This window comes from Peromyscus leucopus, chromosome 2, assembly GCF_004664715.2.
Source record: "Peromyscus leucopus breed LL Stock chromosome 2, UCI_PerLeu_2.1, whole genome shotgun sequence".
NCBI lineage: Eukaryota > Metazoa > Chordata > Mammalia > Rodentia > Cricetidae > Peromyscus > Peromyscus leucopus.
In genome coordinates, this window is record NC_051064.1 from 112,356,644 (window position 1) to 112,428,732 (window position 72,089).

The 72,089-nt window shown below is 44.2% G+C and overlaps 1 protein-coding gene across 1 annotated transcript; it reads left to right on the forward strand.

Moving 5' to 3' along the window:
• Positions 1-17,531: 17,531 nt before the first annotated feature.
• LOC114707623 (calreticulin-like) lies at positions 17,532-53,536 on the forward strand. The gene is made up of 9 exons (XM_028890407.2): positions 17,532-17,837; positions 34,029-34,130; positions 37,604-37,807; positions 41,565-41,659; positions 43,205-43,414; positions 43,876-43,989; positions 44,911-45,054; positions 49,854-49,946; positions 52,690-53,536. Exons 1-9 carry the CDS (start codon positions 17,732-17,734, stop codon positions 52,939-52,941), a joined length of 1,320 nt encoding a protein of 439 aa, XP_028746240.1. The 5' UTR covers positions 17,532-17,731; the 3' UTR covers positions 52,942-53,536.
• The last annotated feature ends 18,553 nt before the right edge of the window (positions 53,537-72,089 follow it).

A 72,089-nucleotide genomic window follows, 5' to 3' on the forward strand; every position in this document is an offset into this window, starting at 1 on the left:
TAGAAAGAGGACTACTTCTGGGAGGAAGGTTCAAGGCAGGAAGTGGGGAAATGGGGAGAAAAGATCAATGAAAATAAAGTATGTACATGTTTGCCTGGCATGCACAAAGCCCTGGGCTCAATCTTCAGCACTGCATAAATGAGGCATGATGCTGTGTGCCTGTGATCCCAGCACTCAGGATGTGGAGACAGGAGGATCAGAAATTTAATCTAAATTCAGCTATAGATCAAGTTCAAGGTCTGCCTGGGCTAGACACTTCAAAAGCAATTAGAATTACAGCCAAGTATGGTGGCTCTAATGCTTGTGATGCCTGTAATATCAGTACTTGGGAGGCAGAGGCAGGAGGATTGCCATGGGTTGAAGGTCAACCTGGGTTTCATGGTAACTTAATTCCATGTTGCCATCCTGAGTTACAGAGTGAGATCTTACCTTAAAAAAAAAAAAAAAAGCTGTAAGCTATGTTTGTGCTGTATGAGTTTTTCAAAAATGCTTTGTGGGGCTTCAGAGCTATCTCAGTGATTAAGAACATGTACTATTCTCTCAGAGGACCCAAGTTCAGTTCCCAGAACTCAGTCTGGTCTCACAACTAACAGCCTTTAACTCCAGATCCAGGGTATCTGATGCCCTCTTCTGGCCTCCTTAGGCACTGCACTGACATTCACAAACCTGTGTGAGTTTGTGCTCAGACACACACATACACACATAATTAGAAATAATTTTTAAATAGTGTCATCAACCTCCATGTCTGTCTGAGCTTTCTTCAGGGTCACCAGGCATCAGAAGGCTTTGCTTAGCCTCAGCTGTGGGAAAAAAAAAAGATTAACAAGATAAGGAAGGAGGAAGGGCCTGGCTTAAGACAAAGTCTAGGTCATAGCGCTTTGTCTACATTCTACACTCATCAGCTAAAATTAAACATGGTGGAGACACACTGGTCTCATTCAGACATTCTTCTGTGACAGGCCTTGTCTGAAATGAAAAGACAGCTAAAGTATAGAGAAAAAAAATTAGATTCAGAGGTAAAGAGAAGAGATAATGCTAATCATTACACGCTATAAACTCTCTGCAGACAGGAATCACAGCTAATAGATTCTACCATTTGGAGGATCAATAATCATTTTGTTTGGCACTGGGATTGTACTCAGGGCCTGAGTATGCTAAGGCACTCTACCATGGCCGAACACTACTAGCCCAAAATGTAATTTTACTTGTTTTTTGTTTTGTTTTGTTAAGATAGAATTCTTGCTATATAGTGCAGGCTGGCCTTGAACTCATGATCCTCCTGTCTCAGTCACACAAGTAGTGGGGATTTCAGGCCTATACAAAAACACCTGAATCCAGGATAAGACATTTTAAAAGTGTGTGTGTGTGTGTGTGTGTGTGTGTGTGTGTGTGTGTGTAGAAAGCAAAAGGTCCTTGGGCACACAGGTAAGAGCTGGAGAAGCCAGGAAAGTTACACACACAGGCTTATCTCCTCAAAGGAAGAAGATGTTTACCTGTCTTCCTCCAGGAACGCTGGGGATGGATGTAGTTTACAACCTGGTGATCTTTGACTCTCTGCAGAGCCAGGCTCCACCTGAATTTCCCAGAATATTCTGTTTGTTTATCCCAGAATTTCCCTCACCTAGATCTTGGGCATTGCTTCTCAATCCGCAAAACCCATCCTTATGAGAGATGTCCCTTGTACTTTACAGCAGCCTAGGTAACTTCTGTGTTATCTTAGGGCCGGGCCGATCCTAACTCCCACAGGCATTACGTTCACCTCAGCCATTCTCCCTGGACCCTCACCTCGAGCTTTGTTTGTGAGCCAACAGAACCCATCTTTCTGGAAGGAGCCATATATACTTTGTAAAGAGTTTCGATGTAAACATGTCTTAAATTTGTTGTACACTTGGGACTGAGTTAATTGTCATCCGGAAACTTTTTTCCAAAATTATGCTGTGTTTAAATAGGGCTAAAATAAACCACCTGGTGTCAGGCTCCAGAAGCTTGGCCCAGCACCAACGAATTAGGTCAGGCTGGACCGAGTTTCATTCTTACCTCACCTGGATCGTGTCCCTGACGACTGTAACACTTGCACATGTGTGTCTGTCTGTGAGTACGCATGTATGAGGGCACCCATGTGTACACAGAGGTCAGAGGAAAGCTTGGATGGTCTCCTCTGTCATTGTCTGCCTGTTCCTTTTGAGGTGGGCTTTCCCCTGTGCTGAGACTCATGTTTTCTTGGTTAGGTTGTAAGCCAGGAAGCCCCAGCCATCCTCCTGTCTCCACCCCCTTAGAGCTAGGGTTACAGGCATGCACTGGACGCCAGGCTTGTCACATAGGTGCTGGAACTCTTCATGATTGTGTAGCAAATGCTGCTAACCACTGAGCCATCTCTCTAGCTCCTCATGATGAGATTTTTGATTTTTTTTTTAATCACCCTAGCAGCAAAACTGAAGCTAAAGTGAGGAGGGGCAGACTCGAGATGAAGCCAAACACGGAGGTAGTAGCATGTGCTTGTGGTCCTAGCCCCTACAAGAAGGGCAAGAGGAAGGCTACAAAGCAAGTTCTAAGCCAACCAGGGCTACATAGTGAGACCCTGTGTCAACAAAAAGCCAAGTGAGTAACGAAAGAGTCTGTGACTGGACAACAGGGAGAGAGGAGGGTCAAGATCTGCTACTGTGTATTTACTCTGCGACATTTTGAGGCTGTGTCTTCCATAGTCCGGGTTGTTTTCAAACCGACATCAAGTGGGAGACGACCCTGAACTCCTGCTCCAGAGGCTGCCACCTTCTGAGAACAGAGATTAGAGGCGTTTGATTGACACCAAGCTTTAATTCTTTGGTTAAGGCACGGAATTCAGCACTGTTTTCTCTCATGGGTGTGACTGGATAATCAGTTAAGTAGCCATTTTGTTGTTTGGGTGGTGGTATGTGTATTGTTTGTTTATGGAGTTCTTTGTTTAAGACAGGATTTCCCTATGTAGCTCAGGCTAGCCTCAAACCAGAGACAGTCTTCCTGTTTCAGCCCTCCCCCCCACCTTCCCTGAACGCTGAAATTATAGGTGTATACCAACAGGCCTAGCTAAAATAAACCTTTGTCTTATTGTGCTAGGCAAGTGCTGTTGTTTTTTTAATCCCCAGCCTCTACAGTTTTTTGTTTGTTTGTTTGTTTTTTTGTTTTTTAAAGGACAAAAATGCCTTATGTTTCTCAATAGGAAGTTTCCTTCCTGTACACAGCTGTTTAGAAATGAACGTGTGTTCGTGTGTGTGTGTGTGTGTGTGTGTGTGTGTGTGTGTGTGTGTGTTTCTAAGAGAAATGATTGGTGTCTTTTCCCCAGCCTTCAGTGTAGGTGGAAATTACTGCACAGCGCAGTCTGTCCTTGCTGGCTTGAGCCCTTCTCTTCCTAAACTTGCCACCAACTGTTTTTTGTTATTGCTGTTATTGGTGTCATGTTTCTTAATTGGTATTTATTGGCCATCAAATAAAACATGTCCAGAATGCTGCCTTCTCAAGAGAAAACATGGAAACCTACAAAAAAAAGCCTAACTGTCCTTAACTAGGTATAAAGGCGATGGATGATGATTAAATTTGGTGACAGCAAAGTAAGACAGCTGGTTTTGTCTCCAGACAGCAAGTGTAGGTTCCTTCCACCCACTCCTCTAACTGAAGGGGAGAAAGCAAGTGAAGCATCTGACTTAGGAAGATGTGGCTGCGATGTGGGCAAAGGTTACAGAGAAAGGAATGAACTCATCCTTCCAGCGTGCACTTGGAGACCCACATCCCAGCTAACCTGGGCTTCATTCATTTCACAAGCACCCTCCTTTCTTACGTGGAATTGACCCTCTGTTCCCCGGGCCTGGCTGCACCCTTTAGATTCTTTTGGCTTTGTTGTTTGGCTTTTGTTGGTTTTGCAGACAGCATCTCATGTAGCTCATTCTGGGCTCAAACTCACTGTGTGTAAGAGACTAGCCTTGAACTCCTGCTCCTCCTGCCTCTACCTAAGTGCCAGGATGGCAACCCTGCACCACCATCCCAGGCCTGAGGTCCCTGGCCGGAAGCACACTACCCGGGACACAGCTGCCACTGCTCCGAATGGAGCTCCTCTGCTTCCTCCTATGTGACTCCACCTCCTCCTCCTCCTCCTCCTCCTCCTCCTCCTCCTCCTCCTCGTCCTGTCCTCGAGAACAACTGGCTGATCATCCAAGTCCCACTTTGAAGCAGGCAGGAATAGAGGAATCTAGTCACCTGGGACTCGGCTTGGTTTGGGTTGTACATAGCTCCTCACTTCTAATAATGCTCCCAGCCGCTCAGCGCTATCACCTGCACATACTATGCACACACACCCCTCTCTGAATAGATGAATTTCCCCACCCCTAACAACAAGTGAATTTAAATAGTTTCTATCCTGATGCATCCAGGAAAAACAATGGAAGGCCAATCCAGCCTGAACTACTTTGGGGTACATGCACAACAAGGTAAAACTGTGTCCTCAAACTTTAGTGAAGATCTCCTATTTACCATTACTATGCTTATGCATAATTGGGTATGCATCTGATTAAAATCAAATGGGACATACACAGAAAAAAATTATTATAGGACCCAATCTGTCATTCAGAACAGAAACCCACTCTTACTATACCCTTTAGTATCCAAACTCCTCCTCTTCTTGAACCCCATAAAAGTAAGCCCCAAACACCAATTGGGGCCCTTGAGTATCCTCACTCATGAGGCCACTGTCAATCTGTCAGTCTTGACAGTGTATTCCCCTTAGATTTGTACTACCACTTCTCTTGAAATAAAGTTTTCTTGCTTCATTTGCAAATACACATGAGTCCTTAGTTACAATTCTTTAGATAAGAGGCCAAGAACCTAAAACACTTGGCCTAGACCCTAGACACTGGTAACAACTTCAAACATCAGTTCTTCTTTGAGGTTTCTGTGGAACACCCACAACTATACCAATGTTCCACCACAAATTACACACAGATAATGGTCATCCCCAAACATCTAAGGACTCATTAAGATGAGTTCATCTGTAGTGTATGTGACAAGAGTATGCTACATGGTCAGATATGAATGTTTATTATTATTATTATTATTACTATTTTCATTATTATTATTAAAATTACTCTTATTATCTGGTGCTGGGAATTGAACCTAGAGACTCTCACATGCTAAGCATATGTTCTACTACCAAGCTATTCCTCCAGTCCCCAGAAATGTTTTAGATGAGCAGCTCATCTGTAGTGATTAGGATGGATTTCATGTTGGAATCAGGAAGATCAGAACAAGTGAGCTATGAGTCCTAAATGACAGCAGGAGGAGAGAGGAGGAAGAGAATGGAGGAGGGAGGAGGAGAGAGGGGAGGAGAAAGAGAGGAGGAGAGAGAGAGGAGAGAGAAGGAGGAGGGAGGAGGAGGAGAGAGGGGAGAAGGGTTAGGAAAAGCAAGAACTAGGAAGAATCAGCTGGACTCCAGATTTCTGGGCTGAGAACAGGACAGTAAATGGAGTTTTCCTGATCTGTGTAAAGCTGAATGTGTTGAATTTGAAGTATGTGCCACACTCAGATGGCAGGCATTAAGCCAATAATGGTGGATATTCTAATTGGAGCTTAGGAGGGAAAGCAGAGCTACAGACCCAGACTTGGGAGTTTCCACTCGTGGGGTTAGCTAAAGGGAAGCACAGAGGTCACACAGGGATCTAGATAAGGTGTCTGGGACAGAGTGGGGCGCTAGAGAGCAGTGAGATGGGAAGAAGGGCAGCTAGGGGAAAATACTAAGACCAAACGGTTATAGTAGTAAAAGAATGAGAGTCCTGGCGAAGCCAAGACCTAGAAAAATACTTCCAAGGTCAAATGCAAGAAATAAAACAGGTTCCTCCTCTGTGAACTGTTTCTTAGTTAATTAGGAAATCATTAACAGGATAGGTATGTGGGGTGGTGGGAGTGGAGGGTAGATCTGCATAATGAGCTTTAAAACGGTGAACTGTGAAAAGCCAGAAGGACTACAGGGACCAGAGAGATGTTGGCTCAGCCTGTAAAGGCACTTGCCACCGTGCCTGAAGACCTGAGACCACATCATGGAGGGAATGAACTGATTCCTAAAAGCTGTCCTCTGACCTATACGCACCACACACACACACACACACACACACAGAGAGAGAGAGAGAGACAGAGACAGAGAGAGAGAGAGAGAGAGAGAGAGAGAGAGAGAGAGAGAGAGAGACAGACAGAGACAGAGAGACAGAGAGAGACAGAGACAGAGACAGAGACACACAGAGAGAGTAAACAGTACTGGCTTCAAGGTAATGATCTTTAGACAGTGTCTCACATAGTCCAGGCTGGCTTCAAACTCATTGTGTAGCTGAGGATGGCCTCCTGCTTTCACCTCTGCAGAGCCTGGATCAAAGGCATGAACTACTATGTGCTAGTGACTGAACCCAAGTGTCTTAGTCAGGGTTTCTATTGCTGTGACGAACACCATGACCAAAAAAAGCAAGTTGGGGAGGAAAGGGTTTAAATAAATAAAGGGTTTAAATTTGGCTTATACTTCAACACAAAACCAGCCAGTACACCCAGGCCTCATGAATACAAGGCAAGTACGATACTCACTGACCTACATCTTTTTTTTTTTTTTTAATCCCAACAATTTTCAGCAACCCTAGTCTAGTAGCAACTGTAATTCCCCAAGGTTAGAAGGACTTCTAGGGTTAAAAAGACTAGGGAAAGGGGAAGTTTTAATTGAGATGATAGACCTAGATGAAGTCTAGGCTGATTGTGGCAGAAAAGGAGGATGGATAAAGAGAAAAGCTCTGAGAAATGGTGTTGGAATTAAAGAGAGGTGTGGTGGAAATAAGGCTGGTGGGAGACTAGTAGTTATGATCAGAGAAGGAAATTTGGGGTTCAGAGTTGAGAAAACTGCAGGTGATCAGCGAGCCGAGCACTGGTGTGTGGCGTAGAGATTATGCCAGGCTTGGAAGTTAGGGAACAGTGTACCACATTCTAGGCACTCCATTTTTGAGGAAGTTGAAATAAGCTATACCATGGCAGGGGTTGGGGTTAAAAAGAGAGCTGTGGGGCAGGGTCACAATGCCCATAAAGGAAGCCGCCAAATGGTGATTCTCAAATTTCCTCAGAGACTTAAGCAGAAGACAAAGAAGCCAGATTTAGTGTATAGAAACTAGTTGTGTTTTTGCTTTTTCTTTTTTTTTTTTCCAGTACTAGGGATTGAACAGTGAGGGAGGGCCCTGAACATGCCAGGCAAGTGCCGTGACACTGAGCTATATCCTGAGTCCTAGAAATGACTGGTAGATGCCAGTTGTCTAAGATCATCACTTCCAGCTACCACAGCAAAATAGCATCAGGAACTTCTAGGAGTCTATCACTGAGGAAGTTATCTGAGATTGTGTGCAAGGATCCTGCTGTATTTGGTAGCATTAGCATTCAGACCTGCCCCTTGGGGACCTGCCTGGCATCCTGATGTCATCTTACATTAAGTCCCCCTTAAGAGAAATACCCCTCCTCCTCTTCCTCTTCCTCCCCCCTCTCTCTATGAGGCACTGTGCACCTCTGCTTTCCCTCGTTCTCTCTCCCTCTCTCTGGTCCCTCTCCCCTCCCCCTTTAATAATACAACTTTTAAAGCGGATGCCAAATCTGCATGGTGTGAGATACTTTCTGCTGTGCGCCATGCCACCGTCCGCTGAGACTGCATGGCCTCTGTGGAGCACCTTGGCTCAAACCTGCCCAGGCCTCTTAATACAAAAAGTATTAGCAAATGTCTGAAAATATCAGAATGTCCAACAGTCACAATGGCCCCACACAGGTGCTTGAGGACCGAGGGCACATCCCAGGGTGGAATGAAGGCCGAGGACATGCCTACCCTGTGTCCCATCCCTGAGTATTACAAAACAAACTAACAAACAAAAAAATCCCGAAGATAAAAGGATCTGTATTAAAAAACCATGCAGGGGCTGGAGAGATGGCTCTGCAGTTAAGAGAGCTGGTTGTTCTTTCAGATGACTCGGGGTCAAGTTCCAACACCCTTATGGCAGCTCACAACCATCCATAGCACCAGTCCCAGGGGATCTGGCTCCCTCTTCTGCCGCATACGCTGTGGTGCACAGACATAAATGTAGGCAAAACACTCATATGTATAAAACAAAAAATAAAAAAGATACAAAATCAAACATAATATATATTGTTATAGAAATTGTATATATGATTCCGAATTTATTTTTAAAATTATATATTTATCCTATAGAAGACTACAAGGATTGTGGTAGTTTGAATGCAATTGGTGCCCATAAGTGCAGAGGGAGTGGCACTATTAGGAGGTGTGGCCTTGTTGGAGTAGGTGTGGTCTTGTTGGAGGAAGTGTGTCACTGTGAAGGCGGGCTTTGAGGTCCTATATATGCTCAAGATACCACCCAGAGTCTCAGACTACTTCCTGTTGCCTGCAAGATGTAGGACTCTCAGCTCCTTCTCCAGCACCATGTCTGCCTGCATGCAGCCATGTCCCACCATGATGATAATGGACTGAACCTCTGAACTGTAAGTGACCACCCCAATTAAATGTTTTCTTCATAAGCACTGTGGTCATGGTGTCTCTTCACAGCAATAGAAACCCTAACTTAAGACATGGCTAGACACAAAATATCTGTAGTCAGTTCATGAGATAATTGCTTTTTTTTCCTTTATGCTCTTTTTGTGAATTTTCTGAGTCATTATATTTATATTGAGAAAAAAAACTTAACTCCTGGAATTATAGGCATGTGCCCCTATGCCTGGTTAGACAGTAGATTCTTTTTTTTTTATGATTTACTTTTTTTGTTTTGTTTTAATGTGTATGTGTAAATGCTTGCATGTATGTATATGTGCCACATACATGCTTGGTGCTTGCAATTGAATTCTCTGGAACTAGAGTTACAGACTGTTGTGAGTTGCCATGTGGATCCTGGGAACCAAACCCAGGTCCTCTATAAGAACAGCAAGTGCTCATAGCCATTGCCATCTCTCCAGCCGGACAGTGGTTTCTTGGACTAGGAACTGAGGACACAGGATAATCTATGCAACTTTGCCTGGGGGCCTAGCATGATACATGCAAAGGACCTAGCACTGTGCTTCTGCATAATTAGTGTTCAAATCCATCAAGCGCATTTCTTCACTTCTTTCTAGGGAAGGTGGGAAAGGATTCCAAAGGAAGTGATGTTTGCACTGCTTTCAGGCATGAAATCTTGGCTGGCTTAGAAAGGAGAAAGTAACATTTGTAGCAGAACTACTAAGAATAGGCAGTCTCTCTGGGCGACCCAGAATGAACAAAAAGGAAAACATTCCAGGCAAACAGAGCAGTTGAGGAGAGACTCGAAGGCTCAGACTTCCTGCGGTGCACCTGGGAAGCAGCCTATCCTTCCAGATGTGGCTAAGCCAGACGAACCAGGACATCCACAAAGGGGATGAAGCTAACGGCAGAGACCTGGGTGGAGTTTCAATGTCCAGCTAGCCTTGTAGAATTGCAGGCACATCACCTCCAGACAGAGGGAAATTCTCACCGACCTGCCTGAGTGGAAGAGTATCAATTACAAGCATCTAACCTCCTATCTAATTCCCAGGACTACACAGTGATTTCCAAAACATGGGCTATAGTGCATAATTTATGCACTCACTTTGTAGCTTTGTAATTAAATCTGCAGAGGATCCGGAGATGCAAGGCCATGCTGGTATAACTCCCAGTCTATAAAACTACACCATATTGGAGGGTAAAATCGATGGTCCTGAATGCTTCCCTTTTCTGCCTATAAACTTATGCTAGATTATGGTTGCAAATTTAGTGGACCGGACAACCGAACAAGTGAAAATTTAAAGAGCGTTTGAACTAACTGGCCACACAGTCTTTCCTGAATTCCTTGGGCCTTCAGGATCTGTATCATACATCCCAAATCTTAAATATCTATTATGTATTGTTGTGGGGTAGAGACCCAAAGACCACTCTGCATGACCGAAGTCCAAATGGAGAGTCTCTATTAAGCCGACTGCCTGGAGAGAAACATTTCTCACAGAGCAGCCTTGAACGCATTTTACAGGGAGTTTTTAAAAGCAAAGAACACAGAAAAACTACATCCTGGTTTGCAGTTGCAGGGAGAAAGCACAGCAAGCAAGCAGTTTAACAGAAGCCCCCACCCCCACCCCAAATGCCCTTAGCTAGGGCATTTTGACCTGAGTTTCTAAAACAGGGTTGGATACTTTCCCACGGGACTTTTCATGGCAGGGGTAGAAAAGAGTGTGTGTGTGTGTGTGTGTGTGTGTGTGTGTGTGTGTGTGTGTGTGTGTGTGTTTCAGTATAAAACAAAGATGCTCCAGCTGAGACAAGATGGAGGAAACTTCACTCCGTCACAGTATAGTCTGATGGTATATACAGGATATTTATCAAGCGTATTCTGTGTCCTGGCACTCATCTCATTGAGCATTGTTCTATGCCAACTGTTCCAGGTTCAGAGTGGAGAATAAATCAGACTTGGTCTCTGTCCTCGTGTGGCTTCCGAGTGCCTCAAGAACTCCTACAGCAGCTGCTCAGAACTGAATCCGTCAGCCGGACGTGGTGGCGCAGGAGTTTGACCCCAGCACTCAGGAGGCAAAGGCGGGCAGATCTCGGTGAGTTCAAGGCCAGCCTGGTTTAGGACGGCCAAGGCCACTCAGAGAAACCCTGTCTTGAAAAACAATAACAACGAAAGAGAGAGAGATAGAGAGAGAGAGAGAGAGAGAGAGAGAGAGAGAGAGAGAGAACCTGAAAGTATAGAAGAGAGGGAAATGAGAACAGATGAGATCAGTAATTACCCCAAAGATGACTTATTCCTTAGGTATGCTGCCAATGGCACTTAGTGCTTACAGATTGAAGAGAATGTTCTAATTTTAATTTCTTTTAAAGCAGAAGAAAATTGAGTATGCTAATAACTAGTATCTAACAATGAATCCAACCTATATTTATATTTATATTTGTATTATTTATGTCAATGCAGTCATATATGTGTATGTGCATGTTTGTGGGGAGTGCACATGTATGTGTAGTGTGCATGCACATGTGTGTGGAGGCTAGAGGTCAACCTCTGGCGGTGTTCCTCAGAAGCTCTCCACCTTGTTTTTCAGAGAGAGTCTTTCACTGGGACCTGTGGTTTACTAATGAGAGACCAGGGATCTGCCTGTTTCTGCCTTCCCGATGCTGGGATTAAGGTAGGTGCTACCACACCTGGTTTTTTATATAGGTGCTGGAGATCCAGCACAGATTCCCATGCTTGCATGTCAAGCATTATACTGACTGGGCTATTTTCTCAGCTCAATTCAGTCACCTTTAAACACAGTTTTAAGGGAGGAAGGGACCATGAAGCTTATTGCAAGATATTTGGTTACACTCTGTAAAGATGTGTCACTGTGATTGGTTTAATAAAAAGCTAAATGGCGATAGCTAGGCAGGAGGTATAGATGGGACTTCCAGAGAGAGAGCTCTGAGAAGAAGAGGGAGCTACCAGCTGGACACAGAGGACATACAGGAAGAGAAATAAAAACCACGAGCCACATGACAGCATGTAAATTAATAGAAATGGGTTAATTTAAGTTATAAGAGCTAGTTAGAAACAAGCCTAAGCTAAGGCCGAGCTTTTACGATTAATAAGAAAAGTCTCTGTGTCATTATTTAAGAGCTGGCTGGCGGGACAGAGAAAGAACAATTACAGAAACCAAAAGAGCTTAAGGCCCACAAAGATCATAATATAATGTAAGGTGTGATGTGTCTGTAATCCAGCCCTCCAGAGGCGGAGGCTAGAGGATCATGAGTTGGAGGCTAGCCTGAGCTACATACATAGCAAGAGTTTGTCTCAAAAATTAATTAATTAATACCTTCAGGGGGACTGGGAGATGGGATTTGGGGTAGGTGTGACCAAAATGCGTCAGATGCATGTAAGAAATTGTCAAAAACAAATAAAAGATTCTAAAAGAAAATCATAATATGGCCCTGAGTAACCCTAGATCACATTGTCAACAGTTGGGCATGGTTCAGCTGACACCTGTAATACTAGGACTTTGGGACTAGGGCAGAGGCAGGAAGACTGGGGATTCCAGGCCCTCTGGGCTATAACAGAAGACGCTTTGTGGTGGTCTGAATAGGTATGGCCCCCATAGACTCATGTGTTTGAATGCCTGGCCCATAGGGAGTAACACTATTAGGAGGCATGGTCTTGTTGGAGTGGGTGTGGTCTTGTTGGAGGAAGTGTGTCACTGTGGGGGCGGGTTTTGAGTCTCATCTATGCTCAAGCTACACCAGAATACAGTGTCTCCTTCTGCTGCCTGTAGATCAAGATGTAGAACTCTCAGCTCCTTCCTCGCATGCCACCGTGTCCCATCATGACAATAATGGACTAAGCCCCTGAAACTGTAAGCCAGCCCCAATGAACTGCTTTCCTTTATAAGAGTTCCATGGTCATGGTGTCTCTTCACAGCAATAGAGTCCAAACTAAGACACCCTGTCTAAGAAACAAAACCAGGAGAGAGAGACAAGCCAAGGTCAAGCAGGCCCCAAGAGACTGACATCCCTTTAGATTAGATGCTTCTATTCTGAGGACGGAAATGGAGTCTCTCATTCCCTCCTAGTGCCTGATTCACAGTGGGTAGTGCAGAGAATATGGAAATGAATTGTGCTGAGTCAGTCCAGAGTGCCTTACATAAGGTTGCATGGTTGAACAAACATGCCTCTCCCAAATCCATATGTCAGACTAAGAGGTGGATCTTCAAGGGGTTAGCCCAGCAGGGCTCTGCCCTCATGGATGGGACCAAGACACTTAGAAAAGGTGCCTCAGGGAGTAGTCTGCTCTTCTCATATTTTTTTTCATGTGAAGTCACAACAGTCAATCTTTTTACCTCCTTCTGCCATATTCAGACACACCAAGAAGACACCATCTGGATACAGAGAGCAGCTTGACTTCATCAAATGCTAAGTCAGGTGGTACCTTGATTGTTTCCTATCCTTTGGGCACCTTGAGAAATAGATTGACCTCTCTCTCTCTTTCTTTCGCTCTCTCTCTCCTTCTCTCCCTCTTTCCTTCTTTTTTTCTTTTTAATGAAGTCTTTTTTTTTTTTTTTTTTTTTTGGTTTTTTCGAGACAGGGTTTCTCTTGTGTAGCTTTGCGCCTTTCCTGGAACTCACTTGGTAGCCCAGTCTGGCCTCGAACTCACAGAGATCCGCCTGCCTCTGCCTCCCAAGTGCTGGGATTAAAGGCGTGCGCCACCACCACCCGGCAAAATATTTTTTTTTATTTTATGAGTATTGATTTTGTCTGCATGTGTGTGTCTGTATGAGGGTGTTAGATCCTTTGGATTTGGAGTTACAGACAATTCATTTGGAATTGGAGTTACAGACAGTTGCAGGCTGCCACGTGGATGCAGGGAATTGAACCCTGGTCCTCTGGAAAAGCAGCCAGTGCTCTTAACCACTGAGCCATCTCTCCAGCTCCTTAATGAAGTCTTATTATGTTGCTGTTTTTAATTCCTGGGTTCAAGTAATCCTCCTGCCTCAGCCGCTTGTATATCTGGGATTACCAGCATGTGCCATGGTGCTCAGCTAAGAAATAAATTTCTAATCCTTAAAAACTACTCTTTTGTTAGAGTGTCACAGACTAGGGCATATTTACAAGAGTGTATTATTGGAGATCGACAAAACCCCTACATATGCTGCAAAAATAACATGGATTTTTCCCATATGGAAAATACAAGGGAAGCCAGGTGTAACAGCCCAGACTCAAAAGATGGAGACAGAGGATCAGGAGGTCAAGGTCAGCCTTATTTACTTGCAGAGTATGAGGCGAACCTGGGCTCAGAAGGAGAAAGGGGAGGAAGGAAGGGAGGGAGGGAGACCTGAAGATGAAGTCTACACATTTTATCCATCTACAGGATTCTTCCATCAAAGGACTAAAACAGACAACTTTGCTAACAAAGTCATTTATTCTATATCAGATACCCAACATAGTTCTGATCTCAGCATATCTTAAAAAAATATAATTTTGCACATTATGCAATTTATGGATTTAAAAATCCACCCATTTAGTTTACACTCATTGTTCCAGGAGCTGAAAATATAAAAACAATGAAGGCACAGTAGTCATTGTCCTTGAGGAGTTGATGGTCAACTTCACCAGCTTGCTGAGAAGGAACAGCCCACTGGAAAGTCACCAGTCATACGGTGATTCTAGCTTACCAGACCTGAAACCTGATAATTTCTTACAAAGACTAATACAAACATTGCAGTGTCATTATGGAAGAAGAATGTTATTAGTGTTAAGAGAGCATCAATTCTACTCATCGTGTCATAACTTTTTTCAACTTCTGAACCCCATTGGTGTCTAGAACTGCAGTTCCCTGTGGGAGTCCAGTTTTTTTTTTTTTTTGTGTGTGTGTGTGTGTGTGTGAGTCTGGCAATGTGGACATTTTTAGTTTCTACAACTGTTGGGGAGAGTGGTAATTGTCATCTGTTAAGAAAAGCAGCTAAGCATCCCTGAGTACAGAGGACAGACCTCACAACAAAGGAAATAAATGCCAATAATGCAGACTGGAAAACTCCTCTGGCCTTGAGGAACTAAATCCAGAATCATCCAGCTGGCATTCCAAGCCTGGACCAGTGTGGTCCTGTTTATCTCCCTCTGCCTTATTCTCGGAATCCTTCATCTTCCTGGAGACTGCATGTTCCAGCACTATCAAACTATAACAAAATTTAAAAGGCAATTAAATACTTAGGCTCTGAATTCCTCATGTCTGGACTTCTGCAGAGCTGGGAACTTGAGAGATCTTAACCAGCCTTCTCTCTCTTAGAATGATCCCACCTAGGTCTTTGGCCTACAGTATCACTTATATCCCTCAAATGTCTATTTGCAGCCAGGACTCTTTCTGAGTTCCAGTTTGTAAATTTTAGTTTTATTTTGTTTTGTTTTTCATTTTGAGACAGGGTCTCAAAGGATGACCTTGAATTTCCTATCCTCCAGCCTCCACTTCCCAAGTTCTGGGTTACAGGCCTAAACCACTATATCTAGTTCATTCGGTAGTGGGCATCAAAGCAGGGCAATGCATGCTAGAAGGCACTCTATCTGCTGAGCCACATCTCTATTCTCCGTTATCATTGTTTTATTTTATCTATCTATCTATCTATCTATCTATCTATCTATCTATCTATCTATCTATATATCTATCTATCTGGTTTTTCGAGACAGGGTTTCTCTGTGTAGCTTTGCGACTTTCCTGGATCTCCCTCTGTAGACCAGGCTGGCCTCGAACTCACAAAGATCCACCTGCCTCTGCCTCCCGAGTGCTGGGATTAAAGGTGAGCGCCACCACCACCCGGCCATTGTTTTATTTTTGATATAGGATCCAGTTTTGCTATGTAGCCTGGGCTGGTCTTGAATACACAGCAACTGTTCTGCTTCTGCCTCCTGAGTGCTGGAATCACAGGCCTGTGCCACCACATCTGACAGATTTTAATCTTTTATTAGACATTCCCAATTTAGCATACAGTAATCCATGTTCTCTTTCTAGGGTAGGGTTCATTATGTAGCCCAGGGTAGACTCCAGCTCCCTATTCTCCTTCTCCAATCTCCTGAGTGCTGGAATTGCCGGTGTGTTCCTTCAGGCCTGACCTGTGACGTTTTTTATTTGCTTTGATGTCCATGCAGGTATGGACATTTTGTGATGGAGTGCCCATGCGTGGGGGTCAGTGCACAGCCCAGCTTCCCCATGGGTTCCGAGAATCTGAATGCGGGTTATCAGACTTGTGCAGCAAGTGCCTTTACCTCTGAGCCATCTCTCCAGCCTGAGAATTTCTTCTGGATGGTATCTCTCTATGTAGCCCTGGCTGGCCTGGAACTCACAGAGATCCACCTGTCTCTGCTTCTGGAGTGAGAGGCATATACACCATGCCATGATCCCAGAGATATTTTTAAATATAACTCTTAAACTGGACATAGTGGTGCATAGAATCCTGGAGATGGGGAGGTAGAGGCAAAAGGAAGAGGAGTTCAAAGTCATCCCTAACATCTGGGGGTGGGGGGTGGGGGCGCTGGAGAGATGGTTCAGCAGTTACAACCAATTGCTGCTCTTCCAGAGGTCTTAGTTTTCTATCACCCAGGTGGCAACTAACAGCCATCTGTCAGTCTGTGATTCCAGTTCCAGGGAATCAAATGCCCTCTCTGGCCTCTGGGGGCACCAGGCACACAGACATACATTCAGGCAAAATACCCACACACATAACGTAAAATTAAAAACAACAATCTGGGCGGAGAGTGTGTCTCAGGCAGCACCTAATGACATCACTCTCTCCCAGGCTTGTGCACCAGTGATAACTCCTTGGCTTACCAGCTCCTGTGGGGTCTTTACTCAACTCCTTGTCAGGCTCACTGTATGGCTCAAGCCACATTGGTCACATTTCTGATGGTGAAGTGAGACCAACTCGTTCCTGTCCTAAAAGCCTTTGGACTTGATGCTGCTGTTGTCTGGAACACCTGCCCCAGTTCAATCCGTGAGTTCTTCTCATCCAGATCTCAACCGAAGATCTCAACCCTGGACTTCCCTGGCCTCTTCCCTCTCTGGTCTATGAGCCCTTTCCACCTCTCTCCAGCCCGCTAACTCATTGCCTTGTTCCTTTCCATGCTGATGACCGTTATCTGCTGTTTCCTTATGTGCATCTGTCCACTACAGTAGAAAGAGAGTTCCACGGGCACAGGTTGATTCTCATGTTCTGCTGTGGCTTTGGTTCCCGGCTCTGCCCCCCACACAATAGCACTTCAGTGAATACAGTAAATAGATACACGAAGTTCATCAAAGGTACCGGACCCAGAAGGCCTGCGTTCTAGTTCTTATTCCTACCTCCCTATGACGTTGGCAAGCCGCTGGTCTCCAAGAGCTCTGTTTGCCCGTCTGTGGAGTGAGTATAACACCACTATTGTCACGCATCTGTGTGAGGCTTGAATGGCGCCATGCTTGTTAAGGGCCGGGTGGGGTGCTCAGCACATGGTACAATGGTCAACAAATGATGTCACCTTTCCCTCCCTTCGGCCTCATTTTTCCTCACATTGGGGGAAATAGCAGCAGCTGCATGGCAATGATTGTGTAGAAGCAAGATTAATTTACAAGTCTTTCCCTCCCTTTGCCCCTGTTCCTGCCCTGCCCTGGTCTATCCCTTTCTCTTTTCCTGGCTCAGCCACCCTCATCTCCTTCAGGACACTGCTTTTGAGATCCTGTCCTGGATTAGTGCTTCCTGTGGGAACCTTGGGCCTTGCATGTTTTTGTTAAAATAAACAGGCATCACACATAGTTTCTTCGTTGGCACAGTGGGTGGGTGGGTGAGTGGATGGATGAATGAGTAGACGAAGGGAAGGAGAGGTAAGGTAAGGAATCATATTGAGAACACTTTGAATCCAACTACTCCAAAGTTGAGCAGGCTCACGGGACTCTCTGGAGGCTAGCCTCAGCTGGTCCTGCCACTCCCCCACACTCTGGGGAACCCTGTAGCTCCCTTGACATGTAGTCAGAGATCCTCCAACAATCTCAGCTCGTGGTTCCCAACCATTGGTTACAGCCTTCATTGCCCAGACCCAGGCCACGAATGGGAGGCAGCCAGGTGCTGCAGCAGGTGAAGTCACCCTGAGCCCCAGGGTCAAGGTAAGAGACACACAACGCACCTGGCTGGGTTACACAGCTCTCCGAGATCTCGCTGCAGGACTGTGAAGATGAAGAGCCTGTGGATGCTGCCTCTGCTGCTGCTGACCACCTGCACCTTGAGGGCACAGGGGAAGCGCCGCCGAGTCTACTTCCGGGAGGAGTTTGAAGATGGGGGTAAGCTGTCCTGGACCAGAGCGCCCCTGTTCCTTCTCAGTCACCAGTTCCAGAGGAGGTCAGGCTAACTTTCCCCTTGGGAATCCATTTAGAGCGAGAAGAGCCACAGTTCAAATCCAGTTCAGATTTAGCTGTGCCCCTGGGTCTGTGTTTGTATTCCTTCTCTAGTAAAAGAGGCCAATATAGATCTTGCAAAATTATTCTGAGTTAAAGGAGGAAAGATGTGCAAGGTTCTGCACTTAGTAGGTGTGCTCAATGTTGTTTCTTAGAAACAGAAGCAAATGAATCCAGAGTAAAAGTGCCACCGCGGGTGAGGATCGCAAGACTTTCCACACTCCATAAAAGCCAAGGGCTCAGAGGATCTTGTATCCCTGGAATGTCTTAAAAACATCAGGAAATTATGGCAGGGCTACTTACTTATGACATAGGCTTCCTTTGTTACTTTGATACAGTCAGGCTGACTTGGAACTCCCTATGTAGCTGTCCTGCTAATCTTCCACACTCTGCCTCCTTGGTGCAGAAATTTCAGGCGTTTGTCCCCATGCCCAGTTTGTCCCCAATGCTGAAAATCTAAGCCACAGCTTGATGTATACTAGCACGCTCTCTACCGACGACTGAGCTACACTCCCAGTGTGTGTGTGTGTGTGTGTGTGTGTGTGTGTGTGTGTGTGTGTGTGTGTTACTTACACAGAGGTTCAGTGACTCAGTTTCAGCTTTCGTGTGTGTGAGTGTGTGATTGGGGGAGAGTATAGAGAATAAAGCACTCGCCCAAGAATAAGGACTTTGGGGAGTTGAGTCCACCACATTCTACCTTGAAAATGTAGACAAGCCCTTTCTACGTTCTGAGACTCAATTCCCTGATCTGTGATAACAGCAGATTGAGGGTAGCAATGTGAAGAGATCAGAAGACAGGCTGAACAGACCTAGCCAGGGGACCAGGGCAGGAGGCTTCAAGGAGAAGGCAAAATTCAAACAATGTTTTTAGCTGCCAGGACTGAGATTGACAGAGCCTGGAGTGGCATCTTGGAGGAGTTGGTAAGTATGTGGTGAGGCTAGAGAAGGGGAGGAGGAGAGAAGGGCCGGCTCGGGACAGCTTCAAAGCCTGGTCTTTTGCTGGAACCATCAGGGAGCTAGTGAAGGTGGTAAGCAAGGAGGAACAGGGTCTGACCCGCGTCTTGGAAGAACACTGGGGCACACATGTGAAGATGGATTGTGAACTAGGAGTAGCGGCTCACATTGCGAATCTCAGCACTGGGCTACAGAGCAAGTATCAAGCCAGATAGAATAGCAAGACCTAGATAAAGGCCAAGGTCTAGATAAAAAAAATAAAAATTAAATTAAAAGGCAAGCATGATGGTTCACAGACCTAAAATTCCAACCTGCCACTCAGGAGGCTCAAGTCAGAGGATATTCATGGGTTGGAGGCTAACCTGAGCTATATAGAGCTTTAGACCAGCCTGGGCTACAAGTGAGATGCTGTCTCAAAATTCCAAAAAAAAAAAAAAAAAAAAAAAATGAAAAAGAGAAACAGATTGTGAGACTGCCCAAATTTGAGTCTAGAGATGGAATGCCATCTAAGAGGAATTTTGGTGGAAAGTGGAGGTGGTACCAGGGCGGTGATGATCGGAATACAGGGGGGCGGGGGGGGGAACGGACAGGAAAAGTGTTTAGCGGTTGGCAAGAAGCCCCTCAACCCCCTGACTTGCTTCAGGGGAACCTGTTCACCAAGGACAGGTTGGTGGCACCCTTTCTTGACTGACCTTTCAGTGAGCCCCATGTAGCCACAGCTTCTGACCACTGGCTCCTGGGCCACCTCCCTGCTTGGTCTGGCTGGGACTCAAACCCTCATCCCTCTGCCAGAGGCAAAGAGAACATGCACAGGCCTGCAGGCACCTCCCCAGGGTCTGGGCTCCACTTGTTCGATGTGAAATGCCCATGGGTTTTTACTGAGAAATGTTTCTGAAACGTTCCTTGGAGTCAGGAAAAGACTGGCTTCCAACCTCCAGCCCCAAGATGATTAGATGAGGCCAGAATTGTGAGTGAAGTAGGGGGCAAGCTTTTCTGCCTGTGCAGGGAGCGTAGCTGTGAGGGAGCCTTCTCCCGGAAGCCCTGCCTGGACAGGCTCTGGGCCCCTTGACATCCTTGCTTCTCCTGTGTCAACCCACTCACTCTCTACAACTGTGTGCCTCTCTGATTCTCTCCTGTGCTTCAAAGTCTGTGGCTGCCTAGGGAGGTCCCCAAGGATAGGGCTATAGAAGGAAAGGACTGGATTTTTGATGCATACCAAAAAAATAATACCCTAAGAAGAATGAAATCTTCCCATCAGAGAACCAAAACCCAATGGTTGAGGTTCTCTCAACAATTAAGTGAATCCACACAAAATGCAATTACACCCCAAAGAGAAAGGCCAGAGGGGCATGCCGAGGGTCCGGTTCTGCTGTTGAAGGAGGCTGGCTAGTGGGGTCTCCCACTTCTGAAGCCTGTCCCTAGCTTACAGGGACTAATACTGTTACACAGTCAGAACTGAGAGGATTTAGGCACCGACTTGTTCTATCCCGAGTCATAGGAGACTGATATACAAACCAGACGCTCAGAAGTTCATTCATACTTAGTATGTTGAAAACACAGCTGACGTATCCTTCAGAACTCCACTTCTCCATCCTAAGCAGACCATCCACTTGCTGGGTTGTTTATATATACATATTTAAGTCTAAGAATTATCTGCAATTCCTTAATTTTCTTCTCCTCCCTCTAATCAATCAGCAAGTCTAACTGGCTCTATCTTCAAAATACTTTTAGAACAGTATGGTGACCTTTGCCCATAATTCCAGCAGCACTTGGGAGGAAGAGGCAGAAGGACCTGAGGTTCAAGGCCAGTCTCAGCTCTAAAGCAAGTTTGAGGCCAGACTGGATTATGTGAGATCCTGTGTCAAAAAGTATCACCACCATTCAGGATATGAATATGTTCAGAACTTGCTATGATCAGTCTCCAACACCAGTACCCTCACTCCACCCACCCAATTCACTGTCATGTGACCTACTATAATAACCTGAACAGCTTCTCTAGTACTTCTGCTTCCTCACAATCTCAGTCACTCTCTCTCTCTCTCTCTCTCTCTCTCTCTCTCTCTCTCTCTCTCTCTCTCTCTCTCTCTCTCTTTGAGGCAGAGTCTCTCTATGTAGCCCTTGCTGGCTTGGAACTCGATATGTAAATCAAGTTGGCCTCGAACTCACAGAGATCCAACTGCCTCTGACCCCCCCCAAGTGCTGAAATTAAGGCATGAGCCACCAAACCTGGTCTTGTTTCAAGACAAGGTTTCTTGCAATCCAGGCTGACCTTGGACCCTGATTGCCTGCCTCTACCTCCCAAGTGCTGGGGTTACATCATCTGGCACCATGCCCAGCTTTACCCAGTCTCTTCTAATATACGTTTTAGAAGGTTCCTTTTGAGGTTGTTGGGAGAATTCCTTACCTAGGGAGACATCAACAACATCTGTCCCCTCCTTATGAGGCCCCAACAACAAACCAAAGTATGATTCCACTGGGGAATGCATGAGTTTCTTGGGCTTGATTCTAGAGCATGGATGAAGGGCTACTTAGAGGAGAGTGGGAGACCCTAGGGCAACCCCATCAGAAAGTCTTCAACCAGATCCATATACAGAATTTCCTTTCATTAACCTCCCCCCACCTTTATACTCTAGCATTTACCAATGTATCCCCCATTCTCCCATCCCCCTGCCCCAAAAGATGTCCTCAAAATCACTGTGTAGCTGAGGATGGCTTGAACTTGGAAACCTTCTCTACCATCAAAGGACTGGTTACAGAAGTATACTGCTATGCTTAATTTTTTTTTTAAAAAAAAATAACTTTAGTTTTTAGTCAACTTTGTGGCGTGCACAAGGCAGCTGGGAGACAAAGGCATGGCCTGCCTAGTCCCTTCCATGTTATAGTTAGGAAGCCCAGCAGACGGCTCAGTAGCATGATGGGACTGGAAGCCTGACCCCAGTGGGCTGAAGAGCGGATGGAAGTGGAGGAGGTGTTGCTTTGGAAAGTTCTGCCTGGAAAGAGTAGCGCTCAGGTAGATAATTTGGAACACAAAGTACAGGTTCAGTGGGCACGAGGTGAGAGCTTTGCAAAGGGGAATTGAGAGGCGCGAAGAGGTGTCAGAACCACATCTCTTCAGCTACAGTATTTGCACCTCGCCGAGTGCTTGGCACACAGGAAGTGCTCAATCAAGTTCATGGGGAAAGCTGAGTGTGTTGGCGCCTGCCTGCAATTCTAGCTCTTAGGAAGAGAACATAGAAAGCTTAAGGGTTCCAGCTATCCTTGGAAACATAGCAAGTTTGAGATGGACATAAGCCCCTGCCTTAGAGGCCCAAATAAATGAATAATTAAGTAGATAATATAAAGTTTTTAATGTTATAGAAAAATGTAGCCGGGCGGTGGTGGTGCATGCCTTTAATCCCAGCACTCGGGAGGCAGAGCCAGGCGGATCTCTGTGAGTTCGGGGCCAGCTTGGGCTACCAAGTGAGTTCCAGGAAAGGTGTAAAGCTACACAGAGAAACCCTGTCTCAAAAAACAAAAAACAAAAACAAAAAAACAAGAAAGAAAGAAAGAAAGAAAGAAAGAAAGAAAGAAAGAAAGAAAGGAAGAAAGAAAGAAAGAAAGAAAGAAAGAAAATGTTTAGCCTAAATATTTAAATATTTGGTCTCATGTTATATAAAAATGTACAAAACTGTATGTAAAGTATGTTTTGTCATTATGTAATTATGTCTATACATAGGAAAGCTAATAGAAGAAAATATACCACAATGCAAATGGTAAATGAAGGAGACAGATGGTTTTACCCTTGATTTTTTCTATAACAAACATATGTTATGATTTTAATTATAAAAAGCAAAATGCCTGTGATCCCTTCACTGAGTAGGTAGAGGGAAGAGGATCAGGAGTTCAAAGCTAGTCTCATCTATTTAGCAAGTTCAAGGCCAATCTGGGCTCCATAAGACCCTAAAAGAAAAAAAAAAATTCACCAAAGGAAAGAAAAAAAATTAAACAAAAATCGCACATTTCCCCCACCCCCCACTCCCTGCGCAGCTAAGCTGTACTTGATAGCCTAAGTAATAGTAACCAACAAGGTGTTCCCTAGACATAATGCTGCACATGGTCCAAATCTCAGTTCACCTCTACAAAGGACTTGTTCATTTTCCCAAAACCGAAAGAAGCAGAAGAGGCCTTCTGTGGTCACTTGGCTATTAAAATGGCAAATGTGGAATTTGAATCCAGGACCATATGATTTCAATAATTTTTTTTAACACTAATTTGGCTCCTTCCACTGGCCTCCACCCCCATGAGCCAAGTAAGTTGAAGGCTTTCTAGCTTGGCAACCTCACTGAAGGTAAATCTTAGATGCTTTTAAAGTTAAACCAAAAGGGCCAGAGACAACATCTAATCCAAATGCTCTCCTTTCTCTCCCTATGTGAACTGAGGTAAGAGGAGGGGCATGCCATGTCAAAATCTTCGAAGGGAATTGAGGCAGATATAGATCCAGGCCCTTGCTTTCTGCTGTTCCCTTAGAATATCCTGGCCACAGAGCACCACAGTCCTGAGAGGGTGTGGTGCCTTAGAAGGCACCCTCCTTTGTACAGATGGGGAAATGGAGCCCCGGAGAGGTCAGTGGCAGAGTTTCTTGTCAGTCATAGGTCTTGTTCCTTCATAAAGCATTTGGGGGTCACTGTTGAAAGCTGCCAAGTGTCTGGTGGCCAGCAGACAATAATACCAATGACCTCCGAGACAACAGGAGCATGTGGAAATCCAGGACTTTCCCAGGAACTGGCACATTACCATAGACAGGAAGGCTAACAGAGCAAATGGGAGAATCATCATATCAACCACACAAACAGATATGAAGGGAAAAAACCAATGGCCACAGCAGCCACCACTGTGAAGTTACAGAATCTGGAGGAAGGAAACTAGAATTCCAATGAGTGTCTGAATGATGCAGGAGTCACAAGGTATGTGTGTGTGTGTGAATGTTAATTCTGTTCGCTCTCAGACTTGTCTATGAAAACTTGGCAGGAGAGACATTCTGACACAAAGGGCCTTTGTCCCCAGCTGGCATAGACACACTGGGGACAGCCCAGCAGGGCTGAGGAACACCCTGCTGCTCCGGCCTCCGACTGATAAGCAATTGAGACCATCTGTGAATCAGGGACACTTGGACATGCTGAGCTTGGGGAAGAATTGCCCTGGATAGATGCCCAAACCAAAGGGACTTGGTCCAGCTGGCCTTTCCAGAGCTCAAGTACAAACGGATGGTGAGGATCTCTCTGGAGGACGAAGGGATGAGGAGGGAAGAGTGGGGCCTTGGACATATGGGACTTCATGTTCTGATTCTGCCATTTGCCAGTGGTGACCTTGTATAATTTATTAATCTCACTGATTTTTTTCTTTTATTTTTAAACCGTGTGTGTGTGGGGAGCAAATCAAACCCAGAGTCTTGCACATGCTAATCAAGTTCTCTGAAACTGAGCCATGTCCCTGATGTCCCTGGCCCACTTACTTGTCTGAGTTTGCAGAGACAGAGGTGGCCATCCTGACTTCCTGGTGGCTGAGGTGAAAACTGGATGGAGATGTGCTCTGGTGCGTTGAAGAAATGCTCCCATTCGCATTCCTTCTCTGTGGTTTCTACTGGAGCAGCCCACCTAGACGGTGCCTCATGCTCATCAGTCACTTGGTCAAATGTCATCTCAGCACAGAGGCTGGCCACTCGAGCACTCTTTAATTTTGTTCCTAAAATTATAATTTCCCTGATATTGTAGATTGCATATTATATCTCTACATTATTTTGTTAAACTTGGCCATCTTACTCTTCAATGAGCATAAAAATTCCATGAAGGAAGGGATTTGATTCTTTTTATTGCACAGTACATATTGCCTTATAAACAAGTGAGTCAGTACAGGAAAGAAAGGAGGAAATTTGTTTAAAAAACAAAGTTGTCTTAGATATCTATTGCTGTGCTAAAACACCACAATCATTAGAAACTCGGGGAGGAAGGGTTTATCCCATCTTACACTTAAACATCACAGTCCATTATTGGAAGAAGTCAGGACAGGAACTCAAGGCAGGAACTGGGGCAGAGGCTGTGGGGGAATGCTGTTTATGGCTTGCTCAGTTTACTTTCTCAAACACCCCAGGGCCACCAGGCCAGGGGTGGCACCACCCACAATGAGCTGGGCCCTCCCACATCAATTCCTAATTAAGAAAATGTGCTTTTGGCTTGCCTTCAGGCCAATCTTTTTGTTTTGTTTTTCGAGACAGGGTTTCTCTGTGTAGCTTTGATGCCTTTCCTGGAACTCACTCTGTAGCCCAGGCTGGCCTTGAACTCACAGAAATCTGTCTGCCTCTGCCTCCCAAGTGCTAGGAGTAAAGGCCACCACCGCCCAGCTTGCCTTCAGGCCAGTCTTGCAGAGACATTTTCTCAGTTGAGGTTCATCTTCCCAGATAACCTAGCTTGTGTCAAGTTGACAAAACAAACAAAAACACAAGACCTAGGACAAAGGAAGAGGGTCTGGACAGTCTGCTCAGTTAGTAAGACACTTGTGTAAGTGTGCACAAGGACCAGAGCTTGGGTCCCCAGAAACAATGTGAATCTGGGTACAGCAGCATGTGTCTGTAAAACCCAGAATGAGGGGCAGAGATGGTTTGGAGTCAGGCACATCTCTGGAGCTCATTGGCCAGTCTGCCTAACTGAATTCATGAGTTCTGTGTTCAGTGAGAGACCCTGTTTCAAAAGTAGTGTGCACACACATGCACACACATTTACACACAAACAGCTACATACATCATACATACAGAAACACACACCAAAAACAGAGATGAAGCTGCTCCCACCTCTCTTCTTGTTCAGTATGATCTTTCTGGCCTGATTATTTCATTCAAAAACAAAACGAAACAGAGCAAAGGATGTAAGAATAGGATGAACTGACAATTATTTGGAATTATGATGTCATTTACCAACTGTAATCTCAGTCATCTGAGTAATTTGCCTTAAAGTTTCTCTCTTTAAGTTCCAATGAGTGTTTATATGTATTCAGTCTCCAGCATGGAAAAAGAAATCATTAAATGAGGTTGAGGGAGTAGTTCAATATCAGAGCACTTGCCTGGGATGTGTGATGACTTGGAATTAATCCCCAGCACACCACACACACACACACACACACACACACACACACACACACTCATTAAGCTATACATTTCTGGTTTATCCACTTCAAAGAAACAAATGTTATGCTGTAATTAAAACACTTTAGGGCTGGGGAGATGCTCAGTGGAGAAAGTGCTTGCTATGGCAACACCAGTACCCGAGTTATGATCTCCAGGACCCACGTTTCAAAGAAAAGATGGGCAGGGCAGTGGACACCTGTCATGCTAGCACTGAGAGGACTCACTGGCCAGTCTGTCTAGCTGGTCCAGTGAGTTCCAGGTTCCGTGAGCCACCCTGTCAAAAAAATCGAGGAGGAGGCCAGGTGTGGTGTGTATACCTGTAATCCTAGCACTTTGGATGCAGAGACCTGCTGTGAGTTGAGGCTCAGTTGAGCCTACATAGCAAAAGCAATTGTCAAGACCCCTGACATCTACCTCTGTGAGCCTCCACATGCACAATCCCTCCCTCCCTCCCTTCCTCCCTCCCTCCCTCCCCCCCCCGTGTGTGTGTGTGTGTGTGTGTGTGTGTCCCTTTGTCTTTTTGTCTCACACACATCAAAATAAAACACTTATAAAAATGCATTCACACTGTAATTTTATAATATCATTTGCCACTTAAAGGCTGCTAACTAGCACCCTTTACAGGGATGGTTAACTCTAGGGTCAGGGAAGGGAATATACAAGATTTATCTTAGCATTTTATACTTCCAAGAAAGTAAGAACATGGTAGGAGCTTTCCAGAGAGCCTGAAGCCAAGGGAAAGAACATCTGAGGCTAAAGACCTTGGAGCAACAAAATAAATAATTTAGCCTCAAGTTACAACCCCAGACAGAACATCAACACCAGGAGTCCTTACCGGTGTAGAGCTAACTGAGTGAACTTGACCAGTGTCACACCATCATGTTAACAGTGACTAGAGGACAATGGCACGTGACCTCTGGCCTTCCTTACCTAAACCTAAAAGCCCCATCTAACCCCAAGAACAGTATCAGAGAAACGCTACCTGAAGGACACTCTACCAAGAGTCTGTGTGTTCCTCAACGTGAAAGTCATCAAACAGGCGAAATCTGAGACGTGGTCACTAAGCAAAGGAGCCAGCTGAGGCACAGCTATTAAACGTAGTGTGACATCCTGAGTGGCATCCTAGAGCAGAAAAAGATTATTACTTAAAAACAAACGAAGGGCTGGAGAGATGGCTTAGAGGTTAAGAGCACTGGCTGCTTGCTCTTCCAGAGGTCCTGAGTTCAATTCCCAGCAACCACATGGTGGCTCACAACCATCTGTAATGAGATCTGGTGCCCTCTTCTGGCCTGCAGGGATACATGCAGACAGAACACTGTATACATGATAAATAAATCTTTAAAAAAAAGAAAGAATAGAATTTAAAAAAAAAAGCTCATCGTGGTTCAACACAGCTATGGGAAATCAAACACAGGAATGTGAACAGTAGGGGAAGCAGTGTAGGGCACACAGCAACTCTCGGGAATGAATATCCTTGAAGTTCTTCTGAGAGTCTAAAGATGCTCTAGAAGTTGCATTTTTAAGAAACACAAAGTAGGGGCCAGATGGCTCTGAGGTGAAGAGCTTGCCACCAAGGCTGACCACCCGAGTTCGGTCCCCCAGACCCACACAGTGGAAGGAGAGAACCGGCTCCTGCAAGTTGTCCTCTGACCTCCACGTGTACATGGGGCATGCTCACACTCGCACACACACACACTCATGCACACAGAGAGAGGTGGGGAGGGAAGGGAGGAGGGAGGGGAAGAGAGGTTATCTAGAAAATTCTCTAAAGATACAATTTAACAATATTGAATAAATAAGTACATTTATCTAATTATGCAAGCTTCTAATGGATCTTTTTATCCCCGCTGGGAAAAGAGGAACTTTTACCTTCAAATCAAGTGTATTTATATGTCTTTGCCACTAATGTGATATATACCTCTAGTGCTGTGTCACTGCTAATGTTGTATATCTTTCTTACATATGTGTGTATATTTGCACACAGATACAACCCTCAGTGGTTTTCTAAGCCTACCCCCGCGTTGCATGCCATTTCTTTTCATTCTTCCAGAAACTCTGTGAGTTAGACAATACCGTTCTATAGATGAAAAACTGGGTCTCAAAGAAGCTAAAAATATTTCTGAAGCTGGTGGCAGTGATGAGTCCCCAAGCCCGATCTTTCGAAGGTAGAGATATGGGATAAATTCAGGCTTGGGGAAGATTGTGTGCATTTATCAGTTAGATGTGCCAGCTCCTGAACACATTACTTTTTGTTCGAGTGCTCTCTGGAGATAACTATTGGGCCGATTTAAAGGGAGGATTTAGCAGGTAGAAGAGCTGGCAGCCTCCCACCTTGGCTAACACACTGCTCTCCCCTGCATCCTCTCCCTCTCCGGGCTTCTCACATGCAGCCTTTCTGTTTGGAACACCCATGCCTCACCTTTCTGCCATTTCGGTTCTTCAGTTGTGCTCTCTCTGATGCTGAGCAGCCTACGGTTTGCAGAATTCCATTAGCCTGTGCTGCCTTCTGTTAATACTAACCACTCAGGTGCTTTTCTTGTGTGTTTACTGCTCAGTTGCTTACAGGAATGTCTCTTCCACCAGACTTCCCGAACCCCCAGAGGTTCACAGGTCTCTGAAGGGGCCTGGTCAGACTCCTGTCTGTGTACCAGGTGCCTGGATCAAAGTGAATATTCAATAAATGTTTGCAGAAGACCTGGCTCTAGTATCAGATCTACAACTGATAACTAAGCGTCCATGAACGGGTCACTTCTGTCTCTGGGCCTCCGTTTCAATATCTGTAATATGTAAAAGTAAGAGTAAATGACCAGTTAGTCATTCTAGACTGAGCCTTTTCTTATATTAAGATATTAAAGATTAAGAAGAAAAACATGATGTTTTAATGTGGGTCTTTATTAATTATAAGACACCATTTTCCTAAGGAGAAGCTATTACTTTTAGAAATGTTTCTTTTGGTTTATGTGTATGTGTCTCGGTGTATATATGTACATGCACCACATGTGGAAAAGCACCCTCGGAGGTCAGAAGAGGCATCAGATCCTCTGGAACTGGAGTTATAAATGGTTATGAATCACCATGTGGGTGTTGGGAAACAAGCATGGGTTGTCTGTAAGAGCAGTAAGTGCTCTTAACCGTTGACCATCTTTCTAGCCCCCAAGAGAAGCTCCTTATTTTGATACAACTCAAATTGTGTCAGGTGTGATTTGTATCAATACTCTTCACCCTGAAATATAATTAAGGTTGAGAATCTTGGAATTCTGTTTTAATCTCTTCTACCATGGAGTTAAAGGCCAACAATGTACAATTCTTTCTACATGTTTGTTGGGCTCAGTTAACATTTGTCAAGTGAGTGAATAATAACCATTCCTCCATTTGGAAGGTTGAGAATCTTACAGCTTAGACACAAGGCATGACCACACATATCTTCATTCATTCAGCAATGAGTTGGGGCAGTTTATTCCATATTAAATACTGGGACACACATAACAGTCAACACAGTAATTATAGAACATGGGAAAGATAGACATTATTCAAATTATACACAAATTATAAAGTGCCATGATTGCCTTATCTTGTTGCACACTTTTTAGGTTATAAAGGGCTTTTTTCTTTCTTTTTTTTTTTTTTTTTGGTTTTTCGAGACAGGGTTTCTCTGTGTAGCTTTGTGCCTTTCCTGGGACTCACTTGGTAGCCCAGGCTGGCCTCGAACTCACAGAGATCTGCCTGGCTCTGCCTCCCGAGTGCTGGGATTAAAGGCTTGCGCCACCACCGCCGGGCATAAAGGGCTTTTTTCATACATGGCCCCAAGAGGAGTTATATAATCTAAGGGTTAAAAGTACAGATCTCAGTGTTGCACAGATCTGGATGCAAGTCTGGCTTGTTCTCTTACAAACTGAGCTCTTGAGTAAGATTCTGAGTTTCAGTTTCTTCATTTTTAATGGGAAAAAAATAGGACATTTACCATGGGGCTATTATGAGAACACATAGAGAGGATATGCGCACAGCTTTCAACACAATGCCTGACATCGGCTGCTAAGTAGTAGCTATTTTTTATTTCTTAAATACCATTCATTTAAAAATCTATTTTAGCAGCTATTATTATAGTGCATTTTTTTCTACATAACACTTTTCTTTATCTCTTCCAGAGGAAAGACAGCTTTGAAATCAGACTGCTTTTGGGATCAGCTCTTAAGTACAACACTTACTAGCTGTCCTAGTTAGGGTTACTGGTGTTGTGATAAAACATCATGGACCAAACCAAGTTGGGGAGGAAAGTGTTTTTTGGCTTATGCTTTCACACCACTGTTCATCACTGAAGGAAGTCAGGACAGGAACTCAAACAGGGCAGGAACCTGAGGCAGGAGCTGATGCAGAGGCCCTGGAGGAGAGCTGCTTACTGGCTTGTTCATCAAGGCTTGCTCAGCCTGTTTTCTTTTAGAACCCAAGACCACCAGCCCAGGCGTGGCACCACCCACAATGGGCTGGGCCCTCCTCCATAGATCACTAATTGAGAAAATGCCCTAGAGGCTAGTCTGCTTATAACTGATCTTATGGAGGCATTTTCTCAATTGAGGCTCCCTCCTCTCAGATGACCCTGGTTGTGTCAAGCTGACATAAAACTATCTAGCACCCTAGGTGCAAATAGAAATAATGAAGCAGCAGCTGCTATGAATATGGAGTGAAGATTTCAGAAAGCCACACGAGAGCCTAACATATACTAAATTTCAAATTTGTCTTTCATCTTTTGTATCAATCCTTATCCTTCAGTGGCTTAACTATGGTCAGAGAAGTAGGATCCACTTCCCCCGAGCCACCATGACTTCCTGCAGAAATAAATTTCTGGGACCCCTCTCTCTATTAAGATGGGGTAATAAAATTGTTCACCGAGACCTGTTGAACACTGAGACTTTGAGAGAGACAGGAAACTTTGGGAAGTGTTGGGGAGGAGGACTTTCAATCTCTCCCCTTTCTGGTTTTTCACTTATTTGTTGTTGGTTTGGCGCCTTGTGGAACTGAGGATCAAGCCAGGGTTGTGCTAAACAAATCCACGGCCACTGAGCAACACCGCCAGCTCCCTTTTAATTATTAGGTGTTTTTATGATTTTTTTCCTCAACCTGAGAATTCAATCAACGTACATAAAATGGACTAACAGGGGAAAGCATATATTTATTTATTAAATTAAACATTTATTAAATATATTTTTTTTATCCTTGTCATAGGTCTGTTGCTACGATAAAACACCTTGACCAGCCAGGCAGTGGTAGAGCACGCCTGTAATCCCAGCACTCCAGGAGGCAGGCAGATCTTGAGTTTGAGGCTAGCCTGGATGACAGAGCGAGTTCCAGGACAGCAAGGGCTACACAGAGAAACCCTGTATCAAAACCACCCCTCCACCCCCCAAAAAAGCCCACTATGACCAAAACAGCTTCTGGAGGAAAGCGTTTATTTGGCTTATAGGTTACTGTCAATCATGGAGGAAGCCAAGGCAGGCACCTGAAACAGAGACCATGAAGATGCTTACTGATTCACTCTCCATGGCTTGCTCCGCTTGCTTTCATATACAACCCAAGATCACCTGCTCAGGGTGGCAGTCCCCACAGTGGGATGCGTCTTCCTGCATCTGTTATTAATCAAGAAAATGCCCTGACTCAGACATGCCCACAGGCCAGTCTGATGGAGGCGATTCTTCAGTTGAGGTTTCCTCTTCCCAGGTGACTCTGGTTTGTGTCAAGGTGACAAAAACTAGCCAGCACATGCATTAAGTATGTGTCTTTAAAAGGTTAATGCAGATACGTTTTTTAAAGTATATTAATACAGGAGTCCTTCTAAAGAAACGGAGAACCAGTGGAAAGCTAGGTGGGATGGTGTACGCCTGAGAGACCAGCACTCAGGAGTCTGAGGCAGGAGCATAGGAAGTTCAAGGTAATTGGAGTTTGAGGCTAGTCTGGGCTACATGAAACTCAAAAATAAAACAAACCTCCAACAACCAATGAAGAAATTATACCACCAACCACATGCACTGAACTGGACAAGTAACAGCAAGTTGTAAACTGTGGCGAGGTGAGCTTGGAGTTGGAAAGCAAATTGGTATAAGGGTAATCAAGAAGATTACTGTAACAAAGTCTGTGTGTACAAACACCTTCGGCTTCAGTTTTCTGTCCTTGATAATAAGAACTTCCCTTTGGTATAGAGAAGACACTGTCCACATGGAAATGGCATTCTTGCTTTTAAGAAAGAGAATGAGACAGACTAATCTTGCACTTACTCTCCTGTTTTTTTCTTTTGTTCTTATTTTCTGTATATGGGTGTTTTGCCTGCATGTATGTCTCTGAACTACATGCATGCAGTATTCAGAGGTCAGAAGAGGACATTGGATCCCCTGGAACTGGAGTTACAGACAGTTGTGAGCTGCCATGTGGATGTTGGGAATTGAACCCAGGTCCTCTGCAAGAACAGCAGGTGCTCTTAACTGCTGGATACCTGCTCTTTTTAAAGTGCTGTTAATTCAAAATAGGCATTATACCATAGCAATGTATTTCAGAACTCACTCTCTCTCTCTCTCTCTCTCTCTCTCTCTCTCTCTCTCTCTCTCTCTCTCATTTTTGAAACAGATTCCCACTGTATAGTTCTGGTAGTGTGTGCTTGTAATTCCATATCCTATGGTATAGTACTGTTTGTGTTCCTGTAATCCCAGAATTCAAGAAGCTGAGACAGGAGGATCATTATGAGTTTTAAGGCCAGCCAGGGCTGCATATCGAAACCCTACCACCCAAGGGTCAGGGGACAGTAGACTGCTCAGTCAGTAAAGTGCTTGAGTTTAATCCTCAGTGTCCATGGAAAAAATCAGTTCGATGGCATGTACTTGTTAGTACAGCACTGGGAGGCAGAGACAAGAGGGTCCCTGGGCTTGATGACTCTCCAGTCTAGGCTAATCAGCAAGACCCAGGTTACAGTGAGAAAGTCTGTCTCAAAAAGCAGAGAGATGGGGGGGGGGGAAGCTGAGTCTGGTGTTATAGTTTGTAATCCTGGTATTTAGGAAGCCGAGACATAAGGATCAGGAGTTCAAAGTCAGCCTGGACTACATGAGATCAAACCCCTGGGTTTCCTGAGAAGCAACTGAGTCATCAGACTTGGGCCTTGGATAAGAGGAACTGACACCACCAGTTCCTGGTGTTCATGCTGAATGTGTGCTGATGTGAGGTTTTCACAGGAAGATGAACTGCATTGCCCTTACCTATCAGGCAGTGATTGTTGGGAAACTCCATTCCGAGTCAGGGAAGAGGTGAAATAAAGGCCGCCCTCAAAGCCTTGTCTATCTCAAGCTGCCAAATTGCTCTGTGACTCTGGGACTATGATTGGGCCCAGGAAGTAGAAGTCAGCAACTCTGAGGAAAAAAAAAAAAAAAAATTAGAAAGACAGAGTGTTTGGGTGGAATGCCAGGTCCTCAAAAGAATGCTTCTTTGTCTGCATGCCATCTACGCCAAAGCAAAACACATTTATCAGCATCTTAAAACTGCAAGAGGGAGTCTGAAAAGTTTAAGCAACAGAACAGGAGTAAGTAGAAACTGTTCATGACCATCATTGCTAACTCAAGAAGCACGCAATGTCTTTGCCGGCCTCTTTCCTTAGAGAGCAGGTTTTATTGTCTTCCCTTACCTAACATAAATGTGAGTAAGGGCTTGGTAAATGTTTCATGCCCTCCAACTATGCCTTCCCGTGGCGATTTTCAAGACTTAACTGTCATGAAGGAAGGTGCTGATGGAAAGGTGGCTCAGTTGCTTGGCGTTTGAGCAGCTCTTCATGTCAAGACATGAAGAATGAGTTCCGGGTTCTGTGTGGTGAGCATAATTTCAGGAATATTCTGAGTCACCCTCTGTTACACTGTTATTCTTCCCATAGGGCTTAATTAGCACCCAAAACTGAATTCATGTGAATGTGGTTTTTCTCTCTCTCTTTTATTCCATAGATGGATGGACAAAACGATGGGTGCAATCTAAACATCAGTCAGATTATGGAAAATTCCAGCTTACTGCAGGGAAATTTTATCAAGATAAAGAAAAAGATAAAGGTAAATACTGGAATTTAGGAATGTGTTGATGGACTGGGAAAAGCAGGACTTTTACCCAGTTGTTTTTATCCATGATTGCCAACTCATTTCTCTTACCTAAAAAATAAATAGAATAAAAGAGTAAATGGAGCTGAACTTGGTAGTGAATGCCTGTAATCCCTGTACTCGGGAGGCTGAGGCAGGAGAATAGCCATGGGTTTGTAGCCAGTTTGGGCTAAACGAGGGGTTCCAGGACATCCTGGATTACAGAGTAAGATCCTTCTGTCTCTCTCTCTCTCTCTCTCTCTCTCTCTCTCTCTCTCTCTCTCTCTCTCTCTCACACACACACACACACACACACACACACACACACACACACACACCAAAACAATAGTAAGTAAAAAAGGATGGACTCTTCACAAAATTTATTATGCCCTGTAACTGAGTAATGAACATTTTAAGGTAACCCTTTACGCATTATCCCATTCATCTTCCTAACATTTTCATAAAGCCATTATTATTGTCTTCCCATTCATCTACCTAATGTTTTCATGTAGTGGTTATTATTGTCTCCCCAGTTTTGCAGAGGAGCCTCAAAGACCTTTTTTTCCTTTTTCCTTTTTCTTTCTTTTTCTTTCTTTCTTTCTTTCTTTCTTTCTTTCTTTCTTTCTTTCTTTCTTTCTTTCTTTCTTTCTTTCTTTCTTTCTTTCCTCCCTCCCTCCCTCCCTCCCTCCCTCCCTCCCTCCCTCCTTTCTTTCTTTCTTTCTTTCTTTCTTTCTTTCTTTCTTTCTTTCTTTCTTTCTTTTCTTCCTTTCTTTCTTTCATAGTTGCCCAAGGCTATATGACACAGCTGAGAGGAACAGCTGAGATCTGACTCTGGCTCTGACTCCAGGGACTGTGTTCATTACCACCGATGTGTGCTGTTTCCCCCAAACTCCTAGGATTTTATAAGTAGCCTTCTGTACTTGTAAAAAACCCAAGAAAGCAGGGCAAAGCACCCGAATATCGCTCCTTCTAGAACAGCTTTGTGTGGTGGAGAGGAGAGCAGATGGACCTGGGACTGACAGACTAGCTGTCTAACTGGAGCATGTCTTTTTGCTTCTCAGACTGTTGATTTGAGATGAGGATAACCTTCACCTGCCATGCTCTCTAGACAGAGTCTTTGTAAGAGCCAAATAATGTTGTGGAGGAAGGGTGAGCTCTGAGGACGGGGACTGTGGGCATGGGTTCTTGGTCTGAGAAAGCTTTTGTTCTATAAATAGAGCTCATTGATCATCCCCTGGAGTGATTTCCCATCTTCCTCCATCTGGCTACTGTTATGAATCTCATTTTCATATTTATTAAAGGAGAGAATTATGAAGTGGCTTGAGCATTTTAAAATCTCATTTAAATCCTCTCTGGAAAACTGTTTTCAGAGGACAGAGAACTGGAGACTGAGCGTCTCATGAGATGCCCGGGTCTTGGTACTCCAGTACAGGCAGTCTGCCCAGCCACACATCTCTTCACTGTTTGGCTCCTCAGCTGACCTTCCTGCACCCCATACTCTGTGGTCCATTAGATTCTGGTTGTCTGGAAGGACACGAGGGTCACAGTGAGCCTGAGAGGAGGAGGTTGGTTTGGTTTATACAGCAGGGTGTGGCAGGACAGAGTCTCAAAGTGTGATCCTCTGCCATCTGTCCGTTCCTTCCTTCCTGGCTGTTCTAGCCCCTTGGAGGCCTTAAAAGAAGTAGGAAAACTCTTCAAAATGCAGACAGCTCCCAGCATGATGTCAGATATGAAAGTGTTCACCACAGAGCTTGGTGTACAAGAAATGCTTGAGACCTTTTCCGAATCAGACCCTGTGCTCCTGTCATTTGGCATTTTTTGTTGTGGTTGATTTTTTTGTTTGTTTGTTTGTTTTCCAGACAGGGTTTCTTTATGTACCCATGGCTGTCCTGGAACTAGCTGTGTAGACCAGGCTGGCCTCCAACTCACAGAGATCCACACCTGGCTCTGCCTCCTGAGTGCTGGGATTAAAGGCGTGTGCCACCACTGGCCCTGCTTGTTGTTGATTTTTAAGACTGGATCTTATATAGCTCAAGTCGGGCTTGAACTACCTGTCCCCCCGCCTCCACCTCCCAAAGGTTGGGATTACAGGTGTATGCTACCACATCCAGCTTCACTGAACACTTACTCATTGAGCATTTCCACATGTCTGTCATTTGTGATTGTGTGATCCTTAGCAAGGAACTTCCTATATGATTGCTTCAGATGGTCAGCCTAGAAAAGCTCTGGGGGCCCTGGCAGCTCTGATATTCACTGGAGGTTGGGGCTCTGCAGTCCCAACTAATTGATGACCACTGTCATGTGAAACAGGTTCAACGACCTCATGACAAAGTGAGGAAACTGGTATAGCTCACCTTCAGTTGTTACTGGGAGGGTTAAGTACACAAACACGTGTGAATGAAGAAACCATCTGTAGAGTTAAGTGGTAAAGGGCTGGGGAGATGACATTGTGTCATGCTGAACAAGAATGAAGACCTGAGTTCAAATCCCTAGAACCAGGGCTGCAGGTGGGACTCAGTAGTGGCTGGCTGTTCTTCCAGAGGACCCAGGTTTCCAGCACCTGCATGGCACCTGGTCACCATCCGTGAACTCCAGTCCCATGGGATCCACTGTTCTCTTCTGTCATCTGCAGGCACTACATGCATGTGGTACACAGACATATATCCAGACAAAACACATAAAATAAATAAATAAAGCCCCCTAGCACTCACACAAAAAGATGGGACAGCTGTGTACTCCTGTAACCCTGGTGTTAGTGTTGGGGCAGAGACAGAAGAATCTCTGGGATTTACTGGCTGCTAGCTCCAGGTTCAGTGGGAGACCCTGTCTCAAAGGAATAAGGCAGAGAGTGATAGAACAGAACACCTGGCATCTTCTTCTGGCCTCTGCGTATTCAGAGGCATGCACACGTGTGCCTGCAAAACACACACACACACACACACACACACACACACACACACACACACACAACTTTTACAAAAGGGATAAATTATTTGGTGATTAAAATATTCAGTGAACAATAGCAACAATTATTATGTTATCTGAGTTAATTCTGGGCTCCTTTCTACTGTAGTACTTGTACACAGTAGGGCCTTGACTTATAAAGCCGTGGAATGATGCTGAAATGTCTCTAGAAAATTAGTGATATCATGATGCAAAGGAATGCATCAGTGTGGCTTAAAATTCCAGTTAGGTTACTGCCATGCCACGTGGCTTCACATCTCCTCCCTATGACTCAGCCTCCTAACTTATTAAATGGGCATAGTGCCCACTTTTCAGGGCTGCTCAGAGGCTCAGATGGGATAATATTATAATGCTCCTTGCAAAGTGCCTGACCCACCATCATGTGTGAGGAAACACTAGAGCTTGGTTAAGGCAAGGGCTAGGTCTCTCTAGGTACTTCCGGGGAACTTCAGCCTGAAGCCTTTGCACTGTCTCTCTGTTACCAGGTCTCCAGACCAGTGAGGATGCCAAGTTCTATGCCCTTTCCACCAGGTTTAAGCCATTCAGCAATGTGAATGAGACCTTGGTGGTTCAGTTTTCAGTAAAGCATGAGCAAGGCATCGATTGCGGCGGTGGGTATGTGAAACTCTTTCCTGCCACACTGAACCAGGAGGATATGCACTCAGAGTCCCAGTATTACATCATGTTCGGTAAGTTCCCCGTATTACATCGGTGCTCTCAGCCCCATGGGGTTTGGATAAGAACCACTCTGGTGGTCGAAAAGACTCAGACAGACCTGTAACGGACAGTTTGTAATTTGATAGCTGCATATCCCTTGTGCAGTAGGACTCTCCAGAGACCTGAAAAAAAGGCATCTCTAAACCCAAATGTTAATATAAATAGACCAAAGAGGTGTGGAAGTACATGGTATTGGCGTCTCAGTTCTCAGCAAAGGAGGAGCACAGACCTACAGCAAGGCACTGTGCTCTGCCTCAGAGAAGAGGAAGACAGCCAGGGTCAGAGAAATGTTCCGAGTGCCAGCCTAGCCCTCCTCGTGTGCTGAAGCTTAACAACTCAGACAGCCAGGACATCCGAGGGCGGAGTCGGGGCAGCCAGAATGGGCCTGCAGCCTCTGGGTGTGCTCCAGTGATCCACTCTATTCGAAATCTCTATCCAGAAAACCTTGTGCCCTTTTTCTTCATGGGCCCCCTGGGAGGTATGGAGCCAGTGGGAGGAGCGGAGATGGTCAGAGCTCTCGGGTCGCCCCTGCAGTTGCCGGCTACCACAGCAGAGCTCCAAAGGCAAAGCCTCCGAAGCAGCAGGGGGCAGGGGATGCAGAGGAGGAAGAGGAGGAGGAGTGAGGACCATGGGACCCTTACTGCCCACCCTATCAAGAGCAGCACGTGCTTTTTTAAAGCATCTGTGGGCCGGAATCCCAGCACTCGGGAAGCAGAGGCAGGCGGATCTCTGTGAGTTCGAGGCCAGCCTGGTCTCCAAAGCGAGTTCCAGGAAAGGCGCAAAGCTACACAGAGAAACCCTGTCTCGAAAAACAAAACAAAACAAAAAGCATCTGTGAATGTCCAGAGTGTGGCATTTGTAGTCTATGTATGTAACTAGGCAGTCTTGAGGCAATCCAGCTTTTAGTGCCAACCAACCTTGAACCCAGTTTCAACACTGTTGATATTGAAAAACCAGAAAAAGTCAAGCATTCCATCTTCTGAAGCACAGATGAAGAATGTGGACTCCACCAGATGTTTTTGTACAAAGTCAGTGAGAGCGTTGTGCTGGACAGCAGGCACTAACATTCCCTTGATTCTCTTTAGACACTTCCTTCCTCGGGAAGCCTCAGCTAGCGCGTGCCGCCTCCCTTCCCCTCCCTTCCCATTCCCTCCTCTCCCTTCTCACATTCCACCTTTCCCTCCCCTCTCCTCTCTTCTCTTCCCCTCCCTTCCCTTCCCCATGCAGTACTCTTTCTTTTTCAAACTATTCTTTTCAGCAGCATTGCCCCTATTAAAATCTACATCCTCTTTTTTTTCTTAAATCTCACACCGGGGCTGGAGAGATGGCTCAGAGATTAAGAGCACTGACTGCTCTTCCAGAGGTCCTGAGTTCAATTCCCAGCAACCACATGGTGGCTCACAACATCTATAATGAGATCTGGTGCCCTCTTCTGGCCTGCAGGCATACATGCAGGCAGAACACTGTATACATAATAAATAAATAAATCTTTTAAAAAAAAAAACTTAAGAAGTAGAGAAAAAAAATCTCACACTCCCTCCTTACAAGGTCTCACTCTATAGTTCCAAACTCACTATGTAGCCCAAATTGGCTTCAAACCCACAGTGATCCTCCTGCTTCAGCCCCCCAAGTGTTGAGATCATAGGTGCAAGTCCCCTCACCTGCTTCCAGTCTGTCTCTTACGCAGAGTGTAACACTCAGGGTGTGTAAAGTGTGTCTCCTCAGCATCTTTCTATTTTCTTCAGAGTCTGCACCATGTATTACTCTTCCCATTTTGCAGATGAGGGAATAAAGGTAAGAAATTTGCTCAAGGTGGTAGAAAACCAGGATTTGAGTATAGATAGACTTATCTATAAAGCCTGCATCTTCTCCCTTCAGGCAGCTGAATAACTCTTTAAAAAGCAGAATGAAATCTATATTCTTAAAAAAGTATTGAGCCAGGCTGGAGAGATGGCTGGAGAGAGCACTGGCTGCCCGTCGGGAGGGTCTGGGTTTGATTCCCAGCACTTACACAGCAGCTCACAACCATCCCCAGTTCCAGAGGATCCAGCTCCCTTGTCTGACCTCCATTGGTACCGGGCACATAAGTGGTACATAGACATATACTCAGGCAAAACACACACACGTAAGATAAACATAAACATAAAAATTTAATTTAGCCGGATGGTGGTGGTGCACACTTTTCATCCCAGCACTTGGGAGGCAGAGGCAGGGGGATCTCTGTAAGTTTGAGGCCAGCCTGGTCTACAGATCGAGTTCCAGGACAGCCAGGACTGTTATATAGAGAAACCTTGTCTCGGGGAAAAATTTTTTTTTAAATTTAAAAAGGCATCTGAACCAAGTGTGATGCTACATGTCAGTACACAGAGGCGGAAGCAGGAAGATTGCTAGGAATGTGAGGCCAGCCTTGTCTACATATCACCTGAACACGCAGTCCCTCCACAGTCCCTCACCTGCGTTCATCACCTCTGTTCCCATCTCACGTCCTAGGCCAGGCAACCCACCCTTTACTCCTTGACTGCTTACACTCACCTTCTCCCCAAGGTTACATGGAATCTCTCTCCCTAGGCTGTGAGCTCCTGGAGGTCTGGAGGTATACCTCAGAGCCTCGCACCAAATGTGACCCCTTGAATGCCCATGTTGACTATGCGGTGCTTCATTTGGCTGGTGAGACAGCCAAGGCTCCATAGTATCTTTAAAAAGGTTTTGGAGAAAAGAGGTATTGATGAGGCGCTATGAGATCCTAAGAGACAGCATGATTCAGTCCAACTGGGGGCCTTTTGGAGGAGGTGTTAATTGTTCTTTAAAGAGTGAGTTTGATTTTAATAGGAGGAGGAGGAGGAGAGCATGTAATAGGAGCAGAATCCACAACATGTATTAATTAAAGCTCAGGCATGAAATTCAAGTGCATGGTAAATAAGTAGGGAGAAGACCAGTGTGGGTAGAGTATAGTGTAAATGCCTTGTGTGTATGAGTGTGAGTGTGTGTATGTGTGTTGTGTTGTATGTATACATGTTGTGTGTGTGTGAGGGTGTTTCACACTTAATAGTAGCTGACAGGCTGAGAAGTCCTTTCTGAGTTATCAGTAGAGAGCAGTAGCATGAGAGTCTCAGGTCTCTCTGGGCTCCACCGCTCCAGTCCACACTTCTCACTAGAATTCTCACAAAGCAGACGAGCTCTCAGGCTCTGTTACTAGGTAGGAATGACTTTGAATTCTAGCAAGGCATCTTACCAGCTCTTGACTGTGGGCAAGCTGCTCGGCTTTTCTGAGCCACCCCCATCTAAAGTGGAGATGGGAATGCTTATTTGTCAGAATTAAGTGACATGTTAGAAACTCCTGGCTTAAGAGGGGTTTCCAGTGGGGCCCTGGCAGGAGATTAGAGGAATTTTTTGAGTTGTATCTCTCAACTGAAAGCCTGCTTCTCTCCTGCTGTGCCTGCCCCAGCCTCTCTTCGGGGCCTGGTACTCTCTCCCCTTGCCCCTGCCTTTGCTGCGGCTAGCCCAGGGCAGCACTGTACCTTTCCTTCTCTCAACATCTTGCCTCTCCCCCTTTGTAAATAATCCCTTTCATTAAATCCGTCTGAAATAATCCTGACTTTGAGTGTGGCATCTGTTTCTTTCTGGAAATACTGAGTGCTACACAGGCTGTATCTGTCTTGGGTCTTGGCCTCAGACTGGGCATGTTGCCTGAAATAGATGTGAAATCACACTTTGGGGTTTAATTTCCAGGCCCGGACATCTGTGGCTTTGGCAATAACAGACTACAGGTCATCCTTTATCACCAAGGGAAATACCATGAGAACAACAAGACCCTCAAGTGCAGGGTGAGTATGTGTATTAGTCCTCAGCCTAGGCAAAGGATTTTATCCTTTAAATTTTTAAAATTTTATTTATCTTTATATGTATGGTTATTTTGCCTATATATATATATATATCTGTGCACCACATACATGTCTAATGCCCACAGAAACCAGAGTAGGAAGTCAGATTCCCTGTGACCAGAGTTATAGGTTGTTATGAGCTGCATGTGTGTGCTGAGAATTGAACCCAGGTCCTCTGGAAGAGCAGCCAGTGTTCAAAACTGCTGAGCCGTCTCTCCAGCCCTGGGGGGAAAACTTTTATACATATTATCTCATTTTTTTCTTATAAGAACTCTATCAATTAAACCTTATCATCTCCGTTTTACAGATTAAGTAGACCTAGAAATGTGCTCTATAGACACACTGTAGGAGCTCACCCCAGAATAGCTGACCGAAAAACCTGGGAAGTAATGTGGTATGATGGCTGGTGTGGTATCATTCCCCACTGTAGATACTAGGGTGGGGGTCAGGAGTGCTGAGCTTACATGAGGTGGGTGGGTCAGTTTATCTCAGTACCAAAGTTAGAAGCCTCTAGATTAGCTAGAGGACAGTGGGTAGGGTCAATCAACAGTCCTAACAGGCATTATTAACCAGATGTTAATTCTGCCTTGGGCTTTGAGCATGGGGATAGATTTAGCCCAATAGTCTTTTGAATTAACCAAATTCACAGTAAAGCCTGGTACCATGATTTATACCTATAATCCCAGCCACTCTAAAGGCTGGGATGAAAGGGTTGTGAGTTCAATGTCAACCTGGGCAATTCAGCAAGATCTTACCAAAACAAAACAAACAAAACTTTCACATTTGAGTAAAGATAAGAGTCAAGCAAAGGAAAGTAATACAGGGGAAGAAAAGAGGGCTCCTCCTCCACCTGGAGGCTTGGATAAGGATTGCTTCCTGGAGAAGCCTTCTTCGTGCTGAAAGACGAGCATGCTCTAGTAAACGAGTGTGACAATTTTATGGAAAGATGAACTCCTGGAAGAGGAGACTGCATGAGCAAAGCCAAGGAAACTCAAGAAACCGAGGCACAGCCTGAGGGCTGAAAGGGCTGTTGGTTGTACAGAGAACGGCAGGAACAGTCTAGAAAAGCCCATAAGGCTGGGGGCATTAGGGGTTTTGTGTTGAAGTTAGGCCTTCCTGACCAGCCTTGTAACATGGGGATGTTCTGAGTCCTCCTCTGGGGCAAGTCTCAGCTTGGAAGCTTAGACATGATAGAGAAATCATATTTGACCCCTGCTGCTGAGAAGCTCACAGTTTAATAGGACAGACAGAATGATCAAGCTTCAGAAGAGTAGGGTCTAGAAGATGGAGGACCACAGAAGTGAGACCACAGGAGCGTGCACCAGCAGGGTGAGTCCAGAATCCCTGTAGATGTATTAACTAGAGGAAGGGGAAAGGAATGTGGTAAAGTGTGTGTGTAAATATGTGGGAGAGGACATTCAGGCCACACAGTGCCTGAGATTGACAATGTCCTGTATGGAACTGAAGTATCACCCATTCCCTTTACAGATCAATAAAGACACTCACCTGTACACTCTGATCCTTCGCCCTAATGCGACTTACGAGGTCAAAATTGACAACGAGAAGGTGACAACTGGGGGCCTGGAAGATGACTGGGACTTTTTACCTCCCAGGAAAATAAAAGACCCCTATGCCAGAAAACCAAGGAAATGGGATGAACGGCTGCAGATAGAGGATCCTGAAGATAAGAAACCTGAGGTCAGAGGGAGTTTAGCTGGGAAGCTGATCTCAGGGAGAAGAAGGTGTAGTCAGGACATTAGGGCAGACGATGAAGTCAAGTGTCTGGGAGGTTGGCGCCATGAGAAAATGAGGGTGTGAGTTCAAGCCAGGTCTAGCAGGGATGCTCAGGGTAGCGAGACTCAAGGGGAAGACTGTGTGGGAGCAAACCACATACAAACCATAGCAGCAGCTCCCACGACCGAGGGCAGGGTGAGGTCAGCGACCAGGATGATACCCATCTGAGGTGGGGTTAAAGCATCCAAGGTCAGAATGACGGTGACCCCTGGGGTCGGTAAAGGCCTTTTTTCTCCTGCCCTGGGCCATCACTCAGCAGAGCGAGAGGGCAGGGCGGGTGGAGAACCACGTCCCCCTGTCTGCATTGAGTCCTCATTTCCTCCCAGACCATGTCACCATCTTCATGAAGGAACATTCTGTTTTAGGATTGGGAGGACTCTGAGTTCATCCCAGACCCAGAGGCCAAGAAGCCGGATGACTGGAACGAGGCAATGGATGGGGTGTGGGAAGGGCCCCTGATACCGAACGTCAAGTACAAGGTGAGGGGCCTCTCTTTTCAGTGAAAATTTATACAGGGAAATCAGATGGGAGAGATGTCAATTCTAATTAGAAAATAAAATTTCTAACCTGAAGGTCTATTAATCCTAGCCCTCAGAAGGTTGAGGCAGGATTGCAAGTTCAAGGCCAGGCTGGGCTATATAGCAAGATCTTGTCTCAAAACAAAGTAAAAACAAAGCAGAAATTCTGAGATCTTCACTCCAAATAGGACAGTGGCCACATCAGAGGCCTGTTCTCAGCCTCCTCCTGTTTGCAAGGGGGAGGGAGGCTGGTAAAGCCAGCACTAAGGTAATGGTTCAGGCAGGCTTGGGCAAGGAGCTTGTCCAGAGTGGGGAAAAGCTGCCAGTTCAAGGAACAAGATACAAACAGGAAGTGATCTCGGGCTCAGGAATCCAGCGTCTTAGAAGCAGGCCAGAAGGGCAAAGAGTAGGATCCCCATGAGTCCAAAGTATTTGGGGGATAGAGGATTTTTAAAGGTCAACTCCTGAGGTCATGTCAGAAGCAAGGACTGAAGGAGTCAGCTGAGAAATGATCCAGCAATAAAACTGATTGGAGCAGGCATTTTATCTGGCCACAGTTTCCTGTGCCACACAGAGGAACGAGGACAGCCCCAAGTGCTAAGATACTTAGACAATGTTCTTCAAGAAGTTTTGTTTCCTTAACCTCATGAATGTGCCTTTTCAGAGAGAGGGCCAGGCCAGAAGAGGCTCCTGCCATGTCCCTTCACTCCCAGTAGGTGGAAAAGGGAACTGGGAAGAGTCTTATGCCTTTACTCGAAGAAAGGGAAAATTCAAGGAATCTGCTACACAACTGCTTATAAATTGATTGATGCTTTTTAATTGCATGATATTAGAAGACTGGGAAATTATTACTGACGTGTCCACTCTTGGTTCTCTGTTTAGGGACAATGGAAACCTCGGATCATTGACAATCCCAATTATCAGGGGGAGTGGATTCACCCAGAGATAGACAACCCCAAATACAAGCCTGACCCCACCATTTGTCATTATTATAACATCAGCGTCCTTGGCCTGGATCTTTGGCAGGTAAAGCACTCTGGGTTCACAGCCCCTGACCAGCGGTCCTTGTAGCTCTCACAAAGTAGAAGAAGCCCCAGCCTGGAAGTTACAGACTTGAATAAATCTTGATCTTTCTAAACCTCAAACCACTCATCTTTAAAATGGGAGTAATTATATTTGTCTTCAAAATCATAAGAGCCAAAATTTACTTGGTCCCTTCTATACACCACTGTATTAAGACTTTGCATATTTGTTTAATTTTCACCGTATATCTGTTTCTTAACATCAAAAGGAGGCTCAGAAAAGTTGAATAAATTTCCTGAAGATATGCATCTGGTAAGATAAGCAGAAAACTTGGGCCTGAGCAACAGTCTTTGTTCATCAGACCTACTCCATGTGCTACTAATACTTTTTGATGCCTTTGTTGATCTTACATGATTTGCTGTTTTGTTTTGTGATAAGGTCTCATGTAGTCTAGACTGGCCTCCCTCCAACTGGCTATGCAGTTGAGATAACCTTGAACTTCTGATCCTCCTGTCTCCACCTCTAACTGGTCAGTCGCCAAAGCTTCTGGAACAAGGGCCCCCATGTTTTACTTTCTTAGTTTCTTTATTCATTTCCTGCTTTATTTTTTTTTTTCTATTTTCTTGGTTTTCTGACTTCAGGAGGTCAACATAGAAACAGAATGAAGTCACTACCAGATGCCGGGCCGGGGTTCAGAAGGGCGGGGGAGAAGGAAGGGACACAGATATTTCTTTCCTTCCTGGCTTATCTGAAAAACACGGATACAAATCATACACATTCACGTTGCTATCTCTCCTTTTTTTTTTTTAAGCTGCTCCTTTTGAATAAACCAGAACTTTCTATATCATGTAAATATATAAAAACATATTAATGTGCATACTCTGTTTCCTTAAAAAATTACATTTATTTAATGTGTGTGTGTGTGTGTGTGTGTGTGTGCGCGCGCGCGTGCGCGCCATGGCCAATGTGTGGTGGAGGTCAGAGGATAAGTTGTGAGAGTCAGTTCTTTCCTTTGATCACTTGGGTTCTAGGGATTGTGGGTTCCAGGGATTGAACTTGGGTCACCAGGCTTGTCCACAAGTGTTCTTACCTTCAGAGCCATCTCACTGGTCTTTAAAATGTTTTTTTCCACTAAAAGCATTAGTATACAGATTTTATTCTATATCTTTGTTCATCTAAAACAATTTAAAACTTTTGGCACAAATTTTCCTGGGCTCTGTCAACCTGTCTAAACAGGCAAGCCTTCCTATTTGAAGAATTTCACCACGTCAGAAGAGTGCTCTCCAAGCCTTAATTCTCATGTGTGTAGGTCAACAGAGGGTCACAGACACTGATCTGGAATGAAGCCCCAGAGACTTAGTTTCTGAAACCCAAGGTGTGTGTGTGTGTGTGTGTGTGTGTGTGTGTGTGTGTGTGTGTGTGTGTGATGATGATGATGATTCTGAATAATGCTGACATCATCCTCACGGCATGTTATTCCTTACAATTTCTGGTTAGGCCTGACTCCCAGGTCATACTCCTCTTCACTCAGCTAACCAGGAACATCCAGTTAGCCACAGAATCCCTGCATCTTACAGGAAAAGTCAAGGAACTAAGCACAGAGACAGCCCGCCTTCTTGACCTGACCCCTCTAGCCCTGAGTTTCCAGCCCAAGATGCTCCGCCATCCCAATCACCGTCTTTATCCTGCCTCTGTCCCAGATGAACAGCCTCGTCCCCAACACTTTCTCTTTCCTATTCTGGTGCCTTCAAACCCAGTCCATTACTCCCCCCCACACACACACACTTGGAAGTGATTGCATTCTGGAGTCAGGGCTGAAGCTGGGAGGAGACAGCAGAAAACAAACATTCTCTTCATCCAGGACTCCATATGATCTTTGAAGGGATAGTAATTCAAACTAGCATACATACCCTGTATCCTTGTATGCATGGTACACTAGCCCATGTATAGGCCAGAGTTTGACATCTGGACGTTCTTCTTCAATCATTTGTCCATCTTACTTGTTTTTATTTGTTTGTTTGTTTTTGTTTTTGTTTTCAAGACAGGATTTCTCTGTGTAACAGTCTTGGCTGTCCTGGAACTCACTTTGTAGATCAGGCTGGGCTCAAACTCACTGAGATCCCCTTGCTTCTGCCTCTCGAGTGCTAGGATTAAAGGCATGCACCACCACCACCACCACCACCACCACCACCACCACCACCACCACCATCACCACCATCACCACCACCACCACCACCACCACCGCCTGTCCCATCTTATTTTTTTGGGACTGGGTTTCTTACTGAGCCTGGATCTTGCTGTTTTATCCAAACTGGCTATCCAGTGAGTCCACCTATCTCTGTCCCCCTGTGTTGGGATTACAGGCCTGGGTCATGGTGCCTGGTTTTGCATAGAGGCTGAGGATCCAAACTCAGGATGTAAACACTTTACCTAGAGTCGTCTCTCTAGCCCCTACTCTTTCCACTCTATGATCCAAGAGGAATGAACTTGTTAAGACATCTTTAAGACTGTATTTTACAATTGAATGCAGCTCTCTCTCACATGTTCTTTGCTCTTAATGATATGAATACAGAAGGGGAGGAAGTGTGTTTCCTTCTATTTGCATTTTGCAGGTAAAAACTTGTAAGCACAGATGGGAGATGAATAGATCAAAGTGAACATAAGACCAAGCAGTTAGGAAGCAGGGCTGGGAGTTTGATGGATGGAGGGAGGGAGGGAGGGAGCAAGAGGTCACTGAAGAAAACAGGGATGTTAGGAGCACTCTTTTCAGGAGAGATGGGCAAGCCAACAAATGGGCAGTTTTCTAAGTGAGACTGCAGACAACTCAAAAGAAAAAAAAATCCAAAAGGTCAGAAAAATCTCACAACTGCAAAAGGAATTTTACAAGACAATTTAAAAGTAAATAACTTAGAGCAAACTAAAAATTCTGCTCTTCAGTGTCTATTTGTCACTTATTTTTCTGTAGGAAGCAGCGTCAGTGGAATGATGTAAGCCAAATAAAAGACCTTTCTTTTTAAAAACAAAAATGTAAAAAATATATAGGCTTTTGGTTACAAAACAGCAGGACAGAGCTTTATAAAATATAGAGGAGAGGCACATAATCCTCATACTGAAGAACTTTTTCTTGCTCACATAGCTGTTGGAGTGAAATTAACAATGATTTATTTTATTTTATTTTATTTTATTTTTGAGACAGGGTCTCACTATGTAGCTCTGGCTGTCCTGGAACTCACTCTGTAGACCAGGCTGGCCTCGAACTCACAGAGATCCACCTGCCTCTGCCTCCCGAGTGTGGGATTAAAGGCATGCATTGCCTATCTTAGCAATGATTTAATCAATATACAAAATCACATACTGGCCAACTTTTGGTCCTTTGAAATACATCCAGATACTGAAAAGTTATAAAAATCATTCTCATCTGTTGAGTGACATTTGCTAGGCACTGTGCTTTAAATACATTAGTTCTAATTTTCATAACACTACTATCAGAGAGTTATTAGTTTCCATGATTCACATTACTATGATGATGATAATGATGATGATGGTGATGATGATGATGGTTTTGCAATGTCACACACTGGCTAGCCTGGCACTCACTATCTAGACCAAGCTAGCCTTGACATGACAGAAATTTGCCTGTCACCGGCTTCTGCCTTCTAAGTGTTGGAATCAAAGGAATATAAACCACACTTACCATCATCATCATCATCATCATCATCATCATCATCATCTTCCTCATCCTCATCAACAGGGTCTCAGGTACCCTGGTTGATCTCACACTCACTATGTAGTTGAAGATGACCCTGAACTCTTGATTATTCTGCTTTATCCCCCCAATCCTGAGATTACAGGTATGGACCATCATACCTGGCTTCCTTGATTTACCTGTGAGAGAATAACTCAGCGGGATTGAGTAACTTGCCTAATGTCATAAAACTAGAATGTAGCTGAGCTGGTCTGTTCAACTCCATGTCTTGTGCTCCTTTCTATCTTATTCCTTTGTCATGAACTAAACACTGAAACTATTGTAAAGCATGGGTTTAATCTTTTACTCACAAATACTAAACTTTTGTCTTGTTTTGATTTTATGACAGGGTTTTGAGTACTATCACATAAAAAAGTGTGAAGGTGCATGAAACTCCGATCCCCCTGCCTCCACCTGCCATGTACTGAGATTACAGGCATGCACCACTACGCATGGCTTCTTAGCATACTATTTTAAGAAAATAGAGAAAGGGCCTGGAGAGATGGCTCAGTGGTTATAAGCGTTTACTGCTCTTGCAGAGGATCCTGGTTTTGTTAACAGCACCCATATGGTGGTTCACAATAGTCTTTAACTTTAATTCCAGGGGATTTGATACACTATTCCAGCCTCTGAGGGTTCCTTCATTATTGATGTGGTGAACCTAAACTGAAATAGGCACACACATAAAAAACAAATAAATATGGCAAAAGCCTTTTGGTGAGAGAGAGAGAGAGAGAGAGAGAGAGAGAGAGAGAGGGAGAGAGAGAGAATTTATATGCATGTGTGTATGGCCAGAGGAGAACATCGGGTGTCCTGTTCTACCTTAATCTCTCGAGACAGGGTCTCTCACTGAACCTGCAGCTAGGCTGGCAGTCAGTAAGCCTCAGCGATCCTCCTGTCTCTGCCCCAGACAGCATTGGGGTTGTAAGATACCCTCACAGCCATACATATTTTCCACCATGATAGGGATCCAAACTCAGGTCCTCATGTTTATGAGCCATGTCTCTAGGCCCCTAGGAACCTAGTTGTAATAATCTCACGGTTTTCATTTCAACAGGTGAAATCAGGCAGCATCTTTGACAATTTCCTTCTAACAAATGATGAAGAGTTTGCTGAAGAGGTTGGAAATATGACCTGGGGATTAAGAAAGGTGAGGTGTTTTTCCACCCTGCATTCCAGATGTCCAATTCTGCCATTTGCACAATCAGGACTCACAATCATTATCCCAATTATCTGCTCACATGGCCTTGAGAGACAGAGAACTTACATTCATTGGAATCTTCGACTTGTCACTCTGAGCACTTTTCAAAATGTATCTTACTTGGCCCTTAAGGCAACCTCGCAATATAGATATTATTCCATTTCTTAGGAATGGAAACTGAGATCCAGAGGCTAAACTGCCCAAGGTCACACACAACCTTTGACTTGTTGAGTTGGCTCCTTTTGTGTGCCACAATGCCTTCTCAGTGTGCCATTAGAGGGAGCCACTCAGCCTACCTCAGATGATATGGAAACCAGAGGACATGGTAGTGCTGTTTACCAGCTCCTCCCTCCCCCAAACTATTTAATGTGTGGAGTGAGATTCGGGACAATGGCTTCCTGAGGAAGAGGTCCTGCATCCAGATGTCCTGGCCCTGCAGGAAGGTCAATCCAAGTAGGTTTATAGCCAGGGCTTAATCATTCAGCAGGAAACCTAGGTACCAGCAAAGCACAGACACAGAAGGTAAAAGCAAAAACAGCAGCCTGCCTGCCCCTGCCCTGAGCTGAAGAGATGGCTCCGTTGATACAGTATTTGCAGTGTAAGCATGAGGATCAGAGTTCAGATTCCCAGAGGCCATGTAAAAGCCGCACGTGTTTCTAGGGACAGGTGTGCTAGGCCATTGTTCACCACCGAGCTGTATTACTGGAACTTTTTTTTTTTTTTTTTTTTGGTTTTACTTCTTTTTTTGTTTGTTTGTTTGTTTTTTGTTTTTTGTTTTACTTCTTATTTTAAGACAGGGTTTTACAAAAGTTACCCAGGCTGGCCCTAAACTCATGCTGTAGCCAAGGCTGGCCTTGAACATGTGTTGTCTTCAGCCTACGAAGGAGTCGAGATTACAGGTCTTTGGCACCAGGCCTGACTCCCAACGGATCTAACTGAAGCTGTGAGGCTCGGCAGCATTTGCCTTTACCCACTGGGTTATCTTGCTGACCCTGTGCTCAGCTTTCAAAATACTCTTTAATCTAGTTTTGTCTTGTTTTAATTCAATGTTATCATCTTTATCTTGTGATACGAGAGATCTCACCTAGAGCTTTGTTCATACTAGAGTCACTCCATTACTGAACTACTCCCCCCCCAGGCTTCTAACACTGATGTTGTGTCATTATTATATATTAGTAAAGAGCATGAGCTTTCTAGGTAGACTGCTTAGGTTCAAATCCAGGCTCCATCCTTGACTATAGTTATACAAACTTGGTCAGTCTATTTAACTTTCCTCATCTATCAATTAGGAAAAATGATAGCAACTATCTTCTAAATTCCTAACATCTAGCATGTGTTCAATATCTAGCATGTGTAAATCTATTAAACCATACATTCACTTGACAAATACTTGGTAAGGGCCTGTTCACCACGGCAGTCGTTAGGGATATAGCCATGAAGTAAAATTGAGGCATTTCTATCTCATGGGGCTTGTATTCAGTTTGGAGAGAACAAAATATAGAAAGTCCACATGAGCTGGTTGTGGTGGCATGCCAAACACTGCAGAACTACAGGGGGGAGGCAGAGGTGGAAGGATTAAGAAAGAGTTCCAGAGTTGGGCATGGTGGTGCACACCTTAGATCCCAGCACTCCGGAGGCAGTGGATCTCTGTGAGTTCGAGCCCAGCCTGATCTACATAGTGAGTTTCAGGACAGCTAGGGCAATATAAAGAAACCCTGTATCAAAAAAAAAAAAAAAAAAAAAAAAAAAAAAAGAAAGAAAGAAAGCATTCAAGGTCATTCTGGACAATATAGGAACACTCTGTCTCAAGGACAAAATAAGCAAATGAATAAATAAGGAAGAAATCCAAACATCAGATTCCCTCATGTAGAAAGTGAGGAGTAAAAATGACACACAAATGTCGTTTAGCCTGTGCTGGGTGATGGCATGAGCATCAACTAAATATATGATGAATCTGGATTCATTTTATTTTAGTATTTTTTTAGTTTTTGAAATAATTTTATTTAAACATTTTTTATTACATGTATTTGTTGTGTAAGTGCATGCACATGCCACGGTTTGTGTGTGGAAGTCAGAGGACAATGCCTTTTCCTAGATGAGTCCCAGGGATCAAACAGGTTGTCAGGCTTGGGCCAGAACCTTCCCTTGCTCGGGCCTCTTTCCAGGCCACTTTATTTTATTTCATTTTACGTTTTTGTTTGTTTTGTTTTGTTTTGTTTTTTCAAGACAGGGTTTCTCTGTGTAGCTTTGGAGCCTGTCCTGGAACTCACTTTGTAGAACAGGCTGGCCTCGAACTCAGAGATTCACCTGCCTCTGCCTCCCGAGTGCTGGGATTACAGGCATGTGCCACCACCACCCGGCTCATTTTACTTTTTTTTTTTATTATGAAGCAGAGTCTTAGGCAGCCCAGGCCAACCTTAAATGTCTAGCAGAGGATGACCTTGAGCTCCTGATCCTCCTTCCACCTCCCAGGTGTTAGGATTACTGGTACACAGGTCCATGCCTAGCTTTGAATCTGTACATCATATACCCAGACACAGATTTCTCTCCACCCCAGAAGTACTGAAACTTCCATGTAAGTGAAACACCCACCATCCTAGGACTCCTGACGCCAATGGGAAAACTACAGAGGTCTCTAAAATGTATCTGTTTATCTCATCTGTGCAACTTTGGAATTCCACACTTTCAACAGGATGTAGAGCAGCAGTGGAGAGAACTGTATGAGGAAATGGAGAAAAAGAAGGAGGCAGAAGAGGCCAAAAAGAAGAGGGAAAGGGAGCGGGCCAGGAAAGAGGACATCTGGGGACTTGATGAGGAGGATGAGGAGGACAATGAAGAGGACTCCGAGGAGGAACCAGATGCCGGGCCCAAGCAGGAAGACAGTGCAAAGAGGGCATCTCTGGGTAAAAAGGAAGTCCGCTTTGATCAGAAGGATGAACTGTAACTGCGGAGGGAGGAATTACACACAGAAGCAAGAAACAGTGCTTAGCAGGGGAAATGCTCATGAGGTTAGCCAACTGCCGGAAGTAAAGTGACTCGTTCTTTTTAGATAAACTTTGGATTTATATTTCCACTCCCCCTCCCCTGCTCTGTTGGCTTATTGGTAGAAAGGGAATGAATGGTAATTTCTATTTCATGACGTGGGTGTAGTGACTGGATGAGGTAATGTGTATAAAGTGCCCAATGTAAATACATTGTAAAAAAAAAAAAATGGAGTAGTTAAAACTACTATCGTTATCGTGGTGTTTATGAAATTAATTGTTGGTAAATAAGCTTCTGTATAAACCTGATTCTCGTTTTCAGTTGAGCCCTATCCTCCTGGGGGTTTTCTTTGTTTAAATATATGCATTTCTTAGTATTTACTGAGCAGTGCTGACGGTTCTGCCCAGTGTTTTCCTCTTGTTAATGTATTGAGCACCTAAAACCAGAATCAGGACGTCTCCTGAGTGCCTGGAAAAACACTTCATGAAAGTCACTTTGTTGGCCCGCTGTGCTCATGCCCTAATTTCTACATGACTGTTACTTGTTTGCAAGTTTGCTGGTCTTATTTCTATCTGTTCTGTTCCACCTGCTCACAGCATCACTATCTCTTGCATTCTTGTAGTTCTTTATAGATTAGAAAGCATTTTCCCACGGATTTGCAGCGTGCCCACAATGCGCCCATTCAGTCTCACAGCGGTCATTGTGGAGGTCATTGCTATCTTCGTTTTACAGACGCAGACACTTGTTCAGGGTCAGGCAGTGAGGGGCGGGCCAGCAACTGAACTCAAGTTCATCTGGTTGCAAAGCTTATCCTTCTACTGTTCCAGGCTATTTGAGTGAATATCTATGACTGTTGATAACAGACTGTGGGTAACCTGTTGCATGGAAGAAATGTCCTTTTGGGTGTAATTTTTTAAAAATCCAACATTTAAGGAGCCAATAACTATAACATAGGTTTACAAACAGGAATCAAGGTGTTCACTAAATATCTGCTGGAAAGAATGAACTCTCAGCACTTGGGAGGTAGAGGCAGGAGGATCAGGAGTTCGGGTTCATCCTCAACTACACAGAGAGCTCAAGGCCAACCTAGATTAAAATCCTGTCTCAAAAACAACAACAACAGCAAAACAACCAAAAACCAACCAACCAACCACCAAAACAAAACAACCAACCCACTGTCTATGACTGCTGGTTTCAGAGACTGCTTCATAAAGAGAGTAACTTTTAAGCCAGGTATTGAAGAATGCAGAAAAATAGAGAACAGACCTTGGAGTTAAAGAACAAAGAGCCTGGACAACAGGAAGTGGAGTCATAAGATCAGTGAAAGTGGCAGGAAGTTCTTCCTTCCTCCTTGGAGGCTGGGCCCTAGTCAGTTCTGTTTTTGGATTTTAGAAAAACTGAACTTTAGATTTTTTTAAAAGAATATATTTTATTTATTATTTGGCAGTTTTATACATATATACATAAGCATCTAAACCCGCATTTGAGACAGGGTCCCATGGTCTAAGCATGTTGCATTGACTGGCAGAGAACTTCCTATGATGCATAGCTTGGCTGTGAACTTCCTCCTGTCTCAGCCTTTGAGTGCTAGGGTTACAAGCATGTGAAAGCTGCCCAGGTCCTGATGGTGGGCTTTGGGTTCTTAGCGTATTTTAGAGTAGGGGCCAGTAGGATGGCTCAATGGCCACAGGAGCTAGCCATCTGAGTTCCATCTCTGAGTTTCATGTGCTAGAAGGAGAGAAGCATCCTAAGTCCTCTGACTTCCACACACATGCAGTGTATACACATACAAGAATTCAAGAGTAAAGCAATTTTGTAAGTGGCAGTTGGGTGTGGAAAGAAACTTGTCTAGATATTAGTACACTGCCAGCCCATGGACTGCAGAGAACTCTCATAGCCAGGCAGAGCGTCCATGACACACCAATCCACAAGAGGTGAGGTTTCAAAACAACATACTTTTAAAAATATCATACATGAGCTATTCCAGAGCTCTCAGACACTGCCCGATACAAAGCACATTGAGATGACACTTTATTTATTTATTTATTTTGGTTTTTCGAGACAGGGTTTCTCTGTGGAGCTTTGCGCCTTTTCCTGGAACTCACTTGGTAGTTCAGGCTGGCCTCGAACTCACAGAGATCCACCTGGCTCTGCCTCCCGAGTGCTGGGATTAAAGGCGTGCGAGATGACACTTTAGAGACAGAAGCCGGGACCCAGAAGTGGGCGACGAGGTGAGCTTCATGCAGCTAATTCTGTGGCACAAACACAGCTTTTTTTTTCTTCCACTGAAGGATTCAGGAGAGCACTAGATGGTCCTCTCAGCGTTAAGGAGCACACGATACTTTTTGTGAGCAGTGAGAAAGGGGAGAGGCATGAAACAAACTTGGTCTTGGGGCTGCGGATGAGTGACAGAGTGTTTGCCTAACATGCACAATACCCTAGTGCTGGGAGAACTAATGGGTGGGTCTCAGAAGTCTCTCTGTCTTAATTTGGTTACTTCTAATGAAAAAAAGTAAAAAAAAAAAAAAAAAAAAAAAAAAAAAAAGTTATTCAAAGGTGCCTAAAGCTGGAAACCTTAACAGTGCAGTATGTTTTTGTTCAGGGATAACTCTTCCTAGAATTCCTGTTCCTGTTTATGGGGGCCTTGCACAGAGTAGTGAAGTTTCCCAAGATGGAGCCTCTGCCTGGCTTCTAGTTGGCTGTCAGTAAGGCAGGCCCATCCTTGTTTTCCTCCTCTATGGAGAAGACAGGATGCATTAGGCTGAAAAGACATCTTCCAAAAAGAAGAAAGACATTAGATGGCTGCCTCTAAGCTATAAAATAAAATTTAAAAATTGCTACAACAACAAAATTAATAATTACAATTATAAAATGTGTAGCTCACAGAATGCTTTTTTAAATTAAATTTTAAAATTTTATGTATATAGGTGTTTTACCTGAATATATGCTTGTCTACCACTTGTGTGCCTGGTACTGGTAGAGGCCAGAAGAAGACATCAGATCTCCTGGAACCAGAGTTACAGATGGCTATGAGCTGCCATGTGGGTGCTAGGAATTGACCAGCAGTCCTCTGGAAAAGCAGCCAGTACTCATAGCTGCTGAACCATCTCTCAGCCCCATACCATGCTTTTTAAAGACATTTTGTATTGTGATTGCACTCCCTGAAGGCCCCCCAAAAGTACTCGGCCTCTAGCCCAGCTGGGATCTCTGGGAAAAGGCAGAAGCCAGTAGGCAAGAAAGATGGAGGAATCGAGAAAGCAGCCTTCCAAAGATCAGCCCTCTGTTTCCAGGTCAGCTTCTGGCAGGAGGCAGGGAGAGTTGGAGTCAGGGGGAGGGGCAGGCAGGAGCTCTGCATCCCCTTCATGCCTAGTAGACCCTGATCCGGCATCCTTTGTGTACAAAGGTGTTCCTCCTCTGTGCAGTTCAGCTTGCCTTCCAAGACACCTTGTCTCTTTCAGTTTATCTAACAACCTCTCAGCAAACTAACACACATCTGCCTCTCTCTGAGTTTATCAGCAAGAATCTTGATCTCTTCCTCATCTTTGCCCTCAAGCCCTTCCGGTTCAGGCCAGCCAGCTTATCTATCTCGATGCAGAGGACTTCCCTGCTCAGCTGGTTCCTCTGGTAGGTTCCAAGTCTCCTTCAATCATCAACTTAGGAGCCACCTCTTCACCCTTCCTATCTGCCTTTATTTATTTATTTATTTATTTATTTATTTATTTATTTATTTATTTATTTACTTACTTACTTATTTATTTATTTATTTATTTATTTATTTATTTATTTATTTATTTATTTATTTATAGACAGGATCTCACTACACAGCCTTGGCTGACCTGGAATTCAAAATGGAGATGAAACTGGCCTGGAACTCACAGAGATCCATCCGCCTCTGTGGCTTAGCTGCTTTGGGTCAGATTTCCGTCTCTTAGGACCCAGTTTTCAGTAACCTTTGTACTTCTCTCACTGCCACCAGCACATTTTCTGCTGCCTCAGGCATGACCCTGCAGTTCAAGGAGGCCCCTCGGATTCAGCCTGCTCCAGGGCTGGCGGCCTTTCTCGGTCCACTTCCCTCTGGGAGGCACACGGCCCTCCTGCCCTCCATCTGCCATGGAGCTTGGATCTTACACCCCAGGGACTCTGAGATGGGGATCTGGGCCCTGTCTAGCAGTTTCTCCACCCTGTTCTTGCCTGAGCTTGTTGTCACAGCTGCTTCTGACAGGACAGGGCTTTTCTTCCAGATACCGACATCCTCCAGAGGATTTAATATAGATCTGATAATATTTTTCAAAATAACTATTTTCAAAAATATAGATGTTTAGCACAAAAAACTTTGAAGTTATGGATGTATGAAGGAAAAAAGCCCAAAGTTCTCATTTTCCCCAGTCCAGAGACAGTTGTGCAGTGTTTATTGAATTGCTTCTAGGTTTTGTGCTCTTTTGTTGATTGATTGGTTTGATTTTGTACTTGATATTTTATCATCTTTGGTCTCTGACAATAACACTGAAAATTTCCCTTCTTTTCCACATAGAGAACTAAATTTTGTTTAATGTTTTTTGTTTGTATATTTTCTTAAAAATGTGATTTTGTTTTATATGAACATATTTTTATTTATGTGACATTATTTAAATTTCATTTTTTATATTCAATCTTTTCTCTGAGCACTGTTTTGTGAGGGTTTTAAATTTTTTTAATTTATTATAATTTTATATGTGTGCGCATGATGTGCTTGGGGGCATGTCACAGTATGTATGTGATTCCCAGCACCCATACAGCCCCTGACAACTATCTGTCATTCCCGTTCCAGGGGATCTGATGCCCTCTTCTGGCCTCTGATGGCACTGTATATGCGTGGTGCACAAACAACCATGTAGGAAAGACAGACACTTGTACAAATACATAAAAAATAAATAAGTCTTGCCAGGTGTGGTGGCAGATGCCTTTAATTCCAGAACTCTGGAAGCAGAGGCAGGTGGATCTCTGTGAGTTTGAGGTCAGTCTGGTCTGCAGAGTGAGTTCCAAGACAGCCAGGACTATGTAGAGAGACCCTATCTCAAAACGATAAAACAAAACAAAACCCCAAAATAAATAAGTCTTTAAGAAGAACATTTAGTTCTACTATTGTAAAAGTGACAAACATCCTTATAACAAAAGACAGGTTCAAAAGAGAAAAAAAATAAGATTTTTTTTTTTTTATTTCGAGACAGGGTTTCTCTGTGTAGCTTTGCGCCTTTCCTGGAACTCACTTGGTAGCCCAGGCTGGCCTCGAACTCATAGAGATCTGCCTGTCTCTGCTTCCCGAGTGCTGGGATTAAAGGTGTGCACCACCACCGCCTGGCAAGATTTTTTAAAATTGAAGTTATATTATTTAGAAGATTGAGGCAGAAGAATTAGGAATTCAAAAACAGTCTGGACTCTATCTCAAAATACCAATAGACATACAGACAGACAGATACAAGATCATTCTGAAATGAAGGCTAAAAAATTAAAGAAAACTGTTTTTGCACTTCAGCTCAGTGAGCAATGGGCAATCAAGTAGAAATGTGGTTGAACAAAGGAGAATAGATCAAGAGGGCCAGTTCAACCCTGCTGTCTGTTCAGATTCTCCTTGGAGTCTCATGTAAGGTGTAGGATGAAGTGTTTATGTCTTATTATCAGATAAATTATCTGTGGAATACTCTTTTACAATGTGGCTCTAATTGTTTAATAAAGAAGCTGACTGGCCAATAGCTGAACAGGATAAGATTAGGTGGGAGAGCCAAACTAAGAATGATGGGAAGAAGAAAAGCAGAGTCAGAGGAATCACCAGAGACAAGAGAGAAGCCAGATGGACATGCCGTACTGAGAAAAGTACCAAGCTACATGGCAAAGCACAGATAATGGGTTAATTTCAATGCAAGAGTTAGCTAATATCGAGCCTGAGCTATTGGCTGAGCATTTATAATTAATATTAAGCCTTTGTGTGGTTATTGGGAGCAGCTTGTAGGACAAAAACTTTCACCTACAATTATCCTTTATAGGAGGGAAGGAGAAAGTTAGGCTAATATTTCTAGTTTCTATGACCCACTTTGAGAAATTCTTGTTTCAGTGACTAACTTCAAGGGAGAAAGGTGGAAGAGAGGAAGTTGGGAGAAGAGAAACTTGCTTCTAGGGTTCTTCCAATGTCCTTCAGTTTAAATTACTTGGCATAACAAAACACTATACTTGGTGGTACTGATTTATAAGCCCCAGTACATCCACTTATTTTAGCATCTTCTTCTTATTATTTTTTTCAAGGCAGGGTCTTTCTCTGTAGCCCAGGCTGGTTTTGAACTTACAGGAATTCCACCTCAGTCTTCTGAGTGCTGGGAGAAAAGGTGTGAGCCACCATACTGACTTATTTTTTTTATATGTACTTACTTTTATTATTATTTATTTATTTATTTATTTATTTTTGGTTTTTTGAAATAGAGTTTCTTTGTGTATAACCCTGGCTGTCCTGGAATTCACTCTGTAGAATAGGCTTGCCTAGAACTCACAGAGATGTGCCTGCCTCTGCCTCCTTAACTGCTGGGATTAAAGGCCTGTGCCACCACCGCCAGGCTATCATCCCCAGTCTTGTTAATAATGTTGAGACGAGTCTCCCTAAGTTGCCCAGACTGGTCCAGAATTTGCAATGCTTTTTGCCTCAACTTCCTGAGAACCTGGAATTACAAGTGTGTGACACTACACTACACCTAGCTCATAATACTTTTTTCTCATGATGGCAGTCCTTAACTTCAGATTTCCACCACGAGTTCAAAGGTGTTCCTCTCTCTCTCGCTAGTTTGGAGGAAAATAGACAGACAGACAAACCAAAACTCTAAGCTTGACTCTGAGTCAAATATCATCTGTTTATATTAATTCAATCACTATTGCTAAAGTGTTTGAACTCCAAAGAAAACACATGGTACCTTTATGAAAAGAAGAAAGAATTAAAACCAAGAAATCATGATACATGTCTACTTCTTTAATATTGAACAAACTTAGAGTCAGTTCATCTTTTTAAAAGCAACAATAATGCAATAAAGGGGTAATGCGAAGAGTAAATTATATATCAGATATGACTGTCCCTCAAGAATTATGAAGATTGTTATTCTCACTTTTGCATGTATTATGCAGTATGACTTTCCTGTGTTTATTTGCTGGTATTTGCCCATACCTCTAGTAGGTGCTTTTCTATCTTCCTCTTGAATTGTGCTGAGAATAATGAATGGGTGGGATGTCAGGGTAGTATGTGAGCTGGATGTTGGCTTCTATCCAGAGTTCTTAAGTCAGAGCCCAGGTAACTCGTTAATAAATTCTCCAAGTTTGATCCAGTGGTCTATAACCGAGCCTCAATTTCTTCACTACCTTCAGTTAGATATCCAGGAAGTTAAACTGGGTTGCAATGTCTTTGCCTAAAAAAGGGAGGCCATAAGAACTCCATCTTAAAGCCAAGAGTGGTGGTGCACGCCTTTAATCCCAGCACTTGGGAGGCAGATGTAGGTGGATCTCTGTGAGTTTGAGGCCAGCCTGCTCTACAAAGCAAGTTCCAGAACAGCTAGGGCTGTTACTCAGAGAAACCCTGTCTTGAAAAAAAAAAATACAGAATTCTATCTTAGAGTTGTGGTAATATTAAATAAGATATAAAGCCTTAGCCTAGGAAAAGATCTCAAGCTCAAATGTAAGTTCAAATTTCCTTTTTTTAATTAAATTTTTACCATTTTAAAATTTTTTTTATAAATAATAAAATAACAGTAACATATATAATTATATATAATAACATAATAAAAATATAAATAAAAATAATAAAATACTATTTTCCGCATGTATATTTTCTGCACCATGTGTATACCTAGTACCTGTAGAGGCCAGAAGAGGGCAGTGGATTCCCTGGAACTGGAGTTCCAGACATCTGTGTGCCACCATGTGGGTGCTGGGAATCAAACTTGGTTTCTCTGGGAGAGCAACCCAGGCTAGAAAACTCTGAGCCATCCCTCTAACCACAGTTCAATTATTTTTTTTAAATTGAACATATACTGTTTGGGCATGGTGGCACATACCTGTACTCCCAGTACTTGAGAGGCAGAGGCAAGAGGATCAGAAGTTCATGGCCAGCCTGGACTGCATGAGACCCTATAGAAAAATACCAACCCTGAACCGTCAAACAGTACAAAACACCTGTAGTGGGCAGCCATTCCAGCTTGGATCTGGAAGTTCCAACCCCCATTGAGACTCTGGCAACTGTCACGTAGGCGGGGCCAGGGGAGAGGCCTGGAGACCCCAGAGCTGGATGGGCCAGCGGTCGCTCTGTGCACTCTCTCTGTGCCGTGACACTGAACGGTGGAGGTTGGCCAAGCAGAGCTCCAAAGAACACCGCTGGGCTGCGATACACCTTCCCCAGACCCTGCGACCTACCTTTCACTTAATTTGTGAGTTACGCCATTAAATAAATATCCTTTTAACTACGTGGAGTGGCCAAAATAATTTCACCAATAAACATTACTTTCCTTTCTGCTGTCTTATAACTCAGAGGAAAGCTCTCTGTCAGCTTGGAGAATAACTATTGTCGGAGAATACCCTGTGTCTTCAGAACTGATGAAAGGACCTTGAACACTCACCAATAGGACGTGGTCTCCTGAAAGAAATCCTGTTCCTTATTGGCAACTGGAGTTGATAATTGTGCTGCTTCTCACATAGGAAGGATTTGGACTCAGACTAAACTGAAGACCGTGTATACCTGCTGGGTTTCCTGGAATAGGGATAAGCTATAAGCTTCTAAGGACTCCAGGAATTCGGTAAAAACAGCCTCATTTTACAGATAGGGAAATGGAGAGTAAGAAATGAATTGACTTGATGTAGGTAACAAAGCTTATCAAGAGATAACAGACAGGACAAGCAGCAGGGTGCTTGCCTGGTACACGTGAAATCCTTAGCAATGAGGAGAGAGAAGGGAGGCAGTCTAATGTAAGAATGTTCAAATGGACTTTGGGGTCGGATGAACATAAATTAGGATCCCAGTATGGCCATTTATTAGACCTTGAACTTTGGTCTAGTGACCTGATTTTTTTAAATTTCAGTTTCCATATGTGTTGAGTGGGGAATTATGTTAGCTGCTGCACACAGGTGTTGTGAGGTTTAGAGAGCACATGTGACACCAAGTAACTGGCACATGATTGGTACGCCATAGATGGTCAGCTACTTAAGAAGCCATATGCTAAGAGCCCAGAAAGCTGCCTCCAGGAAGCTCCCATCTCCAGAGCTCCTCTAAAGCAGCTCACCATACATTTACTTGCTTATTCTTATAACCCCTTTGGGATGATTCAAAATGACCCTACCAGGAAGAGGATGAGGCAGCAAGATATGCCGGAGTGGAGAGACCTGACATCCAGTAGGGGCTCTTCTTTGGTGTGTGTGTGTGTGTGTGTGTGTGTGTGTGTGTGTGTGTGAGTGAGAGAGAGAGAGAGAGAGAGAGAGAGACAGAGAGAGAGACAGAGAGAGAGACAGAGAGAGAGAGAGACAGAGAGAGAGAGAGAGAGACAGAGAGAGAGAGACAGAGAGAGACAGAGAGAGAGAGAGAGAGAGAGAGAGAGAGAGAGAGAGAGAGAGAGAGAAAGAGAGAGAGAGAGACCTTGAGCCCTTGAGCCCTGCCTCAGTACAGGGAACACAAGGATGTGCCATTATTCATTTATTCTCAGCTAATGTTCTCCTTTGTTTAAGGGAAACAATGTTCTTTACCTCCTGCAGTTGCTGGAGAAATAAATCCATCTTGCACTTTAGAAACACTATATAACTATGCAGAGTTACAATTTGTGTTTACTATTCTTCCTGAGAGTGAAATGGACTCAGAGAGGGACTGAGTTCTGCTCCAGAGTTCAGCTTTTGGGGAACATGGGTCTTGGGTGAGGCCTGGTTAATAAGTTGCTGCTGCTGCTGCTGCTGCACTGATACTCAAGTATCAGTCCCCGTGCCTGCAAACTCCCCATTCTTGGGAAAAGCAGTGCTCTGCAGATGCTCTCCACCCACATCCTGCCAGAAAACAGCTGCTTGGACTGGGCCTGGGAATAAACCCACAGGCAAGCGCCCCATGGGCTTGCCAATGACCTACAAATGCATTCTGGCTTCTTGAAAATGAGCTGGGCGAATCAATATTTCTCCCTCAGGAATCTGAATCAGGAACCATGAGCTGACTGAGGCAATTAGCAGCAATAAAAAGATACAGCTAATAGGATGTGAAGAGAGGGACTATAAGGTGGATTAAGGGTGTACATGGGAGCAGATAGAATCTAGGTTATGAGAGACTAAAGTCAGGATTCAGAAAGTGTGAGTAAACAGAAGCTACGAAGTAGAAAACGATAGTGTATGTTTATGTAACAAATGATAGAGCTCCTTCCGTAACAGCAAATGGTGTTGGCCTCTGAGTACATAATGATTTGAGGCCAGCCTGGTCTTTGGAGCTAGTCCCAAGACAGCCCAGGCTACACAGAGAAACCTTGTCTCAAAAAACAAACAAATAAAAAGAGTGATTGAGACATAGCGTTTGTCTCGTAGCACTTAATTTTGGTGGGGAAGAGAAACAAGGCAAGTAAACACATGATTGCAAATTGCTAGGGGCCAAGAAGAAAATAAATGCAGGCCTGAGACAACCTACTAGGAAGGGACCTAATTAAGAATGGCCAGGGAAGGCCAGTGAGACGGCTTAACTGGTAAAGGTCCTGGCCACCACACTGGAAGACCCGAGTTTGCGTTCCATCTCCAGAATCCGCATGGTGGAAGGGCAGAACCAGCTCCTGAAAGTTGTCCTCTACCTCCAGACTCCTCACTGCGGTCCTTGAGTGCCCTCTTCCCAATAAATAAATAAAGGTTAAAAACATTTTAAAAAAAGAAAAGAGCAAAGGAGGGGAGGCCTCTCTGACTGGAAACTAAAATGAGGTCAGAGGACAAGATGGAACCAGTCACATGATGATCAGGGAGAGGGATATTTGAGAGAGACCCCGTGGTGGCTGGGGGCAGAGAAGCTGGGAGGGAAAGACACTTGCACAGAGCAAAGGAAAGGAAAGAAAAGGGGTGAGCTTGGAGGGGCCACTGGGAAGTAAGTCATCCAAGACCATGAGGACTTTGGTAAGAAATTGAGAGCGTAGTTAGGGTATAGCGAGGAGCCAATATGGGGTGGTAAATAATCTTAAAGGCTAAGGAACTGGGTCAGCATGACACTGGGCTCCACAGGTAAAGGTGCTTGCTGAGGAAGGCTGGCTACTGGAGGTCCATCCTTGAGACCAATGTAAAACTGGAAGAACCAGCTCCACGAAGTTGTCCTCTGACACACACACACAGACACACGCATGCACTCACACACACTATAGCAGGGCCCACCCCACATCACGTACACATACCTACAATAACAATACATTTTAAAAAGTATTTAAAGGCTAAGGACTCAGTCAGGGTGGACACCTACGTTCTAAGTTCTATCATTTATCAAATGTGTGACCTTGGATAAATTTCTTAATCTTTCTGTGCTCTACAAAATTGAGGTAGATTCAAGTTTTACTTCATGGAGTTGTAGAAATTTTAGATACCTAAGAATTATATAGTGCTATTATTATTTATCATTATTGTTGTTACAGAGTCTTGTTTTGTAGCTAAGGCTGGCCTCATACTCAATCCTCCTGCCTCAGCCTTCTGAGTTCTGGGATTACAGGTATATGCTTCCATGATGGTTAAGTACACAATTTTTTTTTTCTTCTTGAGAAAGTTTCTCTGTATAGTCTTGGCTGTCCTGGAACTGCAGACCAGGCTGGCTTTGAACTCATAGGGATCTACCTGTCTCTGCCTCCAGAGTGCTGGGATTAAAGGCATGTGCCGGCCAGCACTGTAGCTATTATACAGAGAATGGATTTGTGGGAAATGAAAAGGAGGAGTGCCCGAGGGGAGGCCAGTTATACAGAGAATGAGTATTCTGAAATCATGTGGAATTAAGGGTGGTAGTGAGGCAGGCAGGCATGTCTAATTGGACATAATTTGGGATCGAAATGTTGATTTTGCAGGTCGGTTGGGTATTGTAGCTGAGGGAAGGAGAGGAATCAAAAACAGCTCACAGGGTTCTGGCTGAAGCAAGGAAGCGAATGGCTGGCATTGACTTCGAGGAGGGGTCTTGGGAGGAGCAGGGCTGTAGAGAAATGAGAAGTTCTAGTTTAGACATTTTAAACTTGAGAGCCCATGAGAAATGCATGTGGACGTCAGCACACAACTGCTTATAAGTTTTGAAACCAGGAAAAGTCTGGGATGAAGGTGTGAATTTTGAAGTCACTGGCAAGCCAGCCTCTGAAGACAGAAATAGTTGAGACTCTCGATGAAGACAGAGGGAAGTGAAGGGAGCCACGGAGAGGCCCGAGGAATGGTAAATCTCAGAGTAGGTGAATAGAAAAGGGGAGTAAGGAGAAGCCGTGAGAGAAGAGAAAGTGAGAGGCGGCAGCTGCCAGACACAAGAGTGGAGTGGAGAGTGTTTCAGGAAAATCTGCGCCCTCAGCTGATGTTGCAAGGGAGCCAAAGAGGTAAGAACACCATTGAAGTTCATGCATGGGGAGGGGCTGAGCAAGAACCACAATTAACAGGCACTTTCTCTGTGTGCTTCCCCACACTGTGGTAGGAGCTGGTCTGCTCCACCACACTGTCCCCCATTATAACAAACTGAGACCCTGAAACACTGGGCCAATATAAATCCTCCCAACCTTAAACAACAAACAAAAAAGGCACCCGTGACATGGCTCCGTGGGTAAAGGCGCTTGTCACCAAGTCTGATGTTCTACCTTAGATCCTGGGACCCACGTAGTGGAAGGAGCGAACCAGTTCAAAACAATTAGGTACTAGGATGAATAAGAAGTGTTTCTTTTTTAAAAAATATATTTTATTTTATTTTTATATGCATTTGTGTTTTTTGCCATGAGTGTCAGGGTCCCCTGAAACTGGAGTTACAGACAGGTGTGAGCTGCCATGTGGGTGCTGGGAATTGAACTCGGGTCCTCTGGAAGAAGAGTCAGCACTCTTAACCCCTGAGCCATCTCTCCAGCCCTGGAAGTGTTTCTTTTGACAGCACATGTGTTAAAAAACAAAACAAAACAGAACAGAACAATAAAAATAAATTAATTAATTAATTAAAAAAAAAAAAACAGGCATAACGCCTACCATCCAATGACACTCAGATTTGTAGAACATTCTATGCACCATTTGCAGAAATTTGAATTTGGGGACAATACTAACTTTTACATATTCAAGGTGAAAACTAAATCAACAAGAATGAGTATCTTAAGCCAAGTATGGTGGGTGGCACACATCTTTAGTTCCAGAACTCAAAGGGCAGAAAAAGCAGGCAGCTCTCTGTGAGTTAGAGGCCAGTCTAGGTTACATAGTAAATTTGGGGCCAGTCAGGGCTACACAGTGAGATCTTGTCAAAAAGAATATGTATCTTGAAACTTAATATCAACAGAAACAAATGAATTTAACTACATTTAAATACATGATACAATGACTTTGAAGGGAAGGAAGACCAATCCACGTATTTGTTTCAATGCAGTACTTTCAATATATACATACCTGTACTCAAAAACAAAACCGCAAACAAATCCTGAACCCTATTTAGTGAGTTATTTTGGCAATGGAATCAATGCAGCGATTCTGAAACTATTTTGTGCACTACAACATTGAGTAAACAAAGACATTGGTGTTATTGGGAGCCAGAGTGGTCGTTGTGGGAAAAGAGAGATGCAAATAAAGAAAAAACCCTAAGGGGTTTAGAATTAGAAGTACCGGTGATGAATTCATGATTAAACACAGTTAACTAAATTAAATTGCCATTTCAACCCCCTTAGCTTTGTTTATTAAAAGGGCCTAGAAGCAATTATACACTCAGGAGCAATGAATATATCCTGTGCTCAGATCTTGGTTTCTAAACATCCATTCTAACCATACAGGAAGTTCTTGGGAGAAATGGCTGATGCTGACTTCCAGAAATAGGCAATGAAAGTACAAGATGAACCCAAGACAACTTATTAAGAAAGCAAGGAGAACACTGGGCGTGGTGGAGCACACCTTTAATCCCAGCACTCGGGAGGCAGAGGGAGGTGAGGCAGGTGGATCTCTGTGAGTTTGAGGCCAGCCTGGTTTACAGAGGGAGTTCCAGGACAAGCTCCAAAGCTACACAGAGAAACCCTGTCTCAAAAAACCATTTTTTTTTTTTAAGAAGGAGGAGGAGGAGAAGGAGGAGGAGGAGGAGGAGAAAGCAAGGAGGTGCCGAGATAAAAAAGATGCAGAAGGCAGCTTGAAGGATTTCTTATTACTCAACATTGGAACAAGTTAAATAATTAAAAAAAATGCAGTGAAAGTGATAAGTTATAACCTAGTAAATAAAAGAAGAATCCACTTGTTTATACTGACGACAATATATAAACATATAAATACATGAGAAAAGGGATAGATAGGGAGGCATGGTGCTACATACCTATAACCCCAGCACTCTGAAGATGCAAGCTGGAGGACTAAGAGTTGAAAGTCATCCTTGGCTATGTAGTACATTTGAAGCCAGCATGGGCCACATGAAAGCCGAGGGTCGGGGAGAGAGGAGACTCTCTTACTCGTAGTAAAATGCCACCTAAAATTGTAAATGAAATGACAAAGTTATAGTTTCTGTCACCCATGTGGTGATTCAGTTGTAGCACTTCAAAATCAACCATACTCAGTCAGTATTACTGACTGCTCCCCTTCTCAAAAGAAAACACCAGTCTAATCACACAAAAGCATGGGACAAACTCCAATAGGGTTTTCCCCGACACTGGGCAAGTGTTGGGGTGTGGTGGTGCTTGTCTATAACCTCAGCATTTGGGAGACAGAGGCAGAATTGAAAGCTCACGGAAACAGTGTCTCAAAGACACAAAAGTTAGTAAAATTGGGGTTGGGGATTTAGCTCAGTGGTAGAGTGCTTGCCTAGCAAGCACAAGGCCCTGGGTTCGGTCCTCAGCTCTGAGGGAAAAAAAAGTTAGTAAAATTAAAAACCGTGACTATCATGAATAAAAATGGAAGACCTACTCTAGCTTGAAGAAGATAGAGGAGTCACGGTTTAAAAACAATGCACAATGTGGGTTGGGCACTAGATCAGACGCTAGGTGAGGTTTGGACTGCTAATAGAACATTAGTGGGCAATTAGTAAACTTTGAATGCGTGTTCCAGTTTGTTTCTCTGCTGCTGTGACAAAACACTAACCAAAAGCAACTCAACGTGGGGGAGGAAAGGAGTTACTTCAGCTTACAGGTCACAGTCCATTACTGAGGAAACTCAGAGCAGGTGCGCAAGACAGGAACTGGAAGCAGAGACCACGAAGGAGATGTGCTTTTTGGCTTGCTTTTCTATTGTTTGCTCAGCTAACTTTCAAAAACTTAAAAACAAGTTAAATGTTTTCTTATTCCAAGAGGGAAAAACCAGGCACCATCAGATAAAAGCAAACCCAAAACGCAACAGTGAAAATTACTTAGTGTCTAATACCTGGGACTCAACTCAAGATTTTCTGGGCTACAAAGATCTTGGGCAGTCCTGGTTCTTTAGCTCTGACTCCAGCACCCCCACAGCTTGTTTGCTAGGCTCAGATTTGCTCGACTCCATGCCTGCTTCTATCCTGCTATCCTAGGAAAGGGCAGGGGTGGGGTCATCCCATGGTCCTTCAGGGACTCTGACACTTCCACTGGTACTGGGCTCCAGTTTCTCTCCATTACCCCCCACCCCCAAGTCCCAGAGTTTCCACTGCATCTGAGGATGCACCTTTACCATGGGCCTCTCCTGGCCTCTTTCATTGAGATTTAGACCCTGTCACACAGTACCAAGCCTCAGCTGCTCTCCATTACCCCTTCATGCTTTGAAAGCAAGTACCATGTGGGAAAGTCCTTTTTTGTTGTTGTTGTTTTAATGCCGAATGCCGTTTATTGAAGGAGGGAGGAGGTCTTGAATACAGGTTTACAGCACAATGGGAGAACCCTGGAGGGGCAGAAGTTCGCTACAGATGTTTTACAAACGCAAGATTGTAAACTGTTAACACCCATTATCCAGGATACATAGACAAGGAACTTCCATTAAGCATTCAGGAGGGTGAAACCCAGGAGGGAACTAGCAAAGGGAGGCTATCAAGGTCAAGGTCAGCAAGCAAGGCAATAGTTACCCAAAACAGGGGCCAGGGCCCTACAGGTCCCCCTTTTACTAATAAATGAGCTTCTGACTTAGGTTGCATAGGATGTCAGCAGGTCACCTTACCGGTCATGGAGATGCCTGCCCAGGCCACACAGGCACTCTGTCTTAGGTTGGTGAGCGCCCCCGCCCCCAGGCATTACCTATCTCTGAATACTCATCATACAGGCTCAATCGTGTGTGAGCTGCAGAGTTAATTGCTGCCAAAGATCTTAAAGTGGCACTGGGCTTGCAATCTGTGTGTTCCACACAGAAAAGACCAGTTTTTTTTTTTTTTTTTTTTGAGACAGGGTTTCTCTGGGTAGCTTTGGTGCCTGTCCTGGATCTCCCTCTGTAGACCAGGCTGGCTTCGAACTCACAGAGATCTGCCCGGCACCATGTGGGGAAGTCTCAGACATTATTTGACAAGTTCTACTGCAAGCTTGATATGCAGCCTTGGTTCCTGACTGGACCTGAGCTTCTATGTTACCCTGAGAAACTATTTCCTAGAAGATTTCACCTCAGTGATACTTGCCCCCTCTATTAATCGCAGATGATTTTCTAGCCCCAGCTAACTAGCATCCATTGTCCCTTTAAGGCGAAGGTTTCACTTCCTTTTTTATTTTTTAGATGTGGTCTGTCTATGTAGCCCCAGCTGGAACTCACAGAGATCTGCCCGCCCCTGTCTTCTGCTGGGATTATATGCTTGCAACATGGTGCTCAGCTACTTCCAGACTCTTTTTTTTTTTTTTTTTTTTTTTTTTGGTTTTTCGAGACAGGGTTTCTCTGTGTAGCTTTGCGCCTTTCCTGGAGCTCACTTGGTAGCCCAGGCTGGCCTCGAACTCACAGAGATCCGCCTGCCTCTGCCTCCCAAGTGCTGGGATTAAAGGCGTGCGCCACCAATGCCCGGCTACTTTCAGACTCTTAATTCAAATATATCACATGAACATCCATAATAAAATTTTTGAGGAAGTCTCAAATGTCCCTCTGAAATTTCACAAACCTGGCCTCCATCACTTGCTTTCTTATCCCTTGACATTCTTATCTTCCATGGCTTTTCCAGCCCAAAGCTCCAAAAATCCTTCCACAATCTTCCTCCAAAACAATGTGGTTGGGTCCATCACAGCAAGATCCCACACTCTCTAGAACCAACTTTTGTCCTTGTTTGGTTTCTTTTGCTGTGATAAATGCCATGATGACCGAAAAGCCACTTAGGGGAGGAAAGGGTTTACTTCAGCTTATAGGTCACAGTCCCTCACTGAAGGAAATCGGGGCCAAGTGCAAGGCAGGAACCTGAAGCAGAAACAGATGCAGAGACCACCAAGTCTAACTGGCTTGCTCAGCTGCCTTTCTTATGCAGCCCAAGCTCATCTGCTCAGAGATTCGACTGAGTACAGTGGGCTGCCCGCCACCCCACTGTGCTCAAAGATATGACTGACCACAGTGGGCTGCCCCACACCCCACACATCAATCAACAACCAAGAAAACATTCCATAGACTTACCCACAGGCCAATCTGATGGAGGCAATTCCTCAACAGAGATTCCCTCTTCCCAGGTATGTTTAGGCTTATGTCGAGTTGACAAAAACTGGCCAGTACAATCAGGCTATCGCCACAAGATAGAAGGTACATAGCAACTAAAACAGAGATCACTATGAAAACCAGGTTGTTCTCAGACCTCCTGTCTTTCCTCCCTTCTTCTGTCTTTCCCCCTTTCTCCTTCTCTTCTTCATGTACAGTCTCTGTGTGTGCATATTTGGTTACATGTGTGTTTATCTGTGCAAGTACATCGTGGGACCCTCCTACCCCCTGCTTCCTGGCCCTGGGATTACAGCTGCACATCGCTGTGCTTGGCTTTCATGTAGGTTCTGAGGATCTGAACTGGGTCCTCATGTCCGAACAGCAGGCACCTTATCCACTGAGCCATCTCCTCAACTCTTTTTTTTTTTTTTAAAGAAGTGCCTTATCAGGCCCAGTCTGGCCTTGAACTGAACTTTTTATGCAGAGAGGATGACCTTGAATTACTGTAGATCTTCCTGTCTCCTTCCTCTCAAATATTGGGAGTACAGGCATGTGCCACCATGTCAAACAAGCCCTCTTTGAGAAATGGGGAGGGGGAGAGAGAGCTCTTATGTCCTTTGATTTGCTTGTCTTTATATAGACACCATTAGCTCTTTTGAAGGCATATTTCATGTTTATGAATCCAGAAGACATTTGGTCCACCACCACTTGAGGGCAGTACTAAATGATGCTGCATCTTTCTGATGGTTTTATTGTTTCATCTGCTGGAACAGAACAATCAGGACAACTGGAAAATGCTAGTGAGGCCTAGGGGTGTGGTGAAATTGGTAAAGTTCTTGCCTAGCAAACATGAAGCCTGGATTACAGTGGAGGATAGTACATGCCTGTCATCTTAGCACTTGGGAAATAGAGTCAGGAATATCAGAAGTTCATGGTCATCATCAGCCACATACTGAGTTCAAGACCAGTCTGGGCTACAGAGGAAGACCCTATCTAAAAAAAAAAAAAAAAAAAAAAAAAAAAAAAAATACCAGAAAAGAAAATCCTAATTAAAAGAAAATCCTAGGAATTATACTACATTGACAAGTCCATCTGCTTTCCCTAAACACTTGTACAATTGTTCTCAAGATTTTTCATTTTCCATGTTTTATTCTCATTTTTTTTCATTTTTTCTTCTCAAAGTTTATGGCATTTTTTTCACTCCTCATTTTTTTAAATGTTATATTATGAACCAGTACTCCATTCTTTTTAAATTCATTATACAAAATAATGGGTCTCATTACACACTTCATTCTTTTTTATTGTTAAATATTTTTTCATGGTATGAAGACATACAGGTATTTTTAATGGGTGTGGTGGTGCATGCCTATAATCCAAGTAAAT

Coding starts and splice junctions, on each gene's coding strand:
- LOC114707623 (XM_028890407.2), top strand. CDS start 17,732: ATGAAGAGCCTGTGGATGCTGCCTCTGCTGCTGCTGACCACCTGCACC. Junction 34,131..37,603: donor AGATAAAGAAAAAGATAAAG/GTAAATACTGGA, acceptor CTCTGTTACCAG/GTCTCCAGACCAGTGAGGAT. Junction 43,415..43,875: donor CTGAAGATAAGAAACCTGAG/GTCAGAGGGAGT, acceptor ATTCTGTTTTAG/GATTGGGAGGACTCTGAGTT.